General features: G+C 39.1%; 3 protein-coding genes, 3 long non-coding RNA genes and 1 pseudogene across 7 annotated transcripts; 5 read left to right on the top strand and 2 right to left on the bottom strand.

The window, feature by feature from the left end:
• The first annotated feature begins 4433 nt into the window (after nt 1-4433).
• LOC112200023 lies at nt 4434-7393 on the top strand. Of its 2 annotated transcripts, none has more exons than XR_002936129.2 (6): nt 4434-4560; nt 4650-4761; nt 5394-5455; nt 5784-5880; nt 6849-6904; nt 7324-7393. It is a non-coding gene; the product is annotated as an uncharacterized LOC112200023 (long non-coding RNA). The 2 variants fall into 2 exon arrangements; XR_002936130.2 differs by having other exon boundaries at nt 5773-5880.
• A 4278-nt stretch (nt 7394-11671) lies between these two features.
• On the bottom strand, nt 11672-13624 carry LOC112200938. The gene is made up of 6 exons (XR_005809641.1): nt 13484-13624; nt 12871-12954; nt 12597-12707; nt 12269-12349; nt 12087-12149; nt 11672-11806 (listed from the first exon to the last, which is right to left on the bottom strand). It is a non-coding gene; the product is annotated as an uncharacterized LOC112200938 (long non-coding RNA).
• Nucleotides 13625-30543: 16919 nt separating this feature from the next.
• On the top strand, nt 30544-32975 carry LOC112196315 (protein IQ-DOMAIN 14). Its single transcript, XM_024336632.2, has 4 exons — nt 30544-31228; nt 31348-31584; nt 31812-32525; nt 32631-32975. Exons 1-4 carry the CDS (start codon nt 30749-30751, stop codon nt 32649-32651), a joined length of 1452 nt encoding a protein of 483 aa, XP_024192400.1. The 5' UTR covers nt 30544-30748; the 3' UTR covers nt 32652-32975.
• Nucleotides 32976-36907: 3932 nt separating this feature from the next.
• Nucleotides 36908-37297, top strand: LOC121052709. The gene is made up of 3 exons (XR_005809845.1): nt 36908-36974; nt 37058-37148; nt 37235-37297. It is a non-coding gene; the product is annotated as an uncharacterized LOC121052709 (long non-coding RNA).
• Nucleotides 37298-39109: 1812 nt separating this feature from the next.
• LOC112198615 (uncharacterized protein At5g01610) lies at nt 39110-39502 on the top strand. The gene has a single exon (XM_024339759.1). It carries the CDS (start codon nt 39110-39112, stop codon nt 39500-39502), a length of 393 nt encoding a protein of 130 aa, XP_024195527.1.
• Nucleotides 39503-40944: 1442 nt separating this feature from the next.
• On the bottom strand, nt 40945-55148 carry LOC112200288 (annotated as a pseudogene).
• Nucleotides 55149-57111: 1963 nt separating this feature from the next.
• LOC112198614 (zinc finger BED domain-containing protein RICESLEEPER 1-like) lies at nt 57112-59018 on the top strand. The gene is made up of 3 exons (XM_024339758.1): nt 57112-58067; nt 58156-58555; nt 58686-59018. The coding sequence occupies exons 1-3, from the start codon at nt 57112-57114 to the stop codon at nt 59016-59018; spliced, it is 1689 nt and encodes a 562-aa protein (XP_024195526.1).
• Nucleotides 59019-72089: the final 13071 nt, after the last annotated feature.

The following is a 72089-nucleotide window of genomic DNA, read 5'->3' as shown; positions in this document are numbered from 1 at the left end:
AACATTGTGCCAACTTTTCCACAGAAAGTTCAGGGTAAAGTGTAACAGTGGGGTCTAATTGTTGTGCACAACTGCATGCAGTCATGTGTTCTTGATGAACCAGGCCCGTCCCCCATTACGGGTGATTTCAATTTCATACAACGAACTATAATTTGTGTGAAGGTTTAATTTGATGAGATTTGGTCCTGGGAGAATTAGTGTTCATTTAAAAAATTTTTTTTTTTTGGGCGGAAGTGATGTGAGGGAAGAAGCCCCCAACATGGCAACATGCACCCCGAAATTTGTTACACAAGGAAAATGATACAAAGGATGGAGTCCATGCCAAAATCTTCCGAAACCAATTAAAACTAGCCACAAAGTGTAAAACCTAATTGAACTATCATACAATATGGAACTTCATTAATCACAATATAAGATCATCTTAGGATTACACAATGTGATGCAATCCGGATAACTTGCAAATAAGGAAAGTGTGATTATACTCTTTGCAGGTTGAGGAAACCTAATCCTATGTGGACTATAATTAGTTTACTAAGACATGAAGTAAAGTATGTTTTGCAGAGGAGTTGAATCCATGATTCACAAGAAAATCTTTATGGGAAGGTTTAGGAATCATCAACTCCTATATAAAGCAAGGTCCCTGTTCTCACAATTAATCAAGTATTATTGTCTACCCCATTATAGACTGCTAAAGCATTGGAGAGAACAGAAGACTTATGCTTTCAGCATTGCAATGGCTTCTACATCATCAGATTAGTAATTCTTCATCGAATTATGGTTTGTGTTACTTGAATGTATATGATGGTTGTTTGTTTGATTGTGTTATTCTTACACAAAGAAGTAGTCCATCAATAAAAGGACGATACTTCACTGACCAGGGCTGGTCAACCAATGCTAACCATGGCTATCGTGGCTCTCTCAAAGCCCAACACGTGTGTTTTTTTTCCCCTCCATCTGAATGGAGTGAATTCCTTCTCTTCCTCCAGCAATTCCTTCTCAAATCTTAAGGAAAATCCACAATTTCTATCCAGAACACTCTACTCCAAGGCCAGCCCCGGAATTCAAACTAGAAATGAAGAAAGAAAGCAAAGATTCGGCGCGTAGCAGGCACCGACAGCGAAGAAACTGTTCGCGGTGGCCAGAGTTGAAGAAACTGACACTGATATGATGGCAGAACCCTTTATGCTTATTCTTTCTTGTTTGATCTCTTCCCCTTTGCTTGTTTCTTTGCCCACAGACCCTTGTGATTATGATCATCACCATCTATTGATTTTGGATTTGGGATTTGATGAGGGACAGAGGAAGAATGGATCTGATATTCTGATGGCCGAGGAAGAAGAGAAGGAATTCAGCTGTTTGTGTTGCTGTAGTTTTTGTGTGTTTGGGGAGAACACGTGTCGATCTGCGAAAAAGCCACGTTGTGTTTGGTTAGGACGGGCTGACCGGGGCTGGTCAGCCAAGTATTATCCTCAATAAAAAGGAAATTTAAGAATGCAAAAAATTTGAATGTGAAAAAGGAGGTATTATTATCACAATGACTAATACCATTAATTGACAATGGTTAGAGAGGCCTTGATTATAAAGTACCATATGTCATGTATTATACATTGGCTAAGTAGCTTGGCTAAGTAGCATGGAAATGGTTGGAGAGACCCATTAATTTCTCGTGGCGCATTGCTCGTGCTGCACCAGCTGCTCACTATGTTCGTCCTCCTCTTCCTCTTGCTGTGGCTCCTCCATATTGTGGCTACAGATAGATATAGTGACTATCACGGTGCTCCTCCGTCATATAATACTACTTCTAGATTCTATGACTATCCAGTCTCACAAGCGTCTGTTACGGTTGGGCGTCCTGCTGGTAAGCCCATGCCAAGACTCAGAAACGTAGCCTTAGAATCATTTACAGTATTGAAAGGATTAGATTCGAGGGAAACACAGGGGATAGTTGCATTCTCAGCCTTGGCCACAAGAATTCTGTTGGTGACATTGACGGCGACCAAGATGCATGAAGATCAATCATGCAAGAAGCCTATTTATATATATATATATATATATATATATATATATAGATATAGAGGCCCGATCTACAGCGGACGTCCGCACTTTCGCTAAAGTGCGGACGGCGACACAGGAGGCTGATCCAGGCAGCTACGGCGGCGCGGAGCTTGCCAGACAGAGGCCGGAGGCTTCCCAGACGCGTCTGGACAGCGATTGAAGTCGGAGCAGGTCGGTGTTGCAGGTTTCTGGGCAGCGACCCGACCTGCAACTGCAACCGGACATGCAGCGCTGCAACCTCGTCGCCGGCGACTTCAGCCGACTGCAGACAGGTCCGTCCGACCCCTGGCCTCCGTCCGGCCTGCTCCGCCGCTCCGTCGCGCCCCGAGCCGAGCTGCTGCATCGCCGTCCGCACTTTAGCGAAAGTGCGGACGTCCGCTCTCGATCCTCTCCGTATATATATATATATATATATATATATATATATATATATATTAATTATATGTGGAAATAATGTATTCTAGCAACGATACACCAGTGGTAAATAGATTTTCCAGATCTAAGGCCATGGATTCTTATTAACTATTTTACTGTCAATCAGCTGCTCTTAAGATCAAATAATCGATCATGGACTAGTACGCTTGTACGCAGTGGCGGATCCAGGATACAAAGTCGTCTAGGCTAATTAGAAGTACACTATTTTTTTTTTTGAGGTTTGAAACTCAGTCGCCCCACTTCCCATTGATTATCATACACACACACACACACACACACACACACACATATATATATATATATATATATCACTCCATCTTACAATTTTCTAACACAAACTACCACTGCAACTCGTCCACTCCTACTCCTCCTGCTTCTGCTATAGCTCTTTCTTCCTCGTCCTCTTCTATCTCAGAAATTGCTTCTCCCCCACTTTCTTCTTTTAGCTAGGTTTTTATCCTCCTCCACTAGTCCACTACTATATAATATACTCTAGCAATTTCATAAGCTTTGACAAAAGCTAGATTGGTACTGAGCAAATATATGCAGCAGGAATATATATTCATCGGTCATGTCTAGCAGAAGGTCAAGGCAGTCATCGGGGAGTCCATCGATCAAAGATGACTAGATCATCGAGCTTGTCTCCAACTGGTGCCGCACTGCAGTCAAGGAGACGAGGACCCAAGGACTCAAGTTAGTCTAGTAGCTGCATATAATTTTTTTTTTTGGGGCTAGTATGGATTGAAGGGAAATATACATATAATTGGGAGTTTTTGGACCAAAATTCTATCTAGGCTACAGCCCAGATAGCCTTCCATGTGGTTCCGCCACTGTTTGTACGTATGTATATGTGTTTGAGGTTTACAGACCTGTTTAATTTTTTTTGCTTTTTGTCAAATTAAAAAGCCACTATGCCAAAAAGTCCTTTAGACGACACGCATCAGACGACATAAGTTTTGTTTTATGTCGTCTGAGTTTTTCAGACGACATAATTTTCTTTTCTGTCGTCTGAATATACACTAAAACCATACTGGTTTAATTTGGAAAAATGGTGAGCATTCAGATAACATATTTGTGTAGTTGTAAAAGGTGGTGATTTCCTATCTCAAATTTAGATAAATGGTGAGCATTCAGACAACACTTATATGTTGTTTGAAAAGATGGGAAAAAACCCTAGCAGAAATTTTAGATTTCCCTCCAACAAGTTGAGTCTTTTCCCTCTTAAGCGCCCAAACCTTATAGTTAACTAATCAATAGGGTGATATTTAGACAACATATAAGTGTTGTCTGAATAAGGTGAGTTTGACTTTTTTTGTTTTAGGTCTCTTTTGGCATAACATAAACTCTACGTGTTTTTTTTTCATTCCCACAAATTCTGTCTAAAAATCTCTCTCCTTCAGGCTTCAGCAAAACCCGGCCCCGTCTTCCTCTCCATCTCTCTCATTTCCTTCCCCAAACCCCGCAACCTCCCCAACAGCCACCGCAATCACTTTCAATCAAAAACCAACTGCCGTCACCACTGGGCGTGGCAAACCCACCTAAATCTAGTCGCTAACCCTAATCCCTCATTCCCTCAGCCTCTATTCGAGATTTTGACTATCCCTGACCCTCAGCCTCTCTTCGACTCACTCCCTCTGTCCCTCAGTTTCAGTCGCCGCCGACCCACCGCAAAGTTCGACGGTTCGGCCTCATCTCTAAGCTAGCTCTAACCTTTCAGTCAGTCATCTCACTCCCTCAGCCTCTCTAAGCTAGCTCCTATTCGTAATCTCGAACCGCTGAACCGCCGACCCACGGCTTTGCTTCGACCCATTGTAAGTAAACCTTCTCTCTATACTTCATTGTTGGGATGTTGGTCTCCGACCCATCGATCTCCAGTTAATAGATTTGATTATTTGAAATTTCATCTCACAACTCTCAATCTCCCTCAGTCCCTCATCTGATTTTGATTGTAGGCAGGTGGGGTGGTGATATTGCTGAGCCCTTGCGCTCTTTAAATCATTGAGTAATTGAGGTTCGTCGACAGACAAAGCACAATATTTTTGGACATCACGATCTTCTTCATTATCAAAGGTATTGACTTGATTTCTTCAAAATCAGTGTAAAAATTCATATGTTGCTGATTTATCGTTTGGGCCGTGCGATTGCTTTCCTCTGAGAAGGAGAAGAAGAAGAAAAAGAAGAGGGAAACGGGAAGAATTTCACTGTTCTTCAAGTCAGCACGGGTGGGTGATGTTCGATTTGAACAGAAATCGAGTAAATTGATCATCCCAGGTACTCTACCATGGCTTCTAATTTGTTTCATTTATTCTTTGTCAGTTGGTTTCCCAAGGGCTGGGTGATCGAAGCAAAGCATAGATACGCTTTGCTGTAAAAGATTGCAATTATTTCTTCCTGTCGGTCTATACTGTAAAAGATTGCAATTACTTCTTTCCAGTTGTAGCATCTCTGTTAATTCAGTGACCCATTTGCATTTATATCAAAAGTTACGTTCCTATTCATCAAAATCGTTACTGGGTTCTGAAAATGATCAACCAAAACAAGAACATAAAGGTGGTTCTTTTACAGTTTTATACCTTATAAACAAGAATAACCACTATATTTTTAAAGTTCAAGCTCAAGGCAGTATCTTTTTAATAAGATATAGATTTATTTAACTACAGCTTTATTTGATGTATGATAGAGTTTGATGTGAGAATAATTCATTGGTTAGCTATAAAGAAGTATATGTATCAGTTGGAAAAGCTATTGTCTTATTTTCTTCCTTTTGATTTCTGTTTCTTTGAGAGCAGCAGAAAGTGGGTTGTGATTTGATGGTGGAGGTTCCCCTCAATGTCTATGTTTGTTTTCATGTCCCCTTTCTGCTTATTCAGCTACTGTAACAAGTGTGTTTTTGTGTTCTTCAGTTATTCAAGTTTGGCCAGTGCAGTCCGTTTGCATACCTGAAGGTTCTAATACTAGCAAAGAGGTAACAATAATACTTTACTATGTGCATGTGCATTTTAAAGATCTACTTAGCAAATTGCTTTGGTGCCGAATGCATGCTTATTTGTGTATTAAATTTGCAGTTTTGGAAGTTGAATTGGTATTTACTGTATGGTTGTGTCATTGTTAAATTGTTGCATGATGTTCTTTTGCATTAATCCTTTTGAACCAGAAATTGTATTCAAGGGACCTCACAGTCCAATTTAAAAATTAGGAGGAGAGTGGAGCTTTCCATTATTATGTATCAAGCAAGGGAATATATGCAGTTTCGTGACACCAATGAAATTCATGCATCATCAGTTTTGTGACAGCAATGAGGAGGAGAGTGGTGCCTTCCATTATTATCTATCAAGCAACATACTATCTCCTTGGAGGTCACTGACAGCAAAGGGATCTTCATTTTAAGAGGTAAATGCTTCACTTTTTCAAAAACTTTCTTCAAAATCATTGTAATTCTTCATATGTTATGGATTTGGGGTTTGAGCTCTGCAATTTCTTTTGTTGGTGCTGAGGTTGTTTTTGGTTTTGGTGATCAAATATGTTTGAGAATGTGGTGGATCTTAATGATGCTATTGAAGATGAATGCAAGCGGGTAGAGAATTTGATTAGAGTGGTATTTGCTAGGAACATACTTGATCTTGGTTCTGCATGGGTATGCAAATTTTATAGTTGCATAGAAGTGATTGTAAAGTTGATTGATAGTCAATTTAATACCCAACGAAGGCCTAATTCTCCACCACTTGGATTTTGGTCAAATCGAACTTACATTTAAGCTTACATCATACTGATACCAAATGATATGCATACTGATACCTAATGATATGCATTATAAGTTGGACTTTCGTACGCAACTGCATAATAGAACTAAAGCTTTCAGTGGAGTTACTCGACATTTTTGATGTCTTTAATATTAAACACCAAATATAGCTAACTACCCATGCAGTTCAACAAGATTTTGATTGCTGCAGAGGGTAATGAAAAAGAAGAGTATTAATATTAAAAAAAACTATGAAAATACAGCATACAAACACATTTCAAAAACTGTCTTTCTCTAAATGTGTCCTACACTCTTAATTCTACCACATTACTATACCTTTTTCTCAGTTTTTGATATCCATATATTTCATGTTTTCCTCCTCAACTGAACACTAATTAGTTTATGTCTTTTTATGGGGTGGTACATCCGGAAAGCCCTATTATTTATATGAGTATTGTGTGCTAAACCTAAGTCGTGACATATTGCTGACTCTAGGTTCTGGTTTCAGTGTTATGTCTTTCTTTACTGGAAAATTTGATCAACAATTGTAATAGACTATGTTCAGCCCTAACATGCCTATAACAATTGCTGACTCTAAGTTCTGGTTTTGGGTTTGAAGGCAGAGTTAGATAAGGAATAGGGGTTGAATTTGGAGCTGCAGTCATACTTTGACAGGTAAAGACTTGAGCTATTATTTCATGGGTATGTAATTGTTTTGCATGAAAAAGGAACACAGAAGCTATCATTGTTGAATGACGAGTAATTGATCTATGTTGGTAGGGAGATATGTATGAATTGGAGGGAAGATATGAACACAATTAGTATTGCTATCAAAGTATGGCATACATGCTTATATATAGACGTGTTTCTTTGATATAGATGAAAAAATTAAAACTACTGCAAATACATTAGTATCAAAATACAAAGAAAAAGAAAAAGGAAGCGGAAAAGGAAAGGAAGAAGATAAAGAATAACAAAATTATACACCAGAATTGAAATAGAATGTACTATATCGTGTCCCTTCATATACATCTTTCTGATGTCTTCTTTAGTTGTTTTTTTATTCAGTTGGTTAATGCCAATTTCTATGCCAGTTCTTTCAGAGGCTGGAAGAAGAGGAGGGGAGAGGCAGAAAGTAAGCAACTGCAAATGAGATCCAACAAGGTTAGTTTCTTTCAACTTTTAAGTATATTTTCAGTGACTATTTGCTTCTTGACCACTGCAAATTTATAAATGCTACATGGTCACCGATTGAAAAGGTGTAATTTACTGACACTATTAAGGAATCCCATGACTTGAGCTGATAAAGATTATTTACTATAGTTTCTCAACTCAATCGGGTATAATTTATGATTTGGTCCTTGCATCTTTTCTATCATGGATACTTTTAGCTGCTTTAGTAATTGTAGATAACTCAATGACGTATTTTTCTTAGTATCTTAATTCTCATTTCTAAAACCTAGCAATTTCCTTGATAGTGTGCTGTGCTAACTAGAGAATGTGAGTTTAGATAGTTTTTTTTTAAAAAAAATTTTAATTTTTTTTTTCCTTAGTAAATTTTCAATTCGATTGTGATTTGTGAATTCTGATACAAGCTTTGTACTTTTTTTTTTCCTCATGTCTTCAGAGAGAACAATTTCTGTTTTATGGGAATTTGTGGCTAAAGACAATGTTGGGAATTTCTGATGTTGGAACTAATTTTTTTTTATCTCTAAATAACTTTTGATTTTCCATAATTTGCAGTCTTTGTAAAGTCTGAGGCATTCAAACAGAAAAGGGAAGAAGGGAAATCAGTTTCATCTCGAATTTCATAGGTGAGACTTCAATCTTTTATTCTGTGCCTTTTCTCATTTAAGTATATTTCTCGCTTTCAAATATGATCAAGTAGCTGGTCCTGTGTTTGGTTGATTGAGTATTCTGTGCCTTTTCTCATTTAAGTATATTTCTCACTTTAAAATAGGACAAGTGGAAGTTATTTGTGACTTTGTGAGAATGTGATTTGAAATTCTTTCTGGGTGCTGTATTTGATGGGTGAAGGATTGGGATAGTTGATGATAAGGAATGAGGTACAATGAGAACTGTACTTGTACATCCATTTTGATGTTAAGGAAATTTCTTGTAGCAGTAGTCCAAAGGATCCAAAGTTTGTGTACCGTACTTGTTTACCAAATGATGGTCTATGTTAGTAGCTTATTTGTTAAAGAAATGAGACACTGCCCGATCATTTGGTACACAAATATGGGATCCCTAGCAGTTCTTGCAGAAGCTTATTAGATATTTAACACAATAAAAAGTGAAGGGTTCAGAAGTGAAGGGTTTGCATTTGGGTTGTTTAGCATCTACGGTTGACTTGCTTTATGTTCTTTTAGTTTCGGTTTTAGAAGAGTTTGGGTAACGGGGCAGTGGAGAGTAGGTTTTCTTGTTTTGGTCGACTCTTGTAAAAGAAAAGCACTTTTGTTTGTAAGTACCACTTGGAATCCTTTTGGGATCTAATTGCTAACTTAGTTCTGCTGTGAACATATTCTTTACCTTTTTATTTATAGCAAATTAATAGCTCATTGTTGTACAACTCTTATTGTAACATGATGAGCTTAATGCAGAGGAGCTTCTTATGTACTTTTCAAATTACAAAATATGGAACTATATTTGTCTAGCTGGTTAGTTACTAAATGTTAGGGGCGCATATCTGCTTATGGAATTTTATTTGTTTGGAACTGACCATCTTCAATTAGCTGACAATGTATCTATTGAACAGGAAATTGCTTTGGCTCCCACAGCATTTACAATGGCATTGGAATTTCAAGCTGATGGTTGATATACCAAGTAGTTTACAATCAGGTCCTTCAAGTTCACAGCCTGTTGTATTTCTTCAATATTTTGTTTATTATTCTGCTAAACTGCTTTGTCCTTGGTTGCATGATATCTGATCCAGCAAAACAAGGATATAACTTCATTCTATGTGCATATTATCTGCAGGGTTATGCATATATACTCACGCAGCCCGGAATACCTTCCGTTTTCTATGACCAATTCTATGATTCGGGTGATTCAATTCATGATCAGATTGTGAAACTGGTACAGCAGTGTAGCTAGGTAGTTCCTTTATTAACTTGTGTCTAGTAGATTCTTCATTCATTAAGCATTTGGACTTGTCTGCAGATTCAGATTAGTAGATATGAGACATTTTGAACTGATCGATGCTCATGATTAGGTTGTGTACATAAGACAATGGTGGATTAATAGAAATTGCAATGAATGATTTTGGATGTGGGTTTCATACTTTCATGAATGGGCAATTTTAATTTCCAGAATGCAGGCATACCAATTGTAACAGGGGACTACTAATATGTGTTATCTCAAATTGCAAGCTACAAGAAAAGCACACCAAAATGTGTGGTTGTAGCTAAACAAAAACAACACAAAAATCAAATAGAAGTCTATTGTCTTTTTGGCATTGGGACGACATAAAATTGTAGTCTAAAGGGCAAAATAACAACATAAGTAAGACGAAAGTGTTGGCTAAAACGTATAATAACAACAAATAAGTGTGGTTGGAATCAATCACAGACAACATAAAAGGACCTCATAAAAGACATTTCACACAACACTTAAGTGTCGTATGTATGTACCCTAGAATGACACTTAATTGTCCTCTGATGCTCTTTACGACCACATATAATTGTCGTTTAAAGTAAATTAGCACAACCTTTAAATGCTGTTGTATGAGAGAAGACACTACATAAGAGTCTTCATATTTCTTATTTAAGGGCATTCAGACCACATAAATAAGTCTTGCAAATATGCTTCACACAATAGTATTTAAAAAATACTGTGGTTGTTTTGTTTATCAGACAATACAAAACTGTTGTTTGAATGCTTTTAAAGAAACATATCACAAAGTTCCCAAAATGCAAAACTCATCAGACGACACAAGACTTTTATTTTTTTATGTCGTCTGAAAAATCAGACGACAGAACACTTCTGTTGTCTGATGCCCCCAAGAGACGACATCGTACTAGACGACACATTTTTGTTCGTTCAGACGACAGAACTGTTCTGTCGTCTGATGCACTTTTTGGCATAATGAGCTCACATGAATTATATTAGAAATCATGCATGATTTAAAATGCAAGCCGTGAAGAAAATAAAATGGGCTCCTGTTGAAGGACCAACAAACCCTAAATCAACCCAGCTGGTATTAGTGGTCACTCGCTCCCCATATATACAGCTCGGAGCTAGGTACGTAGTAGATGATCATTGAAATTAATGGTAATTGCACTGGCTGGTTTTCATTACGATGAAATAATACAAGTCGATGAATCTATAGAAACCAATGAAGAAAAATAAAGATTCTAGGACCATTTATGGGTTAATTTTAGACAAAATAATAAATATGCCACAGTGTGGTTATATATAGGCTTCATGTAAAACATTTGCATGTGTAGCAGACTGTTGATATCAAAGTGAAGTGTGTTGTCGATCACGACCTAATAAAAACTGTAAGGAAGAAATTATATTGGTAATTAAAAAGCTAGCATGTATTTTATGCATGGAGCTAGTTGAATGATGATAATATATCATATATCGATCATTTTGAGTTGTTGACGAACATAAATTTGACTACCATTTCACTAGAACAAATTTAAATTTTAACAGGCCCGTAAAGGCGTAGCTAGCTTGTTAATGCATGGTCCAATCCAAATCCAGTAACCCAACCCTACATGATCCACAAGTCCACAACATGACAACCATGAATTGATATATACAACATGATCGACGTACCGACGTACCACCAATTAACTAGCCCGTTAGGAATGATTAAGTTGATAGAAATACAATTTCTATAGTAACAGCTCCTTAAAATGAATAATCCCACATTGTTTAAGGAAAACTGAATTGGGAAAGAATTGAGTCGTACTTTTATTGATAATAAGAGCTTTTTTATATAGAGAAGTATCACTATTAGAAATATGGCCTATCACTATTAGAAATATGGCCTATGGCCACAGCCATTATTTCATGGCCATTGATACTATTAGGGACGGATTACTGTGCCTATTGGTCATTAGCCACAGATTTAATGTCCGAGACGATTTGTACTGTCTCCATTTAAGATTTACCCCTCTTAGCCACCACTAAAATTGTCCGTGCCCAATCTGGCGCCAACCCTTAAAAATTTTCACGCGCTGCTCTCTGACATAAACAGTTCACTTGTCTACTTTTACTTTAATTTATTATAGCACCTTTCCCACTGTTACCACTTGTCCGTGGCAAATCTTTAATTTTTGAACAAAATATATATATATATATATATATATATATATATATATTAGCTTAGCACATGCGGCTCAGCTTACGGCTTGGCTTCCCATTCTGGGTATTGGATACCATAACTGGTATTTGGATACTGACCATATATTTCACATTAGAGTATATTACTCTGCAACTTACAAGAATGATATACATTCATAAAAGCTATAAAATACAAACAAACTATATTAAACTTCTCTATCAACCTTCAATGAGATCCAATTCTTCGCTATCTCCTGCAATCACTGTCCTTGCGCCAATAACATCCTAAACAAACAAACAAGGCAACAACATTCAACCTTAGATTATTGACAGATTTTATCTGCTCTACAACCTTACCAACAAAATATTAAACTAATAATCAGAATAAAATTTGGAATTGTAATTCTAAAAGCATGAGGATTCTTTGAGAAATGTTATCAATATCACTCAGAAATATTCTATCCAAAACTAGTACAAGCCAAGCTTCCAAGCAATTTGAGACATGAGAAAGTAGATGGATTACAAGATATTACAAAACTGAAATAAAGTAATGGGTTTAGCTTACCATGACTACACTCCGGGGGCTTTTGACTTTTGGTGTGCACTCGTCGTCTTATTTATCTTGGATCTTGATGTTATACAGATTAAAATTCAGTATTCGGAAATGTATGTAGACATAAAGATACATAATTCTGAAGGTGACCACGGAAATTGAGAACAGCTTCACAGAAGTCACCAGGTTCATACCTCAAACATGACTGTGCTTCTTGTTTTCCGTTTAATAGTTCTTCCATTACCAGTTTCAACTTCATATTCATCACAAATGACCTGCAATGCATGAAGTAAGTCTAAGATAGTTGATAGGATAAGGCAAAAGTTAATATCAGGTTGTTGATGGGATAAGGCAAGAATTAATCAGATCTTAATAAGCAACACTAACCCCTTATTAATACTATTGCCACTAGCAAGAAGATCATATTAATAATCCATTTTCAACTACAGAAGTTGCTCCAAAGCTAAAGTTGCACTACTTATTAATATACCATCATTAAAACTGTATGAGAGAAATTTCTACCTTTTTTTGGTGCTTTGAAATATTCATTACATTTGGTGAATTCATATTCTCCGAAGCTTTCTTCAATAGTGTTGACACTGGTGTTTGTGATGCTCCTACTAGAGGTGAATCCTACAAACCAAATAGAATGAAATATCATAATGAGTCATAATGTCATGTGAAACGGTCCAAAAACGAAAGAAATTAAAATTATTTTCAGAATATTGTGCCACTTTCTCATCAAACAAACTTGAATATACATCTAACCAATTTATATATCTAATGTACAACTTACTTCTTGAAGATCTATAGAAGTTGGCCATTTTATCATCAATGTATCTCATCAGATCCGGGTCCACTAGTCGAACCCAAAATTATTCTAGCACAAGAAGAAGAAAATAAGTCAGTTAATTACACAAAACCTGGACATAGCAAAATATTTTATAACTCCCGTCAATGAATCTGTGATTGTAGCCTTATCCTCCTTCAATATATACTTGGCTGCAGAATGGCATACAAACGTCACAGAAATGTCTATAGAGCACTGTATATATAAACCAAAACCAAAACCGATTGGAAAGCAGCAATTAATTTTCGAACACATCCTGAGATTTGTATGCTTATCTCAATCCATGATTCAAAATCAAGATACCCACTTTCGAATGGCCCTTAGAGAGAAAATTAGTGCATAAAGATGATTGATATCTTTGAATATAAAAACATGGAGGTATCAATAGATTCAAGCCAAAGCTATGAGATACAATTGTAATCAAACTAAACAACTACAAGGGTCAAAGATAAGATAAACTAGACTCTAAAGAGATCAGCTAGCTTAAGAAACCGATAATATCCAGATCCGAATACTAAACATCTATATTAATAGAGGAGAGATCTGACAAGTTGCAAACCTTAAGAAACTGATGTTGGCTTCTGGCTAGGAAGTGACAGGAGATCAGCGATCACTGACCGACAGATCTAACGACAATCAACAACTTCGTGGTCGAAATTTTGTTCATCTTCCTCAGCTGCATCGTTTGGCCGTTGGACGGAGGCTGACGATGGCAGTGAGAGGGTCTGAGGTAGGAGCAGGGGAGAAAAGAGAGAGAAGCCATTTTATATCAACAAGAAACCAGTGGGCGACGGATGGATTATTTTTCTTTAGTTATAAAAAATTCGAAAATGAATTTTCAACTCAGTTTATGTGGACCCGCGCGTGATAATGTTAAAATTTGGAGATGGAAACTGAAATGTCCGTGGTTCCCTTTATTCCCAAGCCCTCTTATGGGACGGATGGTCTCGCTCATGTGCCGCTAAACACTAATATTGGTGAGCATCACCATATTTGCCACTAAACAAGACCAACTGTCCCTATTGATCTAATAAAAGCCACAGATGCTTGCTCGTGCCCAATGGTGCTGTGCCCATAGGCTATATTTTTAGTAGTGTGTAAGGCATAGGTACAAGGAAACGTAATATTACATTGATTGGATATCTCCAAAATTCTCCGATATTATCTCTAATTCTACTAGGTCAAGTAACTTAGAGTTTGGGGCAGACACATATTATGAATTTACTTGAACACTCCCCCTTGTGTCGCCCAAACGTGGTGCTCATCTCGTTGCCTCATTAAAAACTTTGCCGAGTAACAAAACCCAGTGGGACAAAAATAATCTCGGTTGAAGGGGAAAAAGAGCACAACACACCCTTCACGTTTCGAGATTAACATGTAGACATCTCCCCTTGATGTATGCATCTCCTCCTGATGACTGTGGTCATGGGAATTTGGATAACTTCCACAAATGATGCTACCAACATGTTTCTCGAAAGTGGAATTTAGGCAATGACTTAGTGAGTAAGTCTGCCACACTGTCCTTAGATCGAACCTAGTTCACTTTGATCTTGAGGAGAGTCTGTTGTTGCTGATTATGCTTGGTGTTGTCGCTTTTGATATAGCCTTACTTCATTTGTTCAAAATAAGCAGCATTATTCTAAATGCTTGTAGGCTCATCTATGGTAGACTTCAAACCACAATTGATCGAACATGCGTAATTATGGATCCAATCCATATACATTCATGAACCACTTCATGAAGAGCAATAATCTCTACATGGTTCTAAGATATAGCGACTAGGGTCTGTTCTGTAGACCTCCAAGATATCACGGTCTTTATCAATGGTGAACACTTAACCAGTTTAGGAATGACTTTTGTGTGGGTCAGAAAGATATCCAACATAAGCAAAACCTTCCAAAACACATGTCGTTTTGGGATGGGGATAGAGGATGCAGGCCAGTGTTGACGGCGTTCTTGGTGTGTGATGGGTCTGAATCTATCGTTTCTCTGTAGAGATAGAACAAGCCCATATCAATCGTACATCTCAAGTACCGAAAAATATCTTTTACACCAATCCAATGGCGTCGCGTTGGCGCAAAGGTATATCTAGCTAACAAGTTCAATGTAAATGAGATGTCCGGTCTTGCGCATTGAGCTAAGTACAATAATGCGCCTATTGTACTTAAGCATGACACTTTTGCCTTTAGCACGTCTTCGTCATCATCCTTAGGATTAAGATGGTCCTTTTCAGGATCAAGACTACAGATGATCATGGGGGTGCTTGAAGGCATGACCTTATCAAAATGCCTAAGCATCTATCAACACTATGCTCAAGTTCCAAACCGAGACATAATCGTGTTCTCCCAAAATCCTTAATCTCAAACTCGGATTTTAAGTGTTCAGCGGTTTCCCTTAACTCTTTAAGGGCTTCCAATGAAGATCATGTCCAACATGAACCGCGATAGAATCAGAAACTTGTTATGGAATCGCGCGGGCATATCCCTTCCTAATCAAGTAGTCACTTTACTGAGCGTTTCAATCTTATTGTAAACGCGCTCCGTGGTCTATAGCCACTTGACTTGGGTAAATGAAGTTCACCATGAACTTTCATGTATATTCCGTATCTAGATCCCCATAAACATACGTAGTGACCACATTTGTAAGCTGCATGTTCAGTTATTTGGAAACTACCAAAATGATAGGGTAGTGGAGTGCAATGACATCCATTACGAGAGAATATGTCTCATTGTAGTCGATTCCATGACGTTTTGTGAGAAGCCTTACGCCATAAGGCGAAATTACTATATCTTTTTCTCATCGTGCTTTCTAAGAAGACCCATTAGTCAACAAGTTTTATGTCAGGAGGTGTTGGCATCACTGGCTCAAAAAGATTCCTCTTTGTTAGAGAATCCAATTTAACCTGGATCATATCTTTCCATTTAGGCCAAATTTCTCTACGTTGGCATTCATTCATCAACGGAGCGTGGTTCGATATAGTCAGACTTAGGCCTGGGATTTTGAACCAGAGAACCGGTGAAACCGGACCGAGTCGAACCGGAACCGGCGGTTCGGTTCGGTTTCAACTTCTGAAAACATGTCAAAATGGAAGCACCGAACCTTTTTAGAAAACCCGGTTCAGTTCCGGTTATGTTTTTTCCATACTCTCCGAAACTGTTAGAACCAGTATCCATGTCTAGTAGTTGAGTAGCCCATATATTCATTCACTGAAGCCCATGTATATGTAGACCTCAGGCCCGTTTCTTTGCAAGTCAACACGACATCACGACTTAAACACTCGACCTAAACAGCTTAACCTAAAAATCTCTCAACTCTCAAAGCCTCAAACACTCAACCTCAGACCTGCAGTCGAACACAGTGCACTTCCCTTAGTTCCCTGATTCAAAGTTCCAAACCCAGAATCCGTCTATCTTCATAACCCCATATGTGCTTCAAAACCCAAAATTTCAATTCTTAAATCCCACTATCCCAGTTTGTATCCCAAACCGGCAAATCGTAACTAATCCCTAATTCCCAATTCCTCCCAAATTGTTCAATACTTCGACTGCAAATGAGTTTGAATTCACTTTCTTCTAATTCAAGTACTCGGAGTCCTGGAAATGAGATTATACCTACAACACAGTAAGGAGAAGAGACTGAAGGAGCTCAGTCGCATCATCCTAGCACCACGAAGAAAGGTGCTGCAAAGATTGCTGCTGCAAAGAGAAAAAGGGCAAAGAAAGCTCAGAAAGTGAAGAAATCTAAGGAGAGATGTTGGATTTGGGCACATTTCATAAAGGTGGAGCACCCGCTTATGGAGACTGTGGATGGAATTGAGCAGGAAGTTGGCCACACCACAAGAGCACAATGTAAGTATTGTACTACTCACCTTGCATGTAATTCGAGTAGTAATGGAACTAGTTCTCTGATTAAACACATACATGTAATATGCAAGGAATATCCGGGTAGAAAAGAATTAGCAGCGAGTCAAACTCAGCTTGGTGCTGATGACTTAGATGAAAATATGGTAACTAGGCACTGGACTCAAGAAGCTTGCATTCAAGCTGCTACGGTTATGATAGTGATGGATGAAATGCCCTTTAGTTCCATATAAAGACCAGGTTTTAAGTATTTCTGTAAGGTGGCTATTCCGAAATGGAAAATTCCTTGTAGGAAGGTTATAGTGAATTTTTTTTTGAAAATGTATCAGTCGAAGAAGGAAGAGCTTAGGAAGGAATTGAGTTGTCATTGTGTGTGCTTGACAACTGATACTTGGACATCCCTTCAAAACATCAACTATATGGTATTGACTGCGCATTTCATAGATAATGGGTGGAAATTGCACAAGAGAGTTCTAAATTTTTGTGTAATATCAAATCATCAAGGAGTTACAATCGGAAGAATTTTGGAGTCATGTTTGAGGGCTTAGTCTATTGATAGAGTCTTAACTATTTCTGTGGATAATGCTTCTGCAAATAAGTATGCCATAGATTACATTAGGAACAAAATGAACGATTGGGAAAAGAGTGCTATTTTTGGTGGGAAATATCTGCATGTTCGCTGTTTAGCACATATAGTCAATCTCATTGTGAGGTCTATCCTACATTTACTGGATTAATCTGTGTCTAGTATAAGGAATGCAGTTCGATATGTTAGATCAAGCTCATCAAGGTTAGATGCATTTAGGTCTTGTATAGAAAAAGAGGTGGATGATTGCAAGAGGATTTGTGTGTTGGATGTTCCAACAAGGTGGAATTCCACCTACATTATGTTGGAAACAGCTTTAGAGCTTAGAAAGGCATTTGATAGGCTGAAAGATGATGAGGACAGCAAGTACACGTCTTATTTGGATGAAGATGAAGAGGCTGTTGAGGAAGATGGTGAAGAGCCGGGTGATTTCAGTGTTGATTTATTTGCAATTAGGAGCAGTAGGGCATCTAGTAAGAGGGTTGGACCACCTAATGCAGCAGATTGGGAAAAGGCAGTTGTGTTTGTCAAATTCTTGAAGGTATTTTACAATGTAACATTGAGTGTTAGTGCCACAAATCACCCTACCTCACCAAAAGCTTTCCATGATATTGTTTCAATCCATGTTGAGATTGAAGATTTGTTTTGTCAACCTATGGACAACCATGATGTTACACAAAAGATCCTATTTCAGATGGCGCAGAAGATGAGGGTCAAGTACCAAAAATATTTTGGAAAGCTTGGGGACATCAACCAACTATTGCTAGTTGCCTTGGTTTTGGATCCGAGGTATAAGATTCTATTTTTTGAAAATGTGTGCAAGAAGATGTTGAACATGGAGGATTTAGTGATTAAGAAAAAGAGTGCTGAATTGAAAGAATTGGTGGTCTCCTTGACTGATCTGTATGCAGCTACGCTGCCCTCACAGAGTTCACAAAGAACTAGATCATCTGAGGTGACTCAAACTGCTGGCAGTAGCAGATACACTTCAACTAGAGTTACCGGGAAGATGGCAGATATGCTTGAGGAATGGGATAGAGAGCTTGAAGATGGTGATGCAGTGGTGGTGAACAATGAGGTAGATAGGTACCTTCTAGACCCTATAGAGAAGCCTCCCAAAGGCTCTGATTTCAATATTTTGACATGGTGGAAGCTGAATGGTCCTAAATATCCTAACCTCCAAACTGTTGCCAAAGATGTTCTTGCCATCCAAGTGTCGATAGTGGCAAGTGAATCTACTTTTAGCACCGGAAAGAGGATTATAGATCCTCATAGGAGTTCTTTGACTCCTAGATCAGTTGAGGCATTAATTTGCCTTCAAAACTGGCTGAAATCAGATTCCATTACTGGCTTGGCTTATGTTCCTACTCGGGAGGAAATGGAATGGTTTGAAGAAGTGGAAAAAGGTGTGATTCCCTCATTGTTTGTGTTTGAATTTTTCTGTTACCGATGTTGCAGTTTCTGATCAAATCCATGTGTTTCAATTATTTGTTATGCAGAACAAGATAAAGAAGAAAAGGAAAGGAAGGAGAAGGAGGCAACTACATCATCGATGCCTTCAAAGGGTAGTAAGGTCAATAGGACATCTACAACTTATGATGCAGCTAAGTCAACCAAAAGAAGTTCAAGAAGCATCAAAGTGACTGCCTAAGGTGAGCAACTTTGTTCTTGTTTTCATTTCAGTATGCAACTATGTATCATTTTGTGAAAATTAGTAAGTATAGAATGCAGTTTGTGACTTTGTGTTGTGTTTTCAGTTTATGCTTTGTTCATTGTGTTGTGTATTGATGTGTAAAAGAGTGATATATAATACATATCAGTTTGTATCATTTCAGTTCATTGTGTTTTTGTATCAGTTTGTGTCATTTGAGTTCATTGATGTATGACTTTGCAATTTGCAGTTTGCTTTTGCATTGTGTTTTTGCTTCTGTTTGGTTCCAGACTTTGAGACTATTTTGCTTCTGTTTTGGTTCCAAGTTTTGTGAATGTGTTGGTTATGTTTTGGGACTGTTTTGCTTTTGTTTTGGTTCCATGTTTTGGTCTCATGTTCAATTGTACTATTAATGCAGGAATTCAGTTTTAAAGCACCTCTCTCTATGAAGTATGGACTGTGGATCAAAGAATGAAGGCAATTTGGAAGTTGGAATGTGGAGTAAACTGGTTTATCGATTTCAGCATATTGGTTCTTTTTCATTCAAAGATGTTTATGTTGCACATGTGCAAGACTGCAATATTTGTGGATTGTGGATACAATTCTTTGTGCATTGTAATGATTGTACTGCATCAGTTTATTGTTGGAACAATCTTGGTTTCATTGTTTCTTTTTCTTATTTTCATGCCATTAACTGATTAGGCCATTAACCGTTTTCATTGATTGCATTATGTAATAGTGTAATCTCAACTCTCATGTAGTTGAAGACTTGAAGTTCTGTACTTTCTGGAGATGGAACATTGAACTATTGAAGTTCAACAGTTGATTGAGTTTATATGTGTTGTGCTGCAGTCTTGTGTAGCTGGGAAATTGTAATATTCTTTCATTTTGTTGTCAGCTACAGGAACCGAAAACAGATCAAAACCGAACCGAACTGAACAGTTCGGTTCTCGAACGGTTCCTAATATAAATAACATAGTAACCGAACCGAAACAAGATTAGCGGTTCCGGTTCAGGCAAAATATGACATTATCAGAACTGATCCCAGGCCTAGTCAGACTCAGACTCAACAAACTCATGTGCAACGAAATGCGTGATTACATCATCAATTATGATGGAATTTCTATCCCACGTCTCATGTACACTAGTGTAATATTCATAGAGCTCTATATTCTTGGGTATAGGTTATGACGTTGAGACGTCCCCCAATGATAACCATAATCCGGAAGATTCTCATAAGATGAATTTTGAGTATCTATGATCCAAGGATTGGGTTGTGCCAAAGTATCATTTGAACGCACGGGCCTCCCACGCATCCTAGTTGGGGTCATGGCCTGTAACGCCAGAGTGCCACTCTCTATGGCGTTGGCGCTACATCCTATGGTAGAGACGTCCATTATTGCAGGCATGTTTGCAGCAGATATGTGTGGTCTCGTCACTTTAGTGGGGATCGAGATGAGACGTAGTGGGGACAGACCAGGATAATTCCTATCGTTCCTATTAAACATATGTGTTCTTATTTCCCCTTGATGACTGGAAGACTGTCTCATCAAAGTGACAATCCTCAAATCTAGCGGTAAAGAGATCGCCTAGCAAGGGCATTAAGTGGCGGACGATTGTTGGAGTCTCAAATGCAACTTAGTTGCCCATTCGTCTGTAAGGACCCATCATAGTGCGCTGTGGCGGCGCAATTGGCATATAAATGACACACTTAAATATGCGTAAGTACGATACTGGTACCCAGACACTATCTGCAACGCAGAGGTAGATTGAGTGGCGGTGGGTCATAAACTAATTAGCATAGCTGCATGCGATATTGCATCACCCCAAGCATAAATAAGGAGATTGGTGTGCATTACCAATGTCTGGGCTACCATCGTAGTCGTTTCCGCGAGATCATTTTGGTGTGTACATGAGAATATGATGTCCAACATTAGTCCCAATGCAATAACCATCGAAAGTCTTCGATGTAAACTCTCTAGTGTTGTCAAGTCCAATTGACTGAATAGGATGATCCAGAGAGTGAGCCCGTTGTCATATGGTATTTGCTAGGAGTGTAGTATAAGCATCATTGACCGGTGGACAATGGCACAACACATGACCAATATGTTTGCATGTCAACCAACATCATGAAATATTTAAACGTTCGTAAGTTGGTTGAATCAGTCCACAGAATCCCCATGGATTCTATGTAAGAACAGAATGAGTATTTTCATATCCTTTGCGTAGGACGATCTCAGTCCTAATTTTCCTTAGAAACAGGCTTTGTAAAACAAGCGAGAGGCTTTAGAAGCAACAAATGAGGATTTTGGTTGGGCTTGAGCGTCTGAAACGCTATTTGAAGCAAAGTCGGTGATTGCAACATCACTTAGGGCACCATCACCATGATGGACGCCATCCATGGCATCATGGATAGGGACTGTGCTAGCCCTAGGCAAGTAGTGGACGACGGCAGTGCTAGAGGCAGCGGCGACGGTCACGCTTAGTCCAGGAATCAACGTTTGATTCATGCTTCATTTCGCTCGAGAGAATGGATATGTGTGAAGTCTTTAGTATACGAATCATCGTATCATGACCAGGATGACCTATCCTATTGTGACAAAGCTAATATGTGTCTAAATCCAAGAGATTTTCTCTCATAACTTTATTGGATTTAATAGCTCGAATAGTGACGTAGAGTCCACTAGAGGTGACATAGAGTCCACTAGTGACACATAAACTTCTCTAAGATGCTCATCTGTTCGCAATCGTTAGAGGTATTGCAAAAGAACTCATTTCCATTCTCTACATGCGTTTTTGCATGAAATCCATTGGCTATTCATAGGTGCGATTTACCCTAGGAGCATAGAGAGTTTCTGTGACAGTAATCAAAGTGCCATTTGGCAAGGGGAACTTGGGCTATTCCATGTCCTTGAATGAATACTGATGGCCTAGCCATCGCAGTCACAAAGTAATATGCTCAGAATCAAAATGGAGTGATAATGAAAAGAACTCGAAATTTTATTCGTAAGCCCACGGAGTACATCATTGTCTCTTAACCATTAAGAGAATCTAATCCAAATGGTAGCTAATGCAAAACAAAGGTAGTTGTTTAAATTCTTTCAATAACTCCAACATAAATATGACCCGGTGAGTAGAGAGATGTCGGTGGAGCAAGGCACACTTAAGTACCACTTATCTCAAAACCATCATAGACATCATACTCAATTTGGATGAGCCTATGTGAAGAAAACTAAACCAATAGCATTACTAAAAAGTATATGGCAATTGCCTATTACATCTCTTGGAAAAATAAAAACTTAAACAGAATTGGCGATCTATTGATCCTAGCCAGATTTGAAGTCTTCAACCCTTCACTCTAGATCATCTTCTTGATCTTCTTGTTCCACATAGTAAGCTTCTCTTACTTCACAATATGCTTTGTAGGCGGTGACGATATTTCCATGAGCTCTACAAATGTGTGCCCAATGACCGGACACTCTCAATCGGGAACATACATCTCTGTGCTCAGACTCCATTAATTGAGGCGCTTTGAAAGTGTCATTAGGATTACTCTTAGTGTTGGTGGAGCCACCAACATGGCCAGAGGCGTTGCCTCTCTCTCTCTTTCCAAGTTGACCTCTTTGGTTCCGTGTCCCCCTATTTTGGCGGTTACCTTCCTCATTAGAGCGAGAATATAGACCAGAACGTCCAGAATTGTCCTAAATTTAGGGTTTCGCTCTTCGCGCCCTCCCTCAGGGGCGCGACTATAATTAGACTCAAAAAAATGCTATGTTCCCACGGGTCTCAAATTATAGTTCTTCACAAGGATGTTATCATACTTTTCAGTGACATTCATAGCTCTAATGAGCTCATGAAACCTTGTGATCCGTCTTGTAGTAATATCAACTTGATAATTCTTTGCAATCATCAAAACAAAGACGGGGAAGGTAGAGAGAGTCCTCTAAATCAACATCGCATCTGTGATATCTGTTTCACAGAATTCCATTAAGGATTTAATGCGAAGTGCTTCCAAGTTGTAGTCAATAACTGACTTGAAATCACATAAGCGGAGGCTATGCCATCTTTCTTTGAGTAAGACCCACAACCTCCTGGGGTCTTCTTCATTCATATACTCGTACTGGAGCGAATCATCCATATGACGAGTCATTAGGATGATGGCTTTCACCTTATTTGCCTCTAAGGCTGCTCTATTTGCTTCCAAAGCTTGAGCTCGCTCAACAGTTAGCACGTCTTGGCTAGGCTCGAGAATCGTATCCACGATTCCATCGGCCTTGAGATGCTGGCGGACATCACGAACCCACTTGTGATATCCAGAGCCAATTGTTCCCAATGGAGCAAAGTCTAATTTGTTCAGGTTACTCATCCTGAAAGAGAACAAGAAATTATGGTTAGTTTCAGAGTGTAAAAGGCTACCATGAAAACATATAAAATTTCTGAGCGTAGTCGCTCCCCAGAAATTATGAATTTCCGAGTGTAATCGCTTCCAAGAAATTAGGGATTTCTAAGCGTAGTCGCTTCCAAGAAATCCGATTCCATGAGGTATTGGATTAGATCGAAACAATGATGTGTTTGTGGTCTATCATAACTTCTCAACAAACTTAAGTTTGGAGGATTCTACAAACTCCAAGCTTGGAGTGAGCGCGAAGCCCCACAGTTCTGCTTTTGGTCTCCCCTAAGAAGAAGAAATGGGGGTAGAAGAAGTGAGGTTACAAGTCCCCGAGGAAAAAGAAGAGAAAAGGAACAAAAACTCTAAAAACTGGAACTTTAAAACATACCTCTAATTAGAGATTCTGGTGTGGCACGGTATGGCGCGCTGTGGCAAGGTGATCTAGGGTTTTAAGATTTTTGGTTTTTGAGATTTTAGGGTTAGAGTTTCGTGCTGATAACGTGTTGAAGGAAAACTGAATTGGGAGAGAATTGAGTCGTACTTTTATTGATAATAGGAGCCTCTTTATATAGAGGATTACAAGTCATAGAATTAGAGTTGTACAAGGAAACGTAATATTACATTGATTGAATATCTCCAAGATTCTTCGATATTATCTCTAATTCTAATCCTATTACCACTAGATCAAGTAACCTATAGTTTGAGGCAGACACATATTCTGGATTTACTTGAACACACATTTTATTTTGACAAAAAAAAATGAACTGCCTTTCCAAAAACAAAAAAACAAAAAAATGAACTGCATTAAAGTGAAAACAAGATTAATTCATTTCAAAAAAAAAAAAAAAACAAGATTAATTAGGCCCAACCAAAGAGGCCAAATAATATCAAACAAATATTATATAGAAAAAAATGACTCTTTCTCTCTATCTTTTTCTTCTTCTAGTCTCGCTTGAGAGGCTTGGGTCAGCGGCAATGGGGAGCTTGTACTCATCTCCGCGTTAGGCCTGCAAGTGCAGCTGGGCAAGGGAATTCCTCTTTCCTGATTGTGATTGGGGAAATGCTAACGGGGCTACCACCGGTGTGGGCTCTCATCGCGATTTTCTAAAAATTATTGGATTTAGATTTTCGGTAGACAATGATTGGATTTTTGATGGTTTGGATGTGACAGTAAGTCTGAACCAGCTTGCAGACAGTATGAGTTTGATGGCAGCGAGTAGCCTCATGTGATGGGATTGGTGGCTAGGAGACCGAAGGCTGATGGTGGTGTCATGCGGTGGGGCTGATGCGCTGAACTTCAGGCTTACTATTTTTGGCCTCAATTTGTCCATAAATTGCACTTGTAGGACCTCAAAACGTGAGCAAAAGTACTAAGCACAAGTCCCTCCCATTGGGTCTCTTAATCTAGTAGATAAAGCTTTTAAAATAGAGTATATAAACCTCATACACAAGTAGTCTATAGTCTATATATTTTTGGACAATTGTTTAGTTGTAAATAAAGTGCCCCTTGACTCAAGTCAAGCTGAAATTTTTTGGATTGAAAATTTCACATAAATGCCTAATAATTGAGCACATTAATTTGGAATAGTTCCTCTCGAGTCCCTGGAATCTCATAGCCACCTTCATGCTTTACGGTTTAATCAATTAGGTCAAGTGATCATATATCTTAATCAATGTGTGGCTTTCTGCAATGATAATATATATCCTTTAGTAGTCCTTTTGTAATTAAGGAAAAAAGATGATCATCTCCTTAATTTGCTGCATTCAACATGAGGAATAAAACAAACTAAAACAGCAATAATAAAAGATACCATTTCACTTGTAGCAACTATACAACCACCTTATAGCATGTGCTTACAGAAGAAGCTTAGTCACATACAAACAAAACAAGATAATTATTTAAGTGCTATAATCTTCAAGAAAGCATTCAAATTTCACAAGCTTTCTGATCTTTAAATAATTTGTCCCATGTGGTGAGCACTTAATTAAGCAAATTAATATTGTCATCTTATTATATGCATTCTGAGTATAGATTTATCAGCTAAACTACAAAAAATTAAGAGGAGTAAAATTTGCACGGCCCTTTTTCAAAACTACACACCCTCTTAATATTTTAATAATTTTAGTTGGCTGATGTTTTTTTCTCTTCCTAAAATATCCCTGTTTAGTCACTTTATTTTCCCCTACTGTCTAATCTCTCCCCAACAGTCCAACTCGATAGAAAAGAACCCAGCAACAAACTGTAAAAGTATCAGACCACTCCTCATGAATGGAACTCGAGTCATCAACCATTCAACCATATACAAAATCCCTTGATTTGAAATGCAAGAACCAGAATTGAGGAAATAACCATGTGATTTGAGGAACTAAGACACATTCGCTAGCAGTTAACATGAGCTTTTCATCTTGAAGAACATATTGCAAAACAAAAGTAAATTGGTTAAAGCTATGAGAAGAACACCAAAGCCGGGAGATATAAACCTACCAAGTCCAATTGACATCGATCTCTTCCCCAGAACCCAGTTCCATCCACCACCATGACCAACCAAAGATTCAATTTCTTTCTGACCCATATTTCCCACAATCCACTCATCATGACCCCAGGCCCCCTCATCATTTGATTCCACATTAAACCAACCAAAGATCTCAATTTCTTTCCGAACCATATTTCCCTCAATTCGCTCATCATGATCCCCGGAACCCCTCATCATTTGAATTCTCCACCCAGACTATTGTAAAGTGCACCACCAACATAAAGAACCTTCCAACCTGACCCTTATACTCACACAAGTATGAGAAACTAGGTTTAAACAGAAGGGTTGTACTTCATTGTTGATTAGTTCAGACAATATATCGCTGCGGTGAGCATCGTGTCCATAAGGGTTGTACTTCATTGTGGGTATCCCAAAATTATGAATACAGTTGTTCATAATCCTCCAATAGAGCCATCATGGCAGAAGAACTGGAAAAGCCCAATTCGAAGTGGCTCAGTGCTTATGGCTTTCATTTAGTTTGATAAAGCAGTTTCATACCAATTCGAAGGTTTTAGAACACGCCTCACGCGCAGAGAGAAGAAGAACAGAGGAAAGCGAGTTCGATCCCTCCCGGCCAAGGAGGCAGTCTTGGAAGGCCAAGAGAGACAAGGGCTGTTGTTATGAGAAGTGGGTCTGCTGTGTTGTTGCTGTGAGTGTGAAGTGGGTCTGAAGAGTTGTTGTTGTGACTGTGACTGTTGCCTGATGCAGGTTTTGACATCGCTGAAGTAATTGGAGACAGAGAGGAGGAGTCGGACTGGGGATTGGGTTCAATTGGGTCGGTTGAGTCGGATGGGTCTGAGGAGGATGTTGGAGAGGAAAGATCCCACATTGAAAAAGTGACAAATAAAATATAACTGATAAGTGGGTGGATCTCACCCAATTGTACCGAGGCCTTTTGTGATTAAAACCCAACACCTAACGGGTGGTTAAGTTGGGACAGTATCGGTACAATGGTGGGCCAAGGGCCACGCTTGTCGCTGTCTAACATGGTATCAGAGCGGGTCCTTCTCCAATTGCGTCTCCACGTAGGCACGTATCATGAGCCAAATTAGGGTTCTCTGTATTGTCATCGAAATTACCAAGTGTCCAATGTGGGCCTTGGATTGTATTGACCAAGTCTCTGATATGAGGCTTGTGTCCCAATTTCCAATGTGAAATTGGATTAATTAATTTCACGTGCAGACCTAGAGTAGGTTGCATGTGAGGGGGCGTGTTGGAGAGGAAAGATTCCACATTGGAAAAGTGACAAATAAAATATAACTGATAAGTGGGTGGATCTCACCCAATTGTACCAAGACATTTTGTGATTAAAACCCAACACCAAATGAGTGGTTAAGTTGGGACAATATCGATACAATGGTGGTCCACGGGCCACGCTTGTCACTGTTTAACAGAGGAAGTGGAGAAGAGGTGAATGAGAGATGGGTTTGTGAGGGTTCGGTGGTTGGTTCTCAATCGGAGAGCCATCATCGTCGAAAATGATGAAGATGGAAGGAGTCGAAAAAGTTATGGCTGTAAGGGCAATGTTGGAAAGAAATTTAAAGAGAATAGAAGAAACTAATAAAATATTAAGAGGGTGTGTAGTTTTAAAAAGGGGCCCCAAAATTAATATTGCTTGAATGACAGAATGTCTTTTGAGGGATTATATGCACCGGTCTCCACATGCTTAACTTTCAAGTGGATGGATGCATGAAGGTTAAAACAATAAACTAATTAAGAAACATGGATATCATTGAATCATTGATGACCCTACCTAATTGATCTTCTGAATCAATAATCCAAACTATATACTCCACCCATAATATGCCTGAATCCAAAAATTTCCCTATCAAAGGTATTTATTGTCATCTTTCATGATGCTGCTGAATGATAACAATGATATGGATGGGAAACAATATTTTAAACGAATAAATTGTCTAGTTAAATTTGAATTTCATCAGAATCCGTTAATTTGAAGAAAATAAATTTGAATTTGAAATTTTATTAATATTTTATTGAAAAAAGATATTTTTTGACTAAACTAAAATTGACATACGTACTCCACACACTTTACAAATTCTAATTAAACTCTTTAATTTTTCTACTAATAAATAATTGAATAGGATCCTTTCAAAAGATAAAAAAAAATTGAATAGGATCTTGGTAAGATGAGTAAGAGGGATTACAGGCTGATTGTGTCTACTAATTTTTATAGGATTACGTGTTTAATAATTGGAAGGGTGTTTCCATGAAGCAAACACCTAGTCAAAGGGGAGCACATAAACACATACCATGTGATTGCCAACTCTTTGATTTTATTATATGTCGATACACACAGACACATATATATAGTTGAACAATAATGCACTTTACTCCTTTTGAGCCATTCTTGTGTAAATGCCTGAATGGGTAAGATGGATGGGGATATATAAAAACACTATTCGTTTGATGTTCATGTGCTACCACCCTGTTCAATTTAAGAAGCTGGATGGAGTTTCCTCCTTAATCTATTTGATGTTCAATTTGTGCATATTGTATTTGTTAAACTTGTAAACGTACTGTGATCTATTGCTTATGTGTAAAATTAATATCGTGAAAGTTATGAGTTTGAAATTTATTGATATAAAAATCAATAGGATAAAAAAATAAAGAATAAGAACTTAATTTTAGTCGCAGTGAGTGAATTATTTTGTTAGACGTAATCTTAGACCTGTAAATAGACAGGATTTTGATCCGGACCCGCTCCAGATCTGTGGCTATTGGACGGGTTTGGATCAAAAATTTTGATCCGTTGATCCGTTAATGATCCAAATCCGTTAACCCGTTTATTTAACGGATCAAATACGGATTTAAATCGATTCGATCCGTTAATGATCCGGCCAGTTTTTTATAATCATAAAATATTATTTTTTATTAATATAATATATATTTTTTAAAATATAAAATATAAAATATGAAAAATTTCTAATACAAATTTTTTGTAGAAATCTAAGGGACAGTCCATCACCCAAGATTCCAAGAAGCATTAAGAATTTTGATAATGTAATTCTACTTTTGGTGATACTTTTCATGTTGTTTTAATATTTTATTAATATCTTATGAGGTATCATGATATAAATTTAATATTACTATTTAAAATTTTAAAATATTTGAAATTATAAACGGGTCGGATTAGCGAATCGGGTATCTGTTAATCCGGCGGATACGGATTTGGATCGAGCTATCAATAATCCGCCGGGTTAACGGAGCGGGTTTGGATAAATTTTTTTTTTAAGTAAACGGGTTTGGATTTAGGTCAATCCGATCCAAATCCGGTTCATTTATAGGTCTACGTAATCTATTAGGTATCCGTTCATAGTCTATCAATTAGCAACTTAATTGGTGACTGTTGCAGATTCATCACATCCCAGCTAGCGCATGCACTTGTTCTTAAGGAGGCGTATGCAAATAAAAATTCTTTGAAAATACAAAGATTTTTAGTTAGAGTAGGTAAAGTGCACGTAATACCTATATATGTCAACTACAATTCTTATATTTTTGGTCAATTAGCTGTTGTTTTGTCACTTTTTTTTTTTGTTTTTTGTTTTTGTTTTTGTAACAATAATTCGTGTGGGAGGGAAGAGGGACATAAGGTTCGATCGATGAAGTGAAGAATTTGCCCCCAATTAATTTTTGTTCAAACGGATTATCAGCTCCTCTCCACATACGTTACTCTTTTTCTAAGAGTTAACAGCAAAAATACCACAATAAAGTTCGATAGGCATGCAAATAAGATAAATTGTGAAAAATTATCTTGGAAAAATCAGGAAAGAAGCAAGACAATTTTGATTCTTCATTTTAATTTCAGTCCCGCATGTAATAATCTGATAAAACAAACAGCTCTCGCATTAACCAACGAAGATTTATGGATTCCTCATACATTAATTGGATGCAGAAATAGCTCTCGCATTTACTAATGCATTTAGTTTCTGATTGCATTGTAATAATTTGATGCAACAGTTCTCACATTAAACCAACCCTTCACCTACTGTCTTATCTCATCTTGAGGCAGCGTAGAGGCTATTAAACCATACTTTTTATAGGTCTGTATATTAAACCATACTTGGTAGAAGGTCTTGGTATCATTGATCAAGAACCATAGATAACTTCCACACCTAGCTTCACTTTGGATCGTGTAAAACTTGGCCTCAACTCAACCCCAACAGCTAGGATAGGATAAGCACGTGAAGAACCAGAGCCTCCTTAACTCAAACACTTGTATGGGGATCCCACATCGCCCATTCTAATAATCTCTGTCTATTTGTAAAATCAGAAAACCCCAAATGGACCCCCAGCTAGAGTACTCGACACCTCCTCCCCACCCCTTTAAAATGCGTATTCTACACTAGTGCTGCCTGTTCTTGACCCATTTCCACATGCTTTCTGATCCACCAGATTCCATGTTAAACCCAACTCACATGGTTTACCAAACCACCCTTGAGGCCTGCATCAGAATAACGAGTACCAGAAGGGCAAAAATGGTAGCTGAAAGTCTAAAGTTAATAAGGCAACGAATCTATGCCTAACTTGGAAAATTGACACAACTAGATATCAGTGTCCAGGAAGTTGCATATGAAAGTTAATAACAGAGAAGGATCAAATAATGACCGGACTAGCTAGCTGGCAATTTAAGATGTAATCTAACTGAGAGGGTCAGTTATAATGCTGAAAGCAACTTATGAAGAAAATAGATCTACTCCTCTAACTCTATCATTTGTTGCTTTCTTCTTTCCATGTTGTTGATGATCCAGTGGTGGCATCTAGCTTAGAAACTAGGCACAGATAATGGGAAAGACAGGCAAATGGCTTAGAAGCTTCTTGACAGGAAAGAAAGACAAAGATCACAAGGACAAGGAAAAATGTCCAACTACTGCTACCACCACCACCACTAATCAGAATTGCTCACCTGCCACTACTCACGATCAGAATCCCACCACTCCAAATTCAACACCAAAGGAGAAGAGGAGGTGGAGTTTCAGAAGGTCATCTGCCACATCCCCAGCTTCAAAGGACTCAAATGTTGTAGAAGCATCACCAACCACACCACCACCTGTGCACACAACATTGGATTTCTCTGATAATTATGAGCAGAAAAAACATGCCTTGGCAGTGGCAGCAGCCACAGCTGCTGTTGCTGATGCAACTGCAGCAGCTGCACAAGCTGCAGCTGCTGTCATGCGGCTGACAGCAGCTGCCAATGAGAAAACTGCAGCCATTGAAGAGGCGGCCGCCATCAAAATTCAATCTGTATTTCGTTCTTATCTGGTATGGAAATATTGAATTCCAATCTATGTTCTTATTAATCTGGAAAAAAAAAAAACCTTGTATACAACGTTTCTCTCACATGATTAGTCTTTTGAACTGTTATATTGGTTTTGTTGCAGGCAAGAAAAGCATTGTGTGCATTGAAAGGACTAGTAAAGTTGCAGGCATTGGTAAGGGGTCACCTGGTGAGAAAACAGGCCAAAGCCACGCTGCGGTGCATGCAGGCATTGGTGACAGCACAGGCTCGAGCTCGAGCTCAGAGGATTCGGATGGTTGAAGATGGAAATACTGTTAATCCTAGGCCATCCACCGGCAGAAGGTCTTTACAGGACAATCGGCTCAGGCATTCTTATAATGTAAGTTACTAAGTTTCATACCCTTTGCCAAAGTCTTCGATTTTCCTGCATCCTGTTATTCTCAAACAGTTAAACTAGTCAGAAACTTAGAGCTGTGCTGATTCAGTATTATTCCCAAAACATTCTTCCTGTGTTCTTTCACTGTTAATAGTTTTGTTCATATGAAATAGTGAACAGGTTTCTCATTACACCAATATTTGGTCTGCAATGTGGTTATGTTACTGTAGGAATTTGATAGAGGCATGGAAGAGAACATTAAGATTGTGGAGATGGATCTTGGGGAATCAAAAGGAAATGTGAAGGGCAGAAACAGCTACTCGAATCACACACAAGCCGATCGACCAGACTCTAGATTTTCGACTCAGTCTGCACCAAATCATCAACCATACATAAAACCAGACAACTGCAGCAATGTCTCACCAGCTCCGTCAGCTCTGACTCAGGACATGATGAGTCCAGGAGCCTGTAGTGGCCATTTTGAGGACTTTTCCTTCGGAACAGCACAAAGCAGCCCCCAGTGCTACTCTGCAATGTCCAAACCGGATCCATCAAGAGTTCCTTTCGCTTTTCCGAGGCCAGATTATGCAGAACAATTGTCCTATGACTACCCATTGTACCCAAATTACATGGCCAATACACAATCTTCAAAGGCCAAAGCCAGATCACAGAGTGCACCAAAGCAAAGACCTCCAGATGCATTTGAGAGACAACCAAGCCGACCGCGAAGGACATCAATGGAAGGAAGGAATCATATCCCAAGGTCTGTGAAGATGCAGAGGTCATCTTCACATGTAGGTTCCACTGCTCAAAATTACCAGTACCCTTGGTATAATATCAAGCTGGATAGATCCTCAGTTTCACTAATGGAAAGTGAGTGTGGCTCCAGCAGTACTGTGCTCACCACAAATACCAACTACTGCAAATCTCTTGTTACATTTAATGTGAGTAGTACTCAACCTCAAATGGTAGTAGTCGATTATGAAATTGAATTATGACTGAGTCATCAAATATCTAAATCATATTGAATCTTTGTATTTTGTTTGCAGGGACATGGAAGTAGGTACTAATAAACAGTGCATATATCCCTTCCCAAAGTAAAAAAGAATATGCAGAGAGTAATTAGAGAATGCAAGCTCCAATGGGAATGGACTAAGATGGTGAAGATCTTCCTCACCAAAATTTCTGACCTCTTGATTATATTTTTTTTGGGGTTTTACGTCTGGTTTTGCAAGACTGTATTTTATTGAAGTTCCCATTTTGCATTTGATGTTTCCATTAGGCTAAATATGTGCTCCAGAGGCTTACAGGTTCAGATAAGTAGCTTTATCCGGATGACAATGTAATTACATTGTAATCTGTCTATATAATTCATCAAGCATTATTTTCTGAGACGATTGCTTTTTCTATGAATCAATAAAACCTGGTATCTGTCCCTTAAAAAAAGAAAAAAAAAAGGGTTAACATGGTATGACCACCACAAAACCTCGTTACAGTTCAGTTTCAGGAAATGTGACAAATGAATAGCAGGCTTCTGAGGCAGAGTCCTTGGATGTGGTTTTCTGATACTAAATCTGATCATGTTCACCATATAATTTTTTAGGTGAAGAGAACGACTTATTTATAACCCTATTAAACACTTGGCCCTCTGAATGTGACATTAGTGCTCCTCAAGCCATGTTCCTCAGTTTCTATTTTTCTCGACTCCAACCTGGTCCAGCCAATTGACTGTGCAACAGCCAAAATAGACCAGAGCAGGTTGGAACTATATCAAACAGGTGGAGTCAACCTCGCCATACGATCCTGATTGAACTAGAACTGGTAATACTCAGTGACGCGTCGTTCCCTGCATCATCACATCTATTGTTACATAAATAACAAGTTCGACATATCGCTATCTATGAGAATATGAGACTGCGACTGGGCGTTATTACACCACACGCATTTGTCCAAAATCTGAAATACCTCTGTCAGAGTAAATGACATGTTAACTATCATCAAGTGTAACTCGTCAAATATATGACAAATTGTGATAGTAACAAGTGTCATACCCCATTAGAACATCTAAAACAACATGCTACTCTATGGAAAACAACCCAAGCTTTGTTTGTAGTTAAACTGGATGCAACTAGATGCATCACCCTGACAATATCTATGCAGCTTTGAAGTTACTTCCTATACTAAGAGTTACTTCATCAAGTTTAAAAGTTTAATACGCTCCAAAATTAACCTTGTAGAAGATTGCAATATAAAATAGTAGTGGTTATTCAAGTCGGGGCACTGAAATAATTTCTTGTTTATTTGCGCCAACAATTCTATAAATATACATATAATATACTTGTGAGCATTAGAGTTTGATTGTGAGCTTCAAACCATAACGGAAAAGGTGAAGGACTCTTTCTTTAACATTGGCTTCCCTCTCCTTTCTCTTTCAAGTAGGCGCACCTTAGTAGGACATGGTGGTGTCTAGGCTGATTGGATATGAGAAGTGCATGCAAGTGGGCCTTGAGCCTCGCCAAAATCGTTCCTCTACTACCTGGCCATGTTTTAAAAGAGTTACCAAAAGATTGAGGAAGGAGACTGATGTTAAGGCTAGAACCCTTGGGCCGTATTTCTAAACCTTGGTTGAAGACTTGCAATTAAATTTGGACTCTTGGTTATTACTTGTTTTTGCGTCAAACACTAAGGACAAATTTACAAAACTTGACGTTTTTAAATTTCATTTACTCTACAGAAGATGTCAGTTGATAAATCATGGATGAAGTTAAAACGGTCAGATATAAGGTATTTTGATGGAGTCACAAATTTCATCGATTACGCTACTAGGCATGTCAAAGATAGCGATGGAAAAATGTATTGTCCATGCCGAGATTGTATAAACCAAGATAGAGAATTGCCAGCAACAATACAGAATCATCTTTTGTACAGGGGTATTATGCAAGACTATACAGTATGGCGTAAACATGGGAGAAGGTGGTTAATGATAGTGGTAGCAGTGGTAATAGTCACAATCATAGTGATGGTAATGTGGCTGCCCATTTTGATCAATGTGATGATATGCAAGAACTAATAGAAGAATGTATCCAACAAGATCCCAATGGAGATGAGCAGAAGTTTTACAAATTGTTAGAGGAATCAGAAGTGCCATTGTATCCTGAGTGCAAGAAATATTCCAACTTGTCATTTATTGTCAACTTGATGCACATCAAGAGTACTGGTAATATGAGCAACAAGGCATTTGACCAGTTATTGGAATTGTTGAAAAATGCATTCCCAGTGTGTGAAAAATTGCTGACATCAAACTATGGAGCAAAAAAGATTGTAAAATAGATTGGACTTCATTATGAGAGGATTGACGCCTGCAAAAATGATTGTGTAATATATTACAAGGAGCTCGCAGATGCATCTGAATGTCCTACATGCAAGCTTTCAAGGTGGAAGACACAACACACTACCATAAAAAAAAAGGGGAAAAAAGGTTAAAAAGATTCCGTGGAAAGTTTTGAGATATTTTCCACTCACACCTAGACTTCAAAGACTATTTATGTCATCTAAGACAGCTCCAGATATGAGGTGGCATTTTGAAGACCGTGTGAAAGATGGTGTTTTAAGGCATCCAGCAGATGCGGAGGCTTGGGAAACTTTCGATCAAATTCATCCATCATTCGGCAATGAGCATCGAAATGTAAGGCTTGGTTTGGCGACTGACGGATTCAACCCTTTTGGAAATATGAATGTTAGTCATAGTACTTGGCCAGTTTTGCTATTTCTATACAAACTTCCTCCATGGATGTGCATGAAAGAGCCTTACATCTTCTTATCTTTACTCATACTAGGACCAAAGAGTCCTGGCAATGATATTGATGTTTACCTGAGACCGTTGATCGATGAGTTGAACACTTTGTGGGAATATGGTGCAGGAACGTATGACATTTCTACAAAACAAAATTTTCAGATGAGAGCTGCGGTCATGTGGACAATCAATGATTTTCTTGTATATGGTTACATGTCTGGTTGGAGTACACAGGGAAAATTGGCATGTCCATGTTGTGCGTCAGAGACTTCTAGTTGTAGATTACAACACGGCTCAAAACAATGTTATATGAGGCACCGTCAATTTTTAGCACCAGATCATGAATGGCGTAAACAACGGGAACCTTTTGATAATACAAGGGAAGAGAAATGTGCACCAAGAAGACAATCTGGTGAGGAAATTGTAGATGAACTTCAGGGTTTGAAGACATTTTCACATGGAAAGAATAAGAAAACCTAAATTATCCCTGGATTTGGAATGACTCACAATTGGAAAAAGAGTAGTATATTTTTCCAATTGCCTTACTGGAAGACACTATTGTTGCGCCATAATTTGGATGCGATGCATATCGAAAAAAATATTTTCGATAACGTGGTTGACACAATAATGAACATTGATGGTAAAACAAAAGATTCTTTAAATGCTCGTCTTGATCTCCAAGCTATGGATATAAGGAAAGCTTACTAGCCTAGAGAGGAGGATGGCAAACTAGTTTATGATCCGGCACCTTTTGAATTGTCAGTTGTTGATATCAAAGCTATATGTGAATGGTTACTGAACTTGAAAGTTCCTGATGGATATTGTTCAAATGTATCTCGTTGGATCAATGCTAAACGACGCAGTATTTCTGGCATGAAGAGTCATGATTGCCATGTTTTCTTTGAGAGACTACTTCTGCTTGTGGTGAGAGAGTTACTGCCCAAAAAACCTTGTGAAGCATTGATTGAGCTTTCTTACTTTTTTAGAGAATTGTGTGCTAAAGTACTGAGGGTCTCGGATTTGGAACTTCTGGAAAATAAAATTGCCATAACTCTATGCAAGTTGGAAATGATATTTCCTCCTGCATTTTTTGACATCATGGTTCATTTGTCAATTCACTTGTCGTGGGAAGCAAAAGTATGTGGGCCTGTGCAGTATGGATGGATGTATCCCATTGAAAGGTACGTAACTAATATAATTTTAAATATTAAAACTTTTACAAACTTTTATTATGTGATGCTTAAGTCACACTTCTCTAATATAATATATATGATTTCTTGATGAATAGGTACTTGCATAAGTTAAATACTTATGTTCGTAATAAAGCCTGTCCAGAAGGTTCTATTGCCGAAGGTTATTTGGCAGAAGAGTGTATCACATTTTGTTCACGATATTTACATCAAGTTGAGACTAAATTTAACTGAGTAGAAAGAAACTATGATGGAGGTCAACCATTGCAAGACAAGACTCAATTATCTATCTTCTCACTTCTGGGTAAAACTATTGGCACAGGTGTATTGACAGTAATGACTGAAGAGCTTCATCATGCTGCCACCCATTATGTCTTGACAAATTGTGATGAGTGTTTGCCTTTTATTGAGTATGTAATCCTATCACCATAAGTATTTAAATTTATATATATGTATGTGATATTAATTAATTTATAAGGTGTTCTACGTGCAGAGAACATAAGGACATTCTTCGTATACAACATGGTGATGATCGGGTGGATGAGTTGCACAAAAAAAATTTTGTGGAATAGTTTTCTAAGAAGGTAACCACCATTTTGATTTGAGATATAACTGTTAATAGCTATATTTAATATTTTTTATTAAAAAGTATTACATTCTTCACATGTAGATCCAACAATTGTATGTAGATGGAAAAGTGAGAGCTCAAATGCGTTCTTTGGCCCAAAGTCCTGGAAAGCAAGCTGTCTACTACAAAGGTTACAATATCTATGGATTTCGGTTCCATACTGTACAACATGACGTGACGAAGGAAACACAAAATAGAGAAGTTATGGTCAAAGGAGAGAACCAAATTAATTGTGTGCCTTGGTATGGAACCCTTACTGACGTTGTTGAGCTCTGGTATACAGGTCACAATAAAGTTGTCTTGTTTCACTGTAAGTGGTTTGACACAGCTACCAAAGGCAAAGGTTATAAGGAATATCGTTATGGCATACTAAGTGTCAACAATAAGGGTAAGTTGAATACCCAAGAGCCATTTGTGCTGGCAGCCCAAGCAACCCAGGTTTATTATGTTGAAGGAATAAAAAACAGTGCTTGGAGTGTCGTGGTGGAAACCAAACCTAGAAACATTTTTGTAATGCCTACTAATGAAGAGGAACCGTATCAAGAAGAAGAATCTTAGACGAATAACACATATGCAAACCGTAACGAGGAAGAAGATAATGAAGAATGAGGTATTGTGCTTCAAGTCCCTACTGATGATTTGTATGTGTGTATTCTCTTTTTTCACATATAAGTCAACAAAATAACGAATTGTTTTGTGATTGCAGTACTGTCCATTTGGCAAGGTTGAAGTCTAGACATCTGAAATCAGCTGGCAAAATTTAGGCATATTAATGTGCATTGTAATGTATATGTTGGTGTTCACATAAATTTGAATTGTATCTCTTTGTTGTTTTGTGTTCCTTGGGAGTGGTTTTGGTCTAGTCCCCCTTCCCTTTTGTTTTTTGTTTTTTTTTTTTAATTTTTTTTATCAATAAAAGGGTTATTATCACAAATGGTACCTGAACTTATCCTCTATTTTATCGATGGTACCTGAACTTCAATTTTGATCACAACTAGTACCTGAACTTTTCGATTTCATTTTAAATGATACCTAACGCCACCTTCGATCACTATTCAGGCTAAAAAAGCCAAATCTAAAAAAACAAAAAACAAAAAAACAAGTTCAAGGCAAGTCTATTACAAAAAAATCATCACTATATATGATCGCAACCCTCGAAATCATAAAAAATCATCACTATGATCGCCGCCCATGCCGTTTTTAGTCGGAATAGTGATCGGAGGTGGCTCTAGGTACCATTTAAAATGAAATCGAAAAGTTCGGGTACTGGTTGTGATCAAAATTGAAGTTCAGGTACCATCGATAAGATTGAGGTATAGTTCAGGTACCATTTGTGATAATAACCCTAAAAATTTCGAATAAGGGCGAAGAGTTAGCTCTTAGTTCGCTTCTTTAAAAAATAAAAAAAAATAACTACTTACTATGTACTTTTTTACTATTATATGACATTTCTAATAGTGGCTATACTTTGTTGCATTGAATGATGATGAATCTATTTCTGGTTTTTCATTATATATGTTAGGGAAAATTTCGCAAACAGTACACCAAGTAAAGGCCACTAATAATTTTCATACATAAAGTTTCAAACCTAGCATTTTGGTACATGGACTCTCGAGCTTGACCCACTATGTAGACACGACGTCAATAACGCCGTTAATTTGAGGGGTAATATGGTCTTTTCAGTTTTTTACTCTGAGCACCCAACTTTCTCTCTCTGTGCACCCAGCGTGTTCTCTCTCTCTCTCTCTCTCTCTCTCTCTCACTCTCTCTCTCTCTCTATCTCTCTCTCTCTGGCCATGGACACCCATCTCTCTTCCCCTCTCCCAATCCCGATCACCTCTGCAATTCCAACATTACCATCAATCCCGTCTCCCAATCCCTGCGTCCATCTCTCAAACTCAAAAGTCAAAACAAAAAATGGCATTGGGATTGCAGGGTTCAAAATCCCTCGGAGTCTTTGTTCTTCTACTCCTCCTTGCTGCTATCGGCGCCGTGGCCGGAGCATCGCCAGCCCCAAAATCCAGTAACAAAACAAGCATCGGAGAAGGAGGAGGAGGAAGCATCTACGATCACCTCCGGCAATATGGGTTACCCATCAGCCTCCTCCCCAAAGGCATCACGGAATATTCCCTCGACGATTCCAGCGGTGAATTCCGGGTGTTTCTGCCCCAACCTTGCCGCGCCAAGTTCGAGAATCAGGTTCGGTACGATTTCAACGTCTCTGGGACTCTCACTTTCGGCCGAATCGCCGACTTATCCGGCGTCTCCGCTCAGGAACTCTTCCTCTGGTTTTTGGTGAAAGGTATCTGAGTCGATTTGCCCAGCTCCGGCCTCATTTACTTCAATGTCGGCGTTGTCGATAAGCGGTTCTCTTTGTCCCTCTTCTAGTCTCCGCCCGATTGCATTGCTCTTGATCCTTCTGATCCCTCCTCTCCTTCTTCTTCTTCTAGTTCCCCATCTGAGCTCAAGCTCAAGGTAGATTATGATTCTGATTCTAATTCCAATTCTCAATTCAATTCCGTTGCTTTGATTTGATGAATGCGAAATTTGAACTAAGGATGGGCGTAGGGATTGTGGTGGTGATCAGTGATGGGGATGGGGCTGGGATTAGAATAGGGTTTTGGTGGGGTTGAGTTTGGTGGTGTGGATTTAGAAGGTGGAGGAGATGCGGTGGTCGCTGGGGTCGAGTTTTCTGGGTTTGGGTATGTGGAGGGAGGGAGGAGATGCGGTGGTCACTGGGATCTAGCTTTCTGGGTTCGGGGTCCAGCTTTCTGGGTTTGGGTATAGGGAGGGAGGGAGGGAGGGAGAAGCATTCTGTTTTTTTTTTTTTTTTTTTTTTTTTTTACCAAAAAATGAACTAGTGTGTGAGAGTACTAATTTACCCCTTGACAAATAAATAATTACATAAGAGTTAACGGCGTCATTGACGTCGTGTCTACATAGTGGGTCGGGTTCGAGAGTCCGTGTACTAAAATGCTAGGTTTGAAACTTTATGTATGAAAATTATTAGTGGCCTTTACTTGGTGTACTGTTTGCGAAATTTTCCCTATATGTTATGACCAAATTTGCAAGATTATGAAGACAAAAAATGCAGGAATCTATATATTGGCCACTTTTAACCCTCTTTTTTTTTTTTTTTTGGTATTTCCGATGGTGAAAATGTGGTCGGAAATAAACCCTATAATTTTCGACGAAACAAAATCTTATCGGAAAATGACCATTTATTTTCTGACGACATCACACTTGGTCGGAAAAACAATTAGCAGGAACTTTTGCAGCCAAATTATAATTATTTCCGACCCCACTCTAAACTTTTTCCGAGAGGTTGTTTGCCGTCGGAAATAATGGTCATCCAAAATTTATATTTCCGACGGGCAAAAATTTTTCGTCGGAAATACTGTCACTTCCGACCAAAAAATGATTTGGTCGGAAAAAGTCAATCGGAAAAGGACATATTTTTTGTAGTGATCTTCTAGCTCTATCTGACAATTGGCTTACATGTTTGAACTAAGACATAGGGCCCCACTTAAAACAACATCAAATAACAAAAGCACTTCAAGATGAGATACAGCAAGGATGAAGTCACTTAATTTCCCATGTAATGCAGTTTGTTTAAGCTTAACAAACTATAGGATCATATAGCAACTAATGAGTCTACATAATACATATCATTAAAACTCGGATTATATAAGCAGGAAAGTAAAACATTACAATAATTTGGTGCTTCTAGTATCCTTCAAAGGCCATGCACTTCAGTCCTTTGCATCAGCAATGCCTCCTGCAGTTATCTGAACAATGTGCCTTGCGCATTGTCAAGAATAACAACATATCGGCTCCCCCTAGTATCATCATAATATAGTGTCTCAGTCAAAAGAATAAATTTTCATACATACTATTCAGAATACCTAGTAAACTAATTAGGTAAGTGGAAGGGATATTGCTTCAGCCTCAGGCAGGTTCGGAGCATCAAACACCTTGCGGACATGCTGTTCGCCGTTGCCTTTCCTGAATGTGAGCCTCATTGTTGCTGCATGGGCTAGCACAGGTCCTCCTGCTGGTTTCTTTGGATCTGATATGAACACTCCACCGGGATCAGCTATTACGGCACAATTGTAAGATTCGCAAATAAGCCTCCAAAAGGACATGCATTGATTACTTTAAACAGGTTGGAATTTCGGAACAAGGTCCCCAAGACATATAACTACTTCATACCAGGTAAATCAATGATTACCTTGGTTGGTCATGTAGACATCAACATTGAATTCCTCAGCAATCTTTATTAAAAGGGAAAGCATCTGCGCAAGTTTTTGCTGCAAATAATAATTTGCTCATGTCATAAAAGATAAATTATGGATAAAGACGTAGATGTTGTAGAGAATTGGATAATTGTATTGTATTATCTCACCATGAGATTTATATAGGGTTACATCATGTATACAAAAGGCAATACATAATAGCTATACTAATCAATCGCACATTACAAGTATGTCAATCACATGCATTACGAGTCTGTCAACCGCATACATCACGAGTCTGTCAATCACATACATTAAGCAATACTTATTACATGAATAGTTATTATCATTTACAACACTCCCCCTTGGATATTCCATGTCAATAGTGTTTCCTCTGCTATGCGCTTCTAAGTTGCCTCGTCAAAAACCTTGCCAAGTAATAAAAACCATGTGGAAAAAAACAACCTTGGTTGAAGGAGAAAAAGAGCACAACGCGCTTGAATGTGGAGTAGTCGACATCCTTCCACACTCCCCCTTTTGCCGCTCAAACTCGGTGATGACGTTTTGATCGTTGCCTCACTAAAAACCTTGCCAGGTAACAAAAACCCTGTGGGACAAAAATAACCCTGGTCGAAGGGAAAAAAGAGCACAACACGTCCTTCACTCTTCGAGATCGAACATGTAGACATCATACCTCCCCCTGATTTCCACAATTATGGGAGTTCGGATAACTTTCTTAATTCGATGCTCTTCACATGTTTCTCGAAGGTGGATATAGGTAACGACTTGGTAAACAAGTCCGCTACATTATCCTCTGAACGGATTTGATTCACTTAAATATTTAGAAGTGTTTGTTGTTGCTGATTGTAAAAGAACTTAGGCGATATATGTTTGGTGTTGTCGCCCTTGATGAAGCCTAACTTCATTTTCTCAATACAAGCTGCATTATCTTCATAAATGCATGTAGGTTCATCTGTGGTAGACTTCAAACCACAAGTTCCTCGAATGTGTCTAACTACAGACCTTAGCCATATGCATTCTCACACGGCTTCATGTAGAGCAATAATCTCTGCATGATTTGAGGAAGTAGCAACAAGGGTCTGCTTTGTAGACCTCCAAGATATCGCAGTGCTTCCCATGGTAAAGACATAACCCGTTTGGGAGCGACCTTTGTGAGGGATAGAGAGATACCCTGCATCAGCAAAACCCATCAAGATATCGTTGTCATTTTGATGGAAGGGAGGAGGAGCACAGAAGGTGGCGTTTTGCCTTATGGAGTCCGATCCCACACTTTCGTTATTTCTTTTCTCTCTAGAGGGATAGAACAAGCTCATATCAATCATACCTCTCAAGTATCGAAAGATTGTCTTTATGCCAATCCAATGGCGGCGTGTTGGCGCAGAACTATGTCGAGCTAACAAGTTCACTGCGAATGAGATGTCCGGTCTTGTGCATTGAGCTAAGTACAATAATGCGCCTATTGCACTTAGATAGGGCATTTCAGCCTCTAATAAGTCTTCATCCTCATCCCTTGGACGAAACGGATATTTTTCAAGCTCAAGACTACGACCGATCATGGGAGTACTCACAGGCTTTACTTGATCTTCATTAAAGCGCCTTAATAATTTTTGAGTATATGCTGACTGATGGATCATAATCCCATCACTACGGTGCTCGAGTTCTAGTCCGAGGAAAAACCGTGTTTTTCCAAGTTCTTTCATCTCAAATTTGGATTTCAAGTACTTAGCAGTTTCCTTGAACTCATCTAGAGTTCCAATTAGGTTCATGTCATCGACATAAACTGCTACGATTGCAAATCCGGAACTTGTCCTCTTTATAAACACGCATAGGCATATGTCATTGTTGACATATCCCTTCCCAATCAAGTAGTCACTTAGACGGTTATACCACATCCATCCTGATTGTTTCAATCCATATAGTGAGCGTCTCAATCTTATTGAAAAAGCGCTCCGTAGTTTAGAGCCACTTGACTTGGGTAATTGAAGTCCATCTGGAACCTTCATATATATATATATATATATATATATATATATACATATATCTCTGAATCTAGATCCCCATATAGATATACTGTAACCACATCCATAAGCTGTATGTCAAGTTTTTCGGAAACTATCAAACTGACAAGGTAGCAGAACATTATAACGTCCATTACGGGAGAATATGTCTCCTCATAGTCGATTCCAAGGCATTGTGAGAAACCTTGCGCCACAAGGCGGGCTTTGTATCTATAAACCTCATTTTTCTCATTACGCTTTCTAACAAAGACCCATTTATTGCCAACAGGCTTTATACTTGGGGGTGTCAGCGTTATAGGCCCAAATACCTATCTCTTTGTTAGTGAATCCAATTCAACCTAGATCGCATCTTTCCATTTTGGCCAGTGTGCTCTTCGTTGACATTCCTCAATGGATCGAGGTTCGATATCATCGTGTTCTATAATTCCTTGAGCAATAGAATATGCAAACACATCATCAAGGATAATAGAATCTCGATTTAACGTCTCATGTACACTAATGTAATTCATGGAGATCTCCATATTCCCTGGAATTGGTTCTAACATTGGAGCGTCCCCCAATGATGTCTCTTGGACATAACCATAATCCGGAATATCTTCATGAAATGGGTTATTTATATCGATGATTAATGGATCTTTCTGTGCCAAACTCGCTTTCTTTCTCGAGCGAGAATCTATCGAACCTTTGGGCCTCCCACATTTCCTTGCTGGGAGCCCGGCCTGAGCCACATTGCCATCACTATTAGTGGTGGAGGCGCCATGCCCAATACCCCTAGGGGTGGCTCCATGTCCACTATTTTTAAGGACATCAATCCTTGCAGGCACGTTTGCAGCAGGTATATGTGATCTTGTCACTTTAGCGATATCAGAAAACGCATCAGGCATAGAGTCTGCTACATTCTGAAGATTAAGAATTCTCCGCACTTCAATTTCGGACTGTGCGGTTCGGGGATCAAGATGAGACAAAGTGGGGACAGACCACGACAATTCATGTAGTTCTTGTTGAACATTATTGTTCCTATCTCCCCCTAATGACCGGAAGACTGTCTCATCAAATTGACAATCCGCAAATCTAGCAGTAAATAGATCGCCTGTCAAGGGTTCTAAGTAGCAGATAATGGTTGGAGAGTCATATCCAACATAAATGCCTAATTGTCTTTGAGGACCCATTTTGGTGCGCTGTGGCGGCGCAATTGGCACATAAACTGTACACCTAAATATGCGTAAGTGCGAGACATCAAGCTGATATCTAGTAACCATCTGGGACGCAGAAAAGGGTTGAGTGGCAGTAGGCCTCAGACGAATGAGCACAGCTGCATGCAATATTGCATAGCCCTAAGTAGAAACAGGAAGATTGAGGCATAACCAATGCTCTAGCGACCATTTGAAGTCTTTTAATGACAGCTTCTGTGAGACCATTTTGGGTGTGAACGTGAGGAATAGGGTGTTTAACCTCAATCCCAATGAACATGAAATAGTCATCAAACGTTTTTGATCTAAACTCTCCAGCATTGTCAAGACGAATTGACTTAATGGGATGATTAGGGTGGTGAGCCCTTAATTTAATGATTTGTGCTAGGAGTTTAGCAAATGCAGTATTTCTTGTGGATAATAGCATGACATGTGACCATCGTGTTGATGCATCAACTAACACCATAAAATATCTAAATAGTCAGCAAGTTGGTTGAATAGGTCCACAAATATGCAAGGAAATGTGGGAGGCCCAAAGGTTTGATGGATTCTCATCCGAGAAAGAAAGCGAGTTTGGCACAGAAAGATCTATTAATCGTCGACATAAATAACCCGTCTCATGAAGATATTCCAGATTATGGTTATGTCCAAGTGACATCATTGGGGGACGCTCCAATGTTAGAACCAATTCCAGGGAATATGGAGATCTCTATGAATTACACTAGTGTACATGAGACGTTGAATCAAGATTCTATTATCCACCATTTTCTTCTTCTTCTGCAAGATACACTTCTTGCTCCCTCAGGTCCCTGTATGCCCTGTATCTTGAAGCTAGTTGCTCGCTTGCCTTGCATTGCTTGAACCAAGGCTCACTTGATCCACATCGATGACACATGTCATTGTGGTTGCCTCCGTTTAACTGAGGTGCACGTTGTGGGCGTTCCCTAGGAGGGTTGGTGCCACCACCACAAGCCATGGCGCCACCACCACGACCACCTCTCCCACGTGTGGCATTGCCACCACTTGTATCCACACCAAACCTATGGTTTCCTTCCTTTTTAGGGTGGTTATATGGACCCATACGTCCCTCATATCCCTTATTCTTAGGGTTCCGCTCCTTGCGCCCTCTTTTGAGTGCATTATAATTCGCCTCATGAACGCTTTGAGTTCCAATAGGCCTTGAATTATAATTCCTCACGAGTATGTTATTATGTTTCTCAGCTACAGATATGAGATTGATAAGCTGATGAAACCTCGTGATCCGTCCAGCATTGACTTTAGTGCGGTATTGCTTTGATACCACAATGGCTGAAACGGGGAAGGTGGAGAGAGTTTTCTCAATTTGCTCTTGCTCTGTGACAGGTTGTCCACAAAACCTCAACATGGATTGTAGGCGAAGAGCTTCTGAATTATATTCAGCAACAGACTTGAAATCAGCAAAGCGCAGATTGTTCCATTGAACCTTCAAGTCAGGGAGGAGGAAATCTTGGACATTGCCAAAGCGCTCTTCTAGCGCTACCCATAGCTCTCTTGCATCATTGATCGACATATACTCCAATCTGAGTGCCTTGTCCATATGGGGTCACATCAAGATAACTGCTTGAGCATGCTTTTGTAGGTGTTTGCACGAATACACGATCCAGGTTAGGTGCCTAGATTATGGGTAATATTCCCTTTAAAGTGAGGTGGTTCTCAACATCGGTTACCCAACTGTGGTAATCCGAGTCTGTTGAGTCAAGCATGCATGGGAAAGTCGAGTCTAGGTTCATTCGACATCCTGAAAATAAGAAGAGAAGATATATTAGTTTCGGAGCTAAACTTCCACGAAAACTAAAATAATAAGATTTCCGAGTTACGCTACCAAGAAAAAAATTTCCAAGAATCTCTTTTGGATTAGACCAAACAATAATGTTTTAATATGGTCACAATTTAATGCTTACGGACGCTCTTAGTCCGAGCATTATTAACACTCTTAGTTCATACGAACACTCTTAGTTCGTTAAGCGTGAATCCCCACAATTTCGCTTTATTAAATAATCGAACCCATGTTCGTATATTGAAAATCTTGCAGAAAATAAAGGAATTTAAAAGACAAGAAAGCATGAACTTTAATCTTTAAAACTTGTTGAAATTTGGAGTAGATTTGCTTGTAAATAGCTCCCACTTCGAATGGTGTACAGATCTCAAAACGACTCCAATATGGCTGAAATTTGGATGTCAGATAGAAGAGGCAGAAATGAACAACTTTGATGAAGGAAGGATTTTTATCTGAGGTCCCTATCAAGAAGTTTCGGGGCATGCAAAAAGGCTGATCTGAATAGGAAATAGCGTGTTGCTGTGCTGTAGGGACAGCAGGAGTGCGACGATGCTGCAGGGGCAGTAGGAGGCACATGAGTGCTCAAGGGCTGCAGGAGTAGCGCACGGTATTCCTATTAAGGGCTAGGAGCTTGCGGCAGTTTTTGGTGAAAGAAATTTCGAGTGTTAGGGTTTTTTTTCTAGGTAGGGCTTGGGTTAGAGTATCGTGCTGATAACATGTTGTAGAGAATTGGATAATTGTATTGTATTCATTTCACCGTGATGTTTATATAGGGTTACATCATGTATACAAAAGGTAATACATAATAGCTATACTAATCAATCGCACATTACGAGTATGTCAATTGCATGCATTACGAGTCTGTCAATCGCATGCATTACGAGTCTGTCAAGCGCATACATTAAGCAATACCTATTGCATGAATAGTCATTATCATTTATAACAGCAGAGCATAAGATCTAAGTGAGTATAGGCATTGCAGGGAACCTGTGAAACTGACCTGGAGATCTCCAAGTTCTCCTCTCCCAGTAAAATCCCCTCGAAAGAGAGAAATCACCGAATCCACAACCTGAAACATGAGCATATCAATCATCCAGGTCTATTTGTATTATAAGAGAGGTTTGGATAGCAAAAGTCTACCAGAATTCTGAATCGCTCTTCAACCATTTTTGCAGCTAGACCAAGAAGCAGATTATACTGATGCTCGTATGTATATGCACAAGCATAAACAATCTTTTGTAGTCACAGAAAATAACATGGTTAGTACCAGTAATTGTATCACTAGTTCAACTGATATAATAGGAAAAGTAGCAGCTTTTGCCGAAGACAGCTCTTGGGTCCAAGCCAAATCTTTCAGCTATTGGTACAAGTCTTTCAGGTCGACTGTAAGTGCACTTAGTTAAGAAGAACACATACATCAAACCAGGTGGAATTTGTCTAATCATTTATTAGAAGAATATATACTGTAGGAAATGTTAAACAAGACGGACAAATTCACAAAACCAAGTATACAAAGTTCCTTCTGTATCTGATGTAAGCAACCTTTCCATTCCCTCCATGCATGTGAGAAGGAAGCTGCAAAGAAACAAGGAAGCTTAGTCAGCAAGGCTTGATAATAAATGAATCAAAATGCAATTGCATGCAGTAGTTTAATCTTATGGAAAAGTAGTATTGGGATCCAACGTTAGTTAGAATGACAGTGGAGTTGTACGAAAATTGCAATTATCCCTTAATTAGCTGGTTTCCCAATCTATCCTGAGAAGAACCATATGTCCTTAGTAATTGTACTCAATGATACTGATCACGGAAAATTTTAAACTAACATTGCACTCTGTTCAATGCCATTATTCTTTTAGTTAGTGAAATACCACTACAGTGATGCCTATATTTCCCAGTATGCTAAGACATGCATATATATGGAGAGAGTCAAAGCTGAGTAGAAATAGAGTGTATGTGCAAGCTGTGTTTTCCTTGACCTGAAATCAGGTGTTCATTTTGGTCAGTAGACAAGTAGGGGCAATCAAACAGAAGAATTCTTATGTTCAAATCAAGCAATAGACCACAAAAAATGCATTAAATAAAGTGTGCTATGTGCTCACCTAAATTCGCCAAAGGCTTTTGTAATTGTGATAGGTTCAATCCCACCTGAAATCAAATCACACACAATTAAATGAGACAAAATAGTTAGAAGAGTAAATCATACTCTATATTCAACAACTAAGAGAGCAACATTACCGCCTATTAGTAGTTCAACAAGGGCTTGGCTTCCAGTTGTAATGCGCGCAAGATTTTTCTCTATACACAAAAATAAAATTCAACTTCAATTCTCAGCACACTGAACATTAGTGTGTTAAATAATAGTACGAGAAAGTGTGAATTTGATCAAACAGCTCAGATATGATTTCGATTTAACTAAGCCATAACAGCTTTAAACTTACTTTGGTTAAAGCATCACTTCCAGTAATATATTCAAAATTGTTTAAGGAAGAAAAAATTCAAGAGAGATTGATGAGAGAATTGTGTATTCAATATTGAGAATAAGAGCCCTATATATAGGGATTACAAAGTACATGTTCTAATGTTACAAGGAAAACTATTTCGAATAGGACTAGGAATTCTAGAACATTCTCTCCTATTACAATCATGAAACTAATCCTAGTTTGATAAGGCACACAAAGTCGATTTTCCTTTAACACTCTCCCTTGTGCCGCTCAAACTTAGTGGTAACGCTTCATCTGTTGCCTCGTTAAAAACCTTACTCGAGTGAAAAACCCTGTGGGACAAAAACAAGCTCGAGGAGGAGAAAAAGAGTATAACACGTCCTTCACTCTTCGAGATCAAACATATAGACATCATGACTCCCCCTGATGTCGATATCTCCCCCTAATTACTACAATCATGGGAGTTCGGATAACTTTCTCAATTCGATGCTCTTCACATGTTTCTCGAAGGTGGATTTAGGTAACGACTTAGTGAATAAGTCTGCTACATTATCCTCTGATCGGATTTGATTCACTTCAATCTTTAGAAGTAATTGCTATTGCTGATTATAGAAGAACTTAGGCGATATATGCTTGGTGTTGTCGCCCTTAATGAAACCTAACTTCATTTTCTCAATACAAGCTGCATTATCCTCATAAATGCATGTAGGTTTATCAATAGTAGACTTCAAACCACAACTTCCTCAAATATATCTAATTACAAACCGTAGCCATATACATTCACGCACAGCTTCATGTAGAGCAATAATCTCTGCATGATTTGAGGAAGTAGCAACAAGGATCTGTTTTGTAGACTTCTAAGATATCGCAGTGCTTCCCATGGTAAAGACATAACCCGTTTGGGAGCAACCTTTGTGAGGTTCAGAGAGGTACCATGCATCAGCAAAACCCATCAAAACATCATTGTCATTTTGATGGAGTGGAGGAGGGTGAGGCCGGCCACCCTTGGTGGTGGCGGCGGCGGCAATGTTGCCGGCCATGGCATTTTGGACGATGGCTCTTGAGCCAATTTGGTCCGATCTCATCCTTCCGTCATTCATTTTCTCTTTGTAGGGATAGAATAGGCCCATATCAATTGTACCTCTTAGGTATCGAAAGATTGTCTTTACACCAATCCAATGGCGGTGTGTTGGCGCAGAGCTATATCGAGCTAACAAGTTCACTGTGAAGGAGATGTCCCGTCTTGTGCATTGAGCTAAGTACAATAATGCGCCTATTGCACTTAAATAGGGCACTTCGGCCTCTAATGATTCTTCGTCCTCATCCTTTGGGCGAAACGGATCTTTTCCGGGTTCAAGACTACGGCCGATCATGGGAGTACTCACAGGCTTTGCTTTATCTTCATTAAAGAGCCTTAGGATTTTCTGAGTATATGCACACTGATGGATCAAAATCCCATTACTACGGTGCTCGAGTTCTAAACCGAGACAAAACTGTGTTTTCCCAAGATCTTTCATCTCAAATTCGGATTTCAAGTATTTAGCAGTTTCCTTTAACTCATCTAGAGTTCCAATTAGGTTCATGTCATCACATAAACTGCTACGATTGCAAATCCGGAACTTGTTCTTTTAATGAACACACATGGGCATATTTCATTGTTAATATATTCCTTCCCAATCAAGTAGTCACTTAGACGGTTATACCACATCCGTCCGGATTGTTTTAATCCATATAGTGAGCATTTTAATCTTATTGAAAACACGCTCCGTGGTTTAGAGCCACTTGATTTGGGTAATTGAAGTCCATCTGGAACCTTCATATATATCTCTGAATCTAGATCCCCATAGAGATATGCTATAACCACATCCATAAGCTGCATGTCAAGTTTTTCGGAAACTACCAAACTGACAAGGTAGCGGAACGTTATAACGTCCATTACAGGAGAATACGTCTCCTCGTAGTCGATTCCAGGGCGTTATGAGAAACCTTGCACCACGAGGCGGGCTTTATATCTAACCACCTCATTTTTTTCATTAAGCTTTCTAACAAAGACCCATTTATGGCCAACAGGTTTTACATCTGGGGGTGTCTGCGTTATAGGCCCAAATACCTGTCTCTTTGCTAGTGAATCCAATTCAGCTTGAATCGCATCTTTCCATTTAGGCCAATCCACTCTTTGTTGACATTCTTCGAAAGAGCGAGGTTCGATATCATCATATTCTATAATTCCTTTTGCAACATGATATGCAAATGCATCATCAATAGCCATAGAATTTCTATCCATAATCTCATGTACACTAATGTAATTCATGGAGATCTCTCTATTCTCTGGAATTGGTTCTGACATTGGAGCGTCCCCTAATGATGTCTCTTGGACATAACTATAATCCGGGATATTCTCATGAGATGGATTATTCACATCGATGATTAATGGATTATTTTGTGCCAAACTCGTTTTCTTTCTTGGGCGAGAATCCATCGAACCTATGGGCCTCCCGGGCTTCCTGGCAGGAGCCGTGGGCCTAGCCACAATGTCACCATCACTATGAGAGGGGACGTTGGCGCCATGCTCAGTTGCCCTTGAGATGGCGTCATGTCCTCTAATTTTAGGGACATCAATCCTTGCAGGCACCTTTGCAGCAGGTATATATGATCTCGTCACTTTAGCGATATTTGAAAACGCATCAAGCATCGATTCTGCTACGTTATGAAGATCGAGAATTCTCCGCACTTCAATTTCGGACTGTGCGGTTCGAGGATCAAGATGAGACAGAGTGGAGACAGACCACGACAATTCATGTCGTTCCTGTTGAACATTTATGTTCTTATCTCCCCTTAATGACGGGAAAACTGTCTCATCGAAATGACAATCCGCGAATCGAGTGGTAAAGAGATCGCCTGTCAAGGGTTTTGAGTAGCGGTCAATCGTTGGAGAATCATATCCAACATAAATGCCTAATCATCTTTGAGGACCCATTTTGGTGCGCTGTGGCGGCGCAATAGGCACATAAACTGCACACCCAAATATGCGTAAGTGTGAGACATTAGGCTCATACCCAGTCACCATCTGGGACGCAGAAAAAGGTTGAGTGGTAGTGGGCCTCAGACGAATAAGCACAGCTGCATGCAATATTGCATAGCCCCAAGCAGAAATAGGGAGATTGGTGCGCATTACCAATGCCTTAGTGACCATTTGTAGTCGTTTAATGGCGACTTCTGCGAGACCATTTTGGGTGTGAACGTTAAGAACTGGATGTTCAACATCAATCCCAATGGACATACAATAATCATCAAAAGTTTTTTATGTAAACTCCCCAGCCTTGTCTAATCTTATAGACTTAATATGATGATCAGGGTGGTGAGCCCTTAACTTAATAATTTGTGCTAGGAGTTTAGCAAACGTAGCGTTCCTAGTGGACAATAGCATGACATGTGACCAGTGTGTCGATGCATCAACCATCACCATAAAATATCGAAATGGTCCGCATGGTGGTTGAATAGGTCCACAAATATCACCTTGGATTCTTTGTAAGAATGGTATATTTTCTTTAGTGTCCTTTGCATAGGATGTTCTCGATCCTAATTTTGCTAAAGAGCAGGCTTTGCAGAACGAATGATGGGCTTTAGAAACAACCAATGAGGATTTTGGTTGAGCCACGAAGTCATAATTGACTTTAGAAGTAGAAGGAGGAGTCAAACCCATGGTGTCAAAGCCATGTTGTTGCCGTAGGGGGTAGACGGTGCCAACCCTAAGTGGCCGGTCTTGTACTGTCTTGGCGCCATGAGGCACATGTGCATCTCCCCGAACCAATTTTTGGTTTTTACTTCTCTTCGTTATGAAGAATGGATGTCTGTGTGAAGTCTTTAATATACAGATCATCATATCACAACCTGAGTGTCCCAGACGGTCATGTCAAAGCCTATATGTGTCAGAATCCCATAAATCATCTCTCATAACATTATTGGATTCAATTATTCGAATAGTGGTTGCATACAACACACTAAATCGACACATAAGTTTCTCTAAGACTCTTTTATGTCTGTAGTCATTAGAGGTGATGCAAAGGAACTCTTGTCCATTCTCACAATGTTTTTCCACATGAAAAGCATTGACTCTTTTGTCTTTGAAGCTCAAAAGGGTTCTTTCAGCCCTAGGAGCGTAGAGAGCTTCAGTGACATTAATGATTGTGCCATGTGGCAACAAGAATTGAGCTGGTCCTCGACCATGAATCAATTTAGATGACCCTGCCATCGTAGTCACTGAAGATCGAGTAGGCGTCATCTCAAGAAATAACTGCCTATTTCGAAGTATGGTGTGCGTAGTAGCACTATCCACGAGGCATTCTAGCTCTCCGGGAAACATATTTGAATTAATAAAGTTCGGATCAAAATCGACACTTTATTTCAATGAAAGCCAATGATTACGTCAAAGTTTCTAAATTTAATCCAAAAAGGATAATCAAGCTTAGACAAGTAGTAGTTACTCAATCCGTTTGGTAATTCCAATTTGGTTGTGACCAGGTAAGGTAAGGCGAGAATTTCGTGGAGTGTTGCTCACTTTCAAAACCGTTCTCTCAGTTCAAACCTTTCCTAGACATCACAATTATTCTTGAGTATGCCTAGTGAGAAAGAGTTATAACCACTGTCTTTGTTGATAGTGTCCAAATTTTTTTGATTTGGATTGAAACTAATGACGTTTATATGGTCAAATTTTTATGCTTATGAACGCTCTTAGTCCGTAGCCTACGAACGCTCTTAGTTCGTAAAAATCGATGCTCACGGGCGCTTTTAGTCCGAAGATCACGAACACTCTTAGTTCTTATATAGCGTGAATCCCCATGATTCTGCTTTTAGCAAATCGAACCCACGTTACAGAAAGGTGGGATGTAGAGGAAGAGATTTTGTAAGTCCCCGAAGAAAAGTAAATTTAAATTTCAAAAACAGGAACAACTTAATTGTGAAAACTTACTCATGAATTTCAGAACTTGAAATTCTCCATAGACGCGCGTGTTGATGCAAGCGTGCTATCGATCATGGGTCGGGGATTGCAAACTATCTTTCAATCCCTGCTGTGTGGCCGATACTAGTCTGGTCGAGGTAAGTCGAGGAGCTGGCCAACTGATGCGTGTGCAGGGGCGCGTAGGCACTGCAGGGGCAGGCACGCAGATGAGGCTAGTGTGGGCTAGGAGCTGCTGCAGTGATGCTTGAAGGTGGCAGCAGCGGTTTTCAAGGATTTTTGTTGTTGAAATTCTGAGCAGATTTGCCTCTGAACAGCTTTCAGTTCAATTAGTGTATAGGTCTTAAAACAACTCCGATATGGCTGAAATTTGGAGGTCAGATAGAAGAGACAGAGACGAACAACTTTGATGAAGGAAGAATTTTGATCTGAGATCCCTATCAAGACGTTTCGGAGATTGTAAGCAGGCTGATCTGCACTGGAACGAGCGTCTTGCTGTGCTGCAGGGGCAGCAGGAGTGCGGCGATGTTGCAGGAGCAGTAGGCGGCACACGGGTGCATTAGGACTGCAGGGGAAGCATACAGAGCAGGGGACACAGGTGGGCAGCAGCGGCTAGTCTAGCACGGGCTAGGTGCAACGGTGAAAAGGTGATGTTGAAGAATTTACTGGTTTTGGATTTTTGATCTTAAGGTTAGGGCTCTTGTTGATAACGTGTTTAAGGAAGAAATAATTCAAGAGAGATTGATGAGAGAATTGTGTATTCAATATTGAGAATAGGAGCCCTATATATAGGGATTGCAAAGTACATGTTCTAATGTTACAAGGAAATCTATTCCGAATAGGACTAGGAATTCTAGAACATTCTCTCTTATTACAATCATAAAACTAATCCTAGTTTGATAACGCACACAAATTCGATTTACCTTCAACAAAAATTATGTGAGGAAAACAGAAAGAAAATGAAAATTGACAGCAAAACAAATGTTCCAAAAACATGAGATAGTCTTATATTTATTTTGCAGATTATGGAAAATATGAGCGCTAACCACTATCCTCTCTGCCTCTTCACAAGTCTTATCGACTTTAGCCTCAGACAAACCTTTGATTCCAGTCAAATCTGACGATCAGAAAACATTAAAACCTAACATGCTCAGTTTTACAAAATTGAACCGAAATTTGTTTCACCTTTTTGGTGTGCATCATCAAGCCACTGCAGGTGTAGATCTCTGAGTTCTGAAGCTTCTTGATGTCTCTGGCATTGATTCCTTGAGCGGTCATTGCACAAAATCATGTTCGAAATTACGAATTCAACTGCTTGCCTGCTATCCATTCCTATGACATTCTTTACAGCAACACCTCCTAGTACCAATTGAGTGACCTAGCTCCATCCTTAGATGTCATTGCATGCACTGAAAACAAGAAGCATCATTAATGTTGATAGACTATATGATCATAAAAAAACCAAAATCCAAAACCTACAAACAATAACAGACTACGACTGTGAAGACTTGAACTCTGTTTAGTTAACAAGTCTAATTTTACTCTACTTCTAAACTATGTTATAGCTATATACTTACTTGTTTTAGTAAAAGAAGGGCCAAATATAGAGGTTTAGCTTTGTGTATGGGGTCATGAATGTTGAATTGCTTGATCTCTGTTGATTTTGGTTTTGTTTTTATAACTCAAAAACCAACTAGCTTTTGTTGACAAAATACTAGAATAGAACCCAAGTACCTCTTGCAAAGAAAAGCAAACATTAACTTGTATACGATCATTGTCAAAAAGGAAAAAAATAAAGAAAGAAAATTGTGCATGGTTTCAAGAAGGATACATATATAGATTCCTGCAAAGTACTATATCTACATTAATACATGTTTCCATAAGCCACATTACATCAATTTCTTGTTCATGATTTGTACTTATAGCTTCCTTGACTTGCTGCCATTACATTTTGGAAAAGTACCAAAATTTCCAGCAAATGCTTAGCTAATTGTGCTCCTTCTTCTTGAGTTTTCTTTGGTTGGAAGTTTTGTTAAACCCTGCAACACATGCATAGAAACAGATTGGAGAAAAAAAAATCTGGAATGCTATTTTGTTTTATCTAACTGTTGTATCACCTAGTAGCTTGATGGAAACACATGCTTATACACTTCCAACCACAAATAAAAGTCTGCAGATATAAATCTAATTGTGTGCTACAAGTGGCCGCTCTTAGAGCATTTTAAAACTTGGGCAGCAAGCTCAAAACAGGAGCTGGCAGTTTAGGATAATCTTCAGGTGATTTTTCTAGCAGGAGCTGGCAGTAAGCTACTCTCAGGTGTTTATCTAACTAACTAAGCTAAGCTAGAGTAAACAAGAGGTGGCTAGTCTACCTATAGGTTCTAAATATTACATCTTCTAGTATAAAAGAGGTCTTTACCTGAAGTAAGAAAACATAAGTTAGAAAACAGAATAGAAAACAATATAGAGATTCTGGAAAAAAGTCCAGAAACAAGTTGTTAGAGGTCTGGAAACAAAGCTTCAACTTTACTAAACTAGGTTTAAGGTAAGGGAAGTTCTGGGGAATCTCAAGTATGATTTTATATATCTGTTGATATGTTTTTGAATGACATTTGCTGTTGATCAGAATGTTTAAATTATATGCTTAATTCATCATCACATTGCTTTTATCTAGGCTTGAGATTTATAAACCGGAAACCGGTGGAACCGGCCGGACCGAACCGAAACCAGCGGTTCGGTTCAGTTTCTTGTATTGAAAGAGTGCATTTTCGGGAGAACCGAACAGTTTTCCCTCCACCGGTTCGGTTCTAGTTCGTAGTGTCCGTCAATGGCAAGAACCGGGAGAACCGGAGTCCATAAGCTTTTCCTACTTAGCAGCCTATGTATATAAGTATATAACCATATATATGGACCAAAGATGTTTGAAGCCCATATTATCCAGCCCACTACCCATATCACTTAACCCCAAAACCTGCCTACTTACTACTCAGTTTCGATCAAACTTAGCTTGACCTAGCCCCTGAAATTTCTTCACTTCTTCCCTTTCTTCAGTTCTTCACTACTTTCATGATTTTGATCCCCATTCGGTCATTGCAATCCGAATTCCGAACTGCAGTTCATCATCTTCATTCGTCTTCAGCTCTTCCCAGCTCACTCTTCATTGCTACAACATCATTAATTGATGTAATTCTCTGCAAGTTCAATCACAAGTTCACAACTACTTCGATTTTCCAAAACCCACATGGCTTCGATTCCTTCTATTCCATCAAATTCGAGTACTGGTTCTCTTGGGAATGAGATTATACCTGCAGTACAAAGAGAAGAAGAGGTTCAGTCTCATAATCTTGCCACATCGAAGGAACTCAAGAAAGTTGCTGCAAAGAGAAAGAGGGAACCGGCACAGAAAGGACTAAAGAAACCTCCTCGAAGCTGGGTTTGGGAGCATTTCACCAAGGAGGAGCACCCGCTTATGGGAATTGTTGATGGAAAGGAGCAGCAGGTTGGGCATACCACAAGAGCACAATGTAAGTATTGTCCTACTCACCTAGCATGCAATTCGATTAGTAATGGAACTAGTTCTCTGATAAAGCACATAGAAGTTCTATGCAAGGAATATCAATGTAGAAATCAATTAGCAGGGGGTCAAACTCAGCTTGTTGCTGATGGTTTGGATGATAGTATGGTAGCTAGGCATTGGACTCAAGAAGCTGGCATTCAAGCTGCTACGGTTATGATAGTCATGGATGAAATGCCCTTTAGTGCCATAGAAAGACCCGGGTTTAGGTATTTTTGTAAGGTGACGGTTCCAAAATTTAACGTTCCTTGTAGGAAGGTTATTGTTAAGAATTTTTTGAAGATGTATGAGTTGAAGAAGGAAGAGCTGAAAAGGGAATTAAGTTCTCATTGTGTGTGTTTGACGACCGATACTTGGACATTGCTTCAGAACATTAACTATATGGTCTTAACTGCCCATTTCATAGATAATGGGTGGAAATTGCACAAAAGAGTTATCAATTTCTGTGTGATCCCAAATCATCAGGGAATTACAATAGGAAAGATTTTGGAGTCGTGTTTGAGGGCTTGGTCTATTGAGAGGGTGTTAACTATTTCTGTGGATAATGCTTCCGCAAATAAGCATGCAATAGACTATATCAGGAAAAAAAATGAACACTTGGGAAAAGGGGACTGTTTTGGGAGGTAAATTTCTGCATGTTAGGTGCCTAGCGCACATTCTCAACCTTATTGTGAGGTTTGCTTTGCATTTATTGGACAAAGCTGTTGGTAGTATAAGAAATGCAGTTAGATATGTTAGAAGTAGCTCATCAAGGTTGGATGCATTCAAGGCTTGTTGTGAAAAGGAGGATTGTGAGTCGAAGAAGATTTGTGTGTTGGATGTTCCAACAAGGTGGAATTCCACCTACATTATGTTGGAGACAGCTCTAGGGCTTAAAAAGGCATTTGATAGGCTGCAAGATGATGAGGATGTAAAGTACACGAGTTACTTTGATGAAGATGAAGAGTTGGTTGAGGAGGATGGTGATGAACCAGATGATTTCAGTGTTAATTTGTCTCAAATTAGGACCCGGTCTTCTAGGAAGAGAGTTGGACTGCCTAATGAGGCAGATTGGGCCAAGGCAGTGGTGTTCACCAAATTTTTAAAGGTGTTTTACGAAGTTACTTTGAGAGTTAGTGCCACAAAACACCCTACCTCACTTAATGCTTTCCATGATATTGTTGCAATACATGCTAAAATTGAAGAATTGTTTACGCAGCCTACGGAGTAATGCAAGTGAGACACAAAAAATTCTTTTTCAGATGGCACACAAGATGAGGGCTAAGTATAAAAAATACTTCGGAAAGCTTGAGGACATTAACCAACTTTTGTTGGTTGCATTGGTTTTGGATCCTAGGTATAAGCTTAGGAATGTTGAAAGTATGTGCAAGTGGATGTTGAACATGGAAGATTCGGTAGTGAAGCAAAAAAGTAGTGAGTTGAAAGACTTGGTGGTGACTCTGACTGATTTGTATGCTGCTGCTAATGGTCCTTCAGGTTCACAAAAGACCAAATCAATGTCATCATCTGATGTCACTCAAGTTGGTGGCAGTAGCCATGTGAGTGGAAAGATGGCAGATATGCTTTGGGATTGAGAGAAAGAGCTTGAAGATGGTGATGCTGTTGTTGTGAACAACGAGGTTGAAAGGTACCTTCTAGACCCTATAGAAAAGCCCCCCCAAAGGCACTGAATTCAACATGTTAGCATGGTGGAAGCTAAATGGCTCTAAGTATCCGAATCTACAATCTCTCGCCAAAGATGTTCTTGCCATCCAAGTGTCAACCGTGGCAAGTGAATCCGCTTTTAGCACCGGAAAGAGGGTTATAGATCCTCACAGGAGTTCTTTAACTCCAAGATCTGTTGAGGCTTTGATCTGCCTTCAAAACTGGCTGAAATCAGATGCAATAAGTGGCTTGGCTTATGTTCCTACTCCGAAGGAAATGGAATGGTTTGAAGAAGTCGAAAGTGCTCTGCTTCTAATCTTCTATAATTATTTCGCTTATTTGAACTTATTTAACAATGTTCTGTATCACATTATGTTTTAATTGGTTTCACCTATATGTTGCAGAACAAGATCGAGAAGAAAGAGAAAGGAAGGCAAAGGAGAAGGAGAAGCAAGCATCTACATCTACCAAGGCAAGTAAAGTCAGCAGGGCATCCACAAGCACATATGCAGCCAAGTCAGTAGCAAAAGACGTCGAAGTGTCAGCCTAGGCCCTAAGGTGAGATTTATTGATACTGCTTTTCTGGTTTACTGTGAACTGCTGCTGTGAAACTATGTTGGTGGCATTATGTTTGTTGTTTGATGTTTGCTTTGGTTGAAAGACTTGGTCAATGCTTGATGGCTTTGCTGTTTGGTTTGGTTGGTAGCATTGTGATGGCTTTTGATAGGAGCATTTTAATGCGATGTTTTAATAGTTATTTCCTCATATTTTACTTAGTTATTTCCTTAAATAAATAAATTTTAATTTAATTTTTATTTTCTAGGTACATTGGAATAAATGAAGAGAAATGGCAAAAAATGAGGAGTCCTGATGACAATAGGATACCTGGGTGGACTTGGAGAGCCCAAGAACAAGGTCAAGATGTCCTCTACAAAGGTGATATGGATTGGGAGTCATTTTTGGCAAGAAAAGATGGTTAAAAATCAGATTTTGGGTCCGTATTAGATGCAAACTGATTTTAGCCGAATTTCAAGAATATATATGGATAATGACATCTCAATTAAATCCTAAATGCATGATTATGGCCAAAGGGAGACTTCGACAGATAAGGAAGGAGAAATTCAGGAGATTACAACAAGCAGAAAGGTTGAAAACAAGTCCAGATTCATTCCTATTTTCACTCAAGATATGTTGGCTGAAATTAGAGAATAAAATATGCAATTTTAATGTGAAAATCAAGAGAAAATCAAGGGGAGGATATTAAGGATAATGCCATGGAGAGATTTAAGGGAGAAAAGGTCCAAAACAAGTCCAGATTCATTCCTATTTTCACTCAAGATTATTTTGGCCGAAAATTAAGAGAAAAATCAGATAAAATCTTGGGAAAATCAGCAATAATATATTTGGAAAGATTATGGACTTATTTTGGAGCTTTTTGATTGGTTGAGTGACATGGCAGAGCTGACGTGGCATTAATTCATTAGTTGGAGCTCTGTGGTGCAACCAGAAAATTCTTTGGAAATTAAATTCATGAAGCCTTGCCTTCCCTTCCCCTATATATAGCCTCCTCTCTAGACATTTTACAACCACCACCACACCAACAACACACCTCTCCCCTTCACACTTTCATTTAGAAAAATTCTCTCCATTCTCTAGTCTTCAGAAGCTCTGCGTCTTAACCAAGGAGGAGAAGAAGTCATGCAATACATCAAGATCCTAGCCACCATCCATCCTTGTGTCGTCCCTAGAAGATTGCTTGCTTTCAAGGATCTTCAAGTTCTTTGTCTCAAGGCTTGTCATCCATCTTTCACGGTGTATTTCATACTTTCTTTTATTTTCCTTTGTTTGATTCGTAAAGTTATGAATTCTAGTTAACATGACGTTAAGGGCAAAGTTTAAAGCTCATTTATATGTTTTGAAATAAAGTTGTGATTTCTTTATGTTGATTTATATGTTGCTTATGTGAGATTGCTTGATTGATTTTGTTTTACAGAAAACTTTTGCATGTTTATGTTCTTTGGTGGCCAACTTAGGATATATGCATGTAATTGGAGCTAATTTAAGTAGTGAAGGCTTTGGCAAAAGTCGAAATCAATTAAGGAGGATTGCAAATAGGTGAACTTATTCATAACTAGGTTGTGCACTTTGGTTGACATCCTTTCTTTGTTCTTCATGCGTTGAATGTGTTCTTGATTAGCTAGCTTTCTAGACTATAATTGCATGTTCAATAGGATTGATTTAGGTGCTTTCACTTAGATTAATTATTCAAGGAAAGTAAAAAATGGGAAATCGTTTGCTTTCTAAAGTTTCACATGGTCAACTTCTTTCTCATGACATAGAAAATCAACTATAGGAATTGTGATTGGATTTCATTCATATGATTGTGGTTTTGATCTTTGTTACTTGCGTTCCACCCATGTATATATGTTTTTACATTTTCTTTATTTTATTTATTTTAATTTATAATTTATAATCCTAAAACCCCCTTTTGTTTGTTTTATTTTTGTAAATAATACTTTGTACTTATTTTAATTCTTTATTTGTTTTTGCAATTACAAGTGTACCCTCAATCCCCGGTTAGAACAATCCCTATTTACCATATACTAACGATGACATTTTCAGGGTTAAATTGCGCGCTTACTTTTAGGCGTATCAGCTTTGCTAGTTTGTTGTTTGCTTTGGTTTGTTGATTAGTTTGGTTGTGATGGCTTTGCTTTGGTTTGCTGATAAGAAATCAATTTTTCTGTTGTTTTTTTGTTAGAGATTCATGGAATGCAAACTCAAGATCATGTTGGTTTGCATTTTGTAGGAACTAGGAAGACTTAGATCTGCCAGGCAGAGTTGGACCAGCATTCCAACAATCTAGCATTGTTTGTCTCACATTTCTGTGTTATTATTTTCTTCTATTTGTGGCATTTGTGCAAGACTGCAGCTCTGCAAGTTATGTGTAATGTACTACACAGTGCATTGCTTTGATGTTTTCATTGTTCTCTTTTGTTCAATTTGTGACATATGGACATTGTTCCTTGATTCATTGTGATTGTGTAGTGTCTACCACATAGTTCAAGAAGTTCATGAACTGTAATCAGTGTATTGTTGAACTCTTCTTGCTTGAGTATTTGAGTTAAAGACTTCATTCATTGGTTTTCAATGTACTGCATTGATTTTGGCAGTGCATTCCCTATTGCTTGATCACTTGAATGACATTATGTATCAATATTACTGCTTTTGTATATGTACTAGGCCTATTGCTTTTGTATATGTGCTGGAGTGTGGAATTAGGCCTGAAAAAAAATGGCAAAACTGGGGCTTTGACATGCTGCGTGCAGGAACAGGAAAAACTGCATAACCGAACCGAGCAAAACGGTTTAGGCAATGAAAAGTCATGTAACCGAACCGAAAAAACAAAATGGTTCCGGTTCCGGCCAAAAAAGCAAATATGAGGACCGATCCCAGGCCTACTTTTATCTAATATTAGGTTGAAGAAAGAATGAAAATAGTTGTTTAGTTGAGTCTAATACTCGTACGGGACAAGCAATATCAGCCTATTGTATATACATTTGGGGAAAGAAACCCTTCAATTACTATTGATAAAATGATCTTATGTTTGGGCAAGATGACACTGGTGACCGAGATTAGTACTAGATCACTAACAACTGGAGATTGAGTCATTTTATGTTTTACACCATCATTACATTGTATGTATGAGGTTTGCTCTACTGAGATTTAAGCTCACCCCTTTTATGACATTGTGCACATGATACTCTTGAGGGTTAGAACTTAAATTTAGAAAATATGGATCTAGGAGAAGGAGAAATAAACTATTAGCTTGTTGTTTTGGTTTATCTTTGTTCAATAAGGTTTATTTTATAAGCTTGCTTTCGTTTATCTTGTAAGAACAAACTTATGTAATAAAGTGTTTCACAACCAAGTCACCTCTGATTCTTGTTTTTTTATATATTTTTTATTTGCCAAAGTATTTCTTATCTTTGACAACTAAGAGCTATTGACATCCTCACTCGGAAAAAAAAAAAAAAAATCAGATTTCCGGGATAGGGTGTGACAATGACCAAAAGTACTGATTTCACCCTTTTATCTTCCATTTTTCATGGTTTTCTTCTCACCTCATGAACTCGCGTGTTAGTGTATTAAGTAACTATGAGTAGCTAAGTTTTTTGTAGTTAGGGATCGATTTAAGTCCTAGATAAGTTTTATTGGATATTTTGATTTTCAAACTAATATAGTTCTTTCTCTTGGATGATAATTGGTGCATCGTGCGAAAACTATTTATCATTTTTGCCTAATAACTGAGCGATGAGCCATATGTAAATGTGTGACTACCCATATCATTGTATACCTAATTTGTGGGTTGAAAAGTAATGTAGCATTTGTGTGAACATGTTTCAAGAATAACCTTAGAAATCATCAAATATTGGTAAAAATGAAAAGTATTTTAAAAAAAAAGGATGTCTCTATTGGTAAAAATGGGTATTTGTTTCCCGATTATAGAGCTTGTAGCTTTTTGGCCCATTGGATACCCAATAAAATTGCATTTTTGAGCTCGTGGAGCAAATTTTGATGAGGGATGAACAGAAACACATCCAAAAACGCAAATATGAGAATAGTCGGGAGGCTTGTGATAAAGGACTTCAAATGGGGTTTTCTTATTCAGTGAAAGTATAGGAATACTATTATGGGTAAGGATAAGGTAATGGAATTGATAGAGAAATTCATAGACCTAGGTAGGATTGGAGAATTGATCAAGGGAATAGAGACGATGATAGAGATCATAATGAGAAACAGAAGAATTCTATATGGGTAGGCAGTGGTAAGAACACGTTCCCCCAAAAGAATAAGTCGGCAAGTGAGATTGAAAGCGAAGAGCCCTAACAGTTTCTAAGAGATGTCTATGTTTGCGTTCAACAACACCAATTTATTGAGGTGTGTAAGCACAAGAATGTTGAAAAAGAACCGCTTGTTCAAGAAAAAAAATCCTATATAGAAAGAAATTCTACCCCGTTATCAGAACGTATATGTTGAACATGAATTTCAAATTGATTTTTGACATGAGCAAAAAAATTTTGAAGCAGAGGTTGTGTTTCACTCTTGTGACGCATTAAGAAAACTCATGTAAAACAACAAAAATCCTCCATAATATAATGAGCGCCAATGAGTGAGTGAGTCTTATGAAATCCAATCCCCAAACATTACAATGTATAAGAGAAAAACATCAAGAAGTTGATATTGAACTAGAAGAAAAAGGTTGGCGAGTTTGTTTAGTGAAAGGACAAATCTCACACTTATTGCTAGAATCAAAATGAAAATGAAGCAATTTATTTGCTAGATATTGTAAATAAGTAGGAGAGGGATGCCCTAAGGGGCGATTTCAAAGGTCGGAAGAGATGATAAGGTGACAAGCAAAAGACTGTTTAGAGGTCTCCTCGTTGCTTACTGATAGGAGCATAAATGCGACAAATATAGTGTGCAATCTTTTACACTTTTCTAAGCTATTTCCTTTAAAAAGTCAGTTTTAATTTTGTTTTCTTTTTAGGTAGTTCGTGGAGTGATTCAAGAGAAATAGAAGCTGAAAAGGAGCAACGAAGCCGTGGATCACGAAGTACTGATGCAAAGGACCAAGTTTGATCTACCTTTTGGCGGAAATTACAAGGGAAGTCTACGGAAAAAGTTGTGCAAAACAGTTGCTGTAAAGCAGGAAACTGCAGTTTCAGAATTAGCTTTTTGGGAACGGTTTTGAGGAGCCATTCTTGCATTCTTCCAGATGCACCTTTGCAGAAAGGGCCAGCTATTATTAAATAAATGATGTTATACTTCAACAAGAGCCAAATAACTAGTCAAAAGTGTCAATGAAGCAGTAGGAAACTAAGCGCAAAGTAGGCTTCCCGATAAGGCAGGAACTGTCAGCTTTTCACAAAGCTTTTTGGGAGATCTTTTACGGCAACTTTCTTGGAGTTTTTCCAGAAGGTTATTGATCTTTTTTTTTTTTGAAGAAAGGAGGGAATTTTATTACTAGATACGAATAGAATCGTACATGAGGGCATCCGACATGAACTCTGGAGCATTAACAAACCAATCAACATGGACATTGGTCTCATAACTAAAACTAGCGAGTTTATGTGCGACAATATTAGCCTGTCTAGGGACAAAACATAGCTTAAACTCCGTACTTGCAGCTAGTAGAGACTTGAGGTCTATAATCAAGGCACTCAAAGGAGAGAGGTCCACAACTAGTGAGCTTATAGCCTGCACTGCAAACAAACAGTCACTCTCCACGACAGCTCGTGTGATTTGCATAGCCTGTAGCAACTCCAATCCATTCTTCAAGGCAAGTAACTCAACGTGGAGCGGGGAGCTAACAAACTCTATTCTACATGAGAAGCCAACAATAAACTGACCATGAGAGTTTTTAATTACACCCCCCGTACCACCATACTAAACCGAAGGCAGGAAAGAACCATCCACATTCAATTTTACAAAACCATCCTCTGGAGGACTCCACTGCTTTTTAGGTTTCGAACAGTCGTGTTGGGAAGGGACAATAGACCGGTTAGCTTGCATATACTCATCATGACATGCCATAGCAATGGCCACTAGATTGGCACTAGTCCTATTATGCTCACTCCATAATATGTCATTCCTGTGCTTCCACATACTCTAGAGGAGGATCAAGAGTTGGTCAAAAGATGTAGGTGCCAAAGAAGTTACCCAAGCTAGAAGCCATTCTTTCCAACATAGAGTAGACGTAGGAATAGAGAACGGAGGAGCTCCAACAATCTCTCTCGCAACAAAATAGATGTTCTAAGGTTTCCACACCTCTAGAGCAAACCACACACTGTAGTGGACCGGAATATCCTTTGGAGGTTAAAGCAGCTCGAGTTGGGAGGAGATTGTGAACAGCTCTCCACCCAAAGATCGCCACTTTACTAGGGACTTTAGCCCTCCATAAGGCTTTCCAAATGGGACCATATGGGTCCCCAATAGATGTAGAAGCATAGATATTGCCAATAGAGAAATCACAAGCAACCCTATAAGCGGACTTGACAGAGAAGTTCCCTCTTTTCTCAAGCTTCCACGACAGTCAATCATTGCCAAAACGATGACTCAATGGAATAGAAAGAACTTGGTCTACCACCTGAGGCTCAAAGCAAGCATGAACAGCTGCATGGTCCCAAGTCAAGGAATCACCATTAATCAAATCAGAAACTCTATCAAAAACACAGTCTTTCGGTCGAGATAAAGAATGATGAGAGACATTTGGGATCCACTCATCGTCCCAAATGTTAACTAGCTGCCCGTCATCAACCCTCCAAGACAACCTTGCTTGTAAAACCGGTCGAGCCTCCATTAAACTCCTCCATGAATATGAAGGGCGCTCACCCATATCTGCTGTGAGAAAGGTTCCAAATGGATAGTAAACTGCTTTAAACACTCTGGCCACAAGTGACTCAGGTTTAGAGAGCATCCTCCAACCCTGTTTTGAAAGCATGGCCAAGTTATGAGCATGTAGATGTTTGAATCCCATGCCTCCGTGCGTTTTAGGTAGGCACATTCTTTCCCATGATCTCCAATGTATTCTTTTTTTCTCCTCTGTACTACCCCAAAAGAATTGACAACACAACTATTGTAGCTCATTGCACATAGACTTAGGGAGAGCATAACAGTTCATGACATAATTAGGCAAAGTTTGAGCAACCGCCTTAATCAAAAATTCCTTACCTCCAGAACTCAGAATCTTGGATCGCCAACTAATGTGCTTCTTTGACAGTCTCTCTTTTAAGGAAAGATAGCTTTCTTGTTGTGCCCAATATGGATAGGCAAGCCAAGGTATAAACCATGTTCTTTAACACACTGCACCCCAAGAATAGCTGCAAGATTATCCCTGTTCTGCAAACTAACATTACCACTAAACACCACACTAGATTTCTGCAAATTAAAATGTTGTCCAAAGGCTCGAGCATACACTGAGAGTATCTTTTTAAAAGCTTGACATTCCCGGACTGAGACTTCCCCAAAGAGAAAACAATCATTTGCAAAAAGTAGATGATGAATGGTGGGAGCACTAGGGGCCAGGGTTAAGCCTCTGATAGTGCCATTCTAAAAAAGAAGATGAAATCAAGGCTGAGAGTCCTTCTACGCACAAAATAAACAAGTATAGAGATAAGGGGTCTCCTTGTCGGATACATCTGGTGGGCAATATAAAACCTGTGGGAGCACCATTTATTAAAATAGAGTAACTGACAGATTTCACAGTGGTTAATACAATAGATACCCAACTTCTACAAAAACCCAACCTGAGAATGACAGCTTCAAGATACTGCCATTCTAAACGATCATATGCTTTTGAAATGTCCAGTTTTAGAGAAAAAAAACACTCAGCCTGCCTACGAAGCTTTTTCATAAAGTGAGCAATCTCCGTAGCAACCAAAGTATTATCCAAAACTAATATACCTGGAACAAAAGCACTCTCTAACGGGGAAATAATGTGAGGCAGAATTGTCTTGAGTCTATTGGCCAAGACCTTGGAAGCTATCTTGTACACCACGTTACATAACGCAATCGGTCTCAAATCAGAAGGAAGTTTCGGTTCCTTGATCTTCGGTATAAGAGTAAGATGTCTAAAGTTGGATTCCTGGGAGATATTACCCGTACTCAACAGTTCCCTAACTGCACAACAGACGTCATGTCTTACCACGTTCCAAAATTTCTGGAAGAAACATGGGGACATCCGTTAGGACCTGGTGATTTTGAGGGATGCATTTGAAACAAAGCCTTCTTGATCTCATCATCAGAGTATGGGGCTATAAGACTAGAGTTCATCTCTTCTGATACTTTGGGTTGCAAGCAATCCAACACAACGTTAAGTGCTACCGGTTCCGAGGTATCTGCCCTAAATATAGAGTCATAGTAGTGGAGCAATATCTCCGAGACCTCTCCTGATGTAGAAGTCCATTGCCTCGATGCATTAGTGAGAACCTTAATACGGTTTCTGCATCTACGATTCGAAGCCCGTCAATTAAAAAAACCAGTATTATGGTCCCCTTCCTTTAACCATTGAATCCTGGAACGTTGTCTCCAATAAGTTTCATTAGCAGTAAGTAACTGATTCAACCTGAATTGGAGAGCTCTTTGCTCATCAAAATGACTCGACTCAAAATTCTTCCTCATCAAGTCATCTAACTTGCCTTGAATCAATCGCATCTCGGTCTATCTCTGTTGGTAGACTCCAGAATGCCATTTCATGAATAGTTGTCCCGTGTGCTTGATCTTCCTGCCAACTTGGAGCATGGGATCCCCAATAGTGGGGAGCGTCCAACCCTGTTCAACAATGTTAGTACAATCTACATGAGCCAACCACATCTCCTCAAAACAAAAAGCCTTTGGGTTTCGGTTCGATAAGGCTGGTTCAGGATTCACCTCAATTAAGATAGGGCAGTGATTAGATTGATTGAGAGGAAGGGTGATAACTCAGGAGAAAGGATAGAGGTCTCTCCATTGCACTGTTTGGCAGGCCTGATCAAGTCTATCCTTAGTGAAACAATTAGACCACGTACAACGTGATCCAATAAACCCCATATCGATCAAATCACTATCAACCAGTGCTTGTCTAAATCTGTGTATTTTTGCTACAGGCCTAGGAGGACCTCCTGACTTATCTGCATAACATAGTATCTCATTGAAATCGCCGGCAACCAACCAAGGCAAATGGGACTGAGAAGCTAACAACCGGAGGAGATTCCATGTGATGTCCCTATTCACTATAGTAGCCACTCCATAAATACCAGTGAATCGAAAGACTCCTGCAGAACCTACAACACCAACCTCAACATCAATATGGTTGGCTGAAGAGGTTCTGAAATGAACTGAGAGCTCATTATGCCAGAAGAGAGCTAAGCCATGACAATCATCCTCCTTAGGGGCACAAACGAAACCATCAAAGCCTATTCGGTGTTGAACTGCCGTCAACAGATCTGGAGAAGTCAATGTTTCGGAGAGAAAGATAAGACTAGGGTTTTGTTGTCGAACAATACTGACAAGAGCATCTTGTTTAGGGTTTAGGGTTTAGGGTTTCTGTGTTGTTGAGGCCCCTACAGCTCCAAAACAGAACTTTGAAGTGCTGCATAAGACCGGGGAAGGTGAGTTCCAGCCGCCAGCCGATCTAGAGTATCGCTACGGATGAGAGGGTTGCTCTCCTAAGGTTAACTCCGATAATTTTTAGAAGGTTATTGATCATTCTAGAAGATATGATGTCATATATCACGTGGGAGTCAAGAACCATCCAGAAACTTGGCAAAACAAAGTCGTTCCTTGTCCAAGAAGGAAGCTTCATAGACAGAAATTGAATCCTAGTCAAAACAGGGCATTTTGGCCGAGACTCTTCTTTGGACGGATTTCTTGGGCATTTTTGGAAGGTTATTGCTGCTGCAAATATCAAGGAGAGTCCTAGAATGATTCCTCAAGATTTTGGGAAGATTACTAAAGCTTGAAAATCATTTAATTGTGCACCAATTGAAGGAATCCTCAAGCAACTAGGGGAGGCTTTCAAAGCAGAATTGGAAAAGGGAACTTGGGGCTGTGTATTCCATATATATAGAGGCTCTGAAAACATTGCAAACCACTACCCTACAGCGCCATCTTCTGCTCCTAAACCCTAGTACACAAAGTCTTAAAATTCCCAAGTCTTCAAGAGCAAAAACCGTGCACATCATCATCATTCTTCCACCAAGCTTAGCCGTGATCATCTTGAAGGAGTGCTTGCGTCCAAGGCTGCCTAAAAGTGAATTCGTGGCTCTCATATTCTCCCTTTTACGGTTTTTATCTTCTTGTAATCGAATATTCATGTTTTTATTTGTTGAATTTAAGACTATGTGTGGCTAGTTACTTTTTGTTAGGGGCGAGGTTTGAAGCCCCAATTATGTAGAACATATGTTTATTTAAATCTAGTTTCTTGATCTTTGGTGTGAATTGATTGTTTATTTCTGCTTGATTGAAAACTTTTATGTGTTTATGTTCTTTGGGTTGACACTTGGGATATATGCATGTAATTGGAGTTAGGTTTAGAAAATTCACCTAATCGTCTTGTTTTCTAATCCACAAGTATGCAAGGCTTTGGACAAAAGCTAATGTTTTAAACAACTAGAAGAGCATGCTAGGTAGGCTTTCCACACTAGACTGCAACTCTATAACCAATCGTTTCCATGAGATCCTAATGCTTCAAATATGTTGACACTATATGTGTTGTTGATAGGATAGCGTTCTATACCTTGATTGCATGTTTGATAGGCTTAGCTATTGTGCGTTCACGTAGACTAAGTAATTAGGGAAACATTAATAAGGGACATGATCTGCTCCGACTTGTTTCTTGGTTGGTTTTTGTTCACACCTTAGTAATTGAAACTAGGTTAACTTAACATTGTTCGGAAATAATTGGTGGTGGATTTCCGAGTCTCTAACGTTTTCTCCATCTTATTTTTCTCAAACTTAAAATCGAAATTGCTTTCTTTGTTTTCCTCTTATTTTCGTAAAACCTAAAAACCCCCCAAAACATTTATTTTTCTTTTCTTTTTCTATTTCGTTGCTTCTTCTCTCCTTCTCCCTTTTCTGCGTTTGTTTTCTTTTACTTAGCTAGTTTCTTTGTTTATTTGATTTATGTTCTTTGTTAGTTAGCTTAGTTTATTTTTATTTTTTGTACATACCCCCAACAATATGGAGTATTTACTACATCACCAAGCATAAGTAACACCTACTTAGGGACATCCACAAGACATGGCAAGGCCCAACCGAGACATGCATCGTGTAGCCCTATGTTCAGGCTACGCGGCGGTATCCGGAAGTCACAAATCCGCCACCGGGAAGCCACCTTTCCGCCCTTGCCAAGATGCCCCCATAACATAGCTTTCTACATGTTAAATAGACTAGAATAGTAACTTTGCTTGTCCCACATCGAAGAACAAGTAAATGAGAAGCATTCCTTCATCTATAAAAGGAATGCCTCCTCCCACAATCAACACATTCATTACATCTCTTGTAATCTTGTTAGGCCGCAAGGCTCGACACACTAGTATAGCTTTCAAGTGGACGTAGTCTCCCGCTCATGCGGAGGCGAACCACTATACTTCGCTTGTGTCATTCTCTCTCTCTCTCTCTCTCCCTCCCTCACTAAAGCTAACTAGAGATCCCAACGGATCCAAACGTTAACATTGGCGCCGTCTGTGGGAAGCCAACACAAAGGCTTCGTCACTTACCATTGAGTTAAGTCATCTTAACCGAGCTCAAAATAATTTCTTTCTTTGAGTTATACAATTGAAATCCTTAACGGTAACTTGTTCCATCGGGGTCGGTCAACGCCCGGCGGAGTCAATCAACGCTGACCAACTCCGGTCAACGCCAACCCAAAGTGGTCAACGCTGAACCACTCAAAAAAAAAAAAAAAAATTTTGGCGGCAAAATCTTCTCTGGACACCCAGAGAATTACTGTGGCCACCCTCCTTCCCTGCATCAAGCCGCCAGCATTAGCGGCCAACACAGGCTCCGCCACACTTCTTCAACGGCAAAAGCTCCGCCAAGAACTACCATCTTCATCAGCCAACCGGCATCTCCGCCAAACCGCCGGCGAGCAAAGCCCAGCGCACTCCGCTGGCACCATCACAGCTCCGTCAGCGACAACCCGGTCCGCCAGGAGACGCTAGCGGCAAAACCTCCGCCGGCAGGCCGGTACACTGCGTTAGCAATGTTTGCCGGATAGCTTCACCGCTAGCCTAACCTTCCTCCGCCAGATCCAACCAGCAGCAAGGCCAGCACCTCTGCTGATGTTGCACCACCAGCAGCCAAGGATCCATCAGCGGCAATTCCACCGCCCAACTCCTCTGCTCACGGCAGCAACCGCTGACCCAGTCCGCCGGAAATGTTCGCCACCAAGCTCCAGCTTCCGCCGAACTCCATGTTCCGCCGGACCCCAGTTCTGCAGCTCTGGTCCTCTCTGTTCC

Source organism: Rosa chinensis, chromosome 4 (assembly GCF_002994745.2).
Source record: "Rosa chinensis cultivar Old Blush chromosome 4, RchiOBHm-V2, whole genome shotgun sequence".
Classification (NCBI taxonomy): Eukaryota; Viridiplantae; Streptophyta; class Magnoliopsida; order Rosales; family Rosaceae; genus Rosa; species Rosa chinensis.
Note: the sequence above shows the minus strand (reverse complement) of the source record. Positions and strands in the feature narration are given on the sequence as shown.

What these genes read in the sequence shown, in the direction of transcription:
- LOC112196315 (XM_024336632.2), top strand. Translation starts at nt 30,749, where the DNA reads ATGGGAAAGACAGGCAAATGGCTTAGAAGCTTCTTGACAGGAAAGAAA. An exon ending in GGCTCAGGCATTCTTATAAT is followed by an intron (nt 31,585 to 31,811) that starts GTAAGTTACTAA and finishes ATGTTACTGTAG; the next exon opens with GAATTTGATAGAGGCATGGA. An exon ending in AATCTCTTGTTACATTTAAT is followed by an intron (nt 32,526 to 32,630) that starts GTGAGTAGTACT and finishes TTTTGTTTGCAG; the next exon opens with GGACATGGAAGTAGGTACTA.
- LOC112198615 (XM_024339759.1), top strand. Translation starts at nt 39,110, where the DNA reads ATGGCATTGGGATTGCAGGGTTCAAAATCCCTCGGAGTCTTTGTTCTT.
- LOC112198614 (XM_024339758.1), top strand. Translation starts at nt 57,112, where the DNA reads ATGGCTTCGATTCCTTCTATTCCATCAAATTCGAGTACTGGTTCTCTT. An exon ending in AAAGGGGACTGTTTTGGGAG is followed by an intron (nt 58,068 to 58,155) that starts GTAAATTTCTGC and finishes AGCTGTTGGTAG; the next exon opens with TATAAGAAATGCAGTTAGAT. An exon ending in TTTACGAAGTTACTTTGAGA is followed by an intron (nt 58,556 to 58,685) that starts GTTAGTGCCACA and finishes ATTCTTTTTCAG; the next exon opens with ATGGCACACAAGATGAGGGC.